Raw genomic sequence first — 72089 nt, forward strand, 5'->3', positions numbered from 1 at the left:
GTATATTACATTTCTTGGGGCATTCCGCAGTATATCATGGAAAATAAATAAATATTATAAAAATCTATTGTGCGTATTAATTCCCACAGACAAATTGTGTGAAATGACTATGTAATTATTATATTTAATATCATATTAAACTGGTAATATATTTTACACACTAATCCAACTAGATACTGAAAGTACACTGATTTACCTGCAGTTTGGGTTATTTTCCTGTGAATGCAGCAATCAATCAATCACAGTAAAAGAACCCAAATTGCAGGTGACTGACAGCGGGTCCGATGCAATGTGCAGTGTGCATTGCACTGGACCCTCTGAGTCGCCCCTGCTGCAGAAGCATTCTCCTGGATTGCTTTTGACCCGGGGCAGGCTTGGCTGGGATTGCATGCAATATATCACATGCATGAAGGTCCCGGGTGCCTCAAGGGAGCACTGCTTGAGACGTCTCCGAGAAGAGAACTCGCTGCAGTGTATTGGGGCCTTTATATTATGTTATGAATTGTATCACTTTGGATGTAACAGATTTTCTGTAGCTTCAAACTCAGTTGTCATGCCCCATACACAACAGGCAACAACGTAGTGTCATTAATAACAATTCATTACCGATTGGTTCGCCTTCCAAGACCCCTACTTGTACCAGTTTAATTGACTTTATAGTTTTTCCCTCATTCATTTTCTAATATTGTTTAAAATTGTGCATCAACTGTTTACTGTTTTCAGGCATGCCACTGGAACAATTTAATATTTATACTACAATGCCTAACTTGATATGTTTGTACTATATAGACTTGTTTTCAGCCTATTACTGTATGGCATAGTATGTTCCATGCAAGGGTGCATCAAGAGAGGAAGAGGCCCATTTACAGTCTCCGTCTGTATCATCATTGGTAGTCAGTACAGCAACAGACTCTGGGCACTAGGGTTACTAGAGACCCTGGTGCTGTCTCAGAGTCTAGTGCGCATGCAAATGCAGGATGCTGGAGTATAAGTGTTTAATAATTGGGTTCAGGGTGTGCTTTGTGGACCCCCCTGGACCCCATGTGCACGGCACATACTGCACCCATTATAGGTGCACCAGTGGTACCTGCAGGGCCATCTTATCAGTAGTGTAGGCCCTAGAGCAAACAATGCATTTGGGTCCCCTCCACTTCCATTCACAGATAAAAATGTAAAAAAAATAATCATAACATGCCCCTCCATTAGTCCTATGCTCTCTCTCTCCATTTGCTTCCAAACAGTGAATATCTGTCAGCATTCTAATTGGTGGATACAGCCATCCAGCAATCAGCATGATGAAAGCCATTCCCTGTCTGGCTGCAGGCTGGTATACAGGTGAAGAATGATGGACTCTGATTGGTGGCTAGATCCAGCCATCCACCAATCAGCATGCTGAAAGCCATTCACTGTCTGTCTGCAGGCTGGTAAGCAGGAAGAGAATGCTGCCAGGTAGCTTTCCCTACTGTCTCCCAAGAAGCTCAGGAGGTCCTATAACTCAATCTGTCCTGGCTTGAAAGCTCCTAGATTTGTGAGGACCCTGGGCAGCCCTTAAGTGAAGATGACCCTGTGTACCCGATGTATTGAGATGCTTTAATAAAAAGAGGTGAATTCCGAAAAGATTAAATGTACCCTTCACATGACTGTGTATAAGTATTTTGTTTGTAAAACTACTACCACCTAGGAGCCCAAATGTGTAAAACAGAAAAATATAATTTTGTTAATAAACTGAAAATAGCAGCAGGTGTGAATGGACCATTTGGTTGTTTTCTGTTGTGAGTTTCAGCATCGATATCTATTGTACTGTATTACATAACTGGATTTATGTCTGATTAATACTAGTACTTTGGACGTCATTATATGTTTACTATGGACCAATATCTTCTCATTTATTTAACTTTGTCTATATACATTAGTGCTGGTTTTCAGATATTTTTGTGATTTTGCTGTTACTTGCTTTTGAAGAAAGGTACAAAACTATATTAAAGCACAGATAACGTACTGTTTATAATCTGACCTCAAAAGATGTCATAATCCGTGGTGATTTGTATTATACTGTGTTCTTACTAACAAGCACCTTGGCTGCACAAACTGTTCTCTTGCAATACTATTCTTGATAAAACCAACTATGCAATCTGATCCAGAAAAAGTCTAGAAATGTGAATCCATAGGTATAAACTGAGATGTACAGATCATTGCACTATCCAACAGACAGTCCAGCTGAAGATGCAGCATACATTAAGATGTTACGTAATGGTTTGAGTGCTTAGTCTCCTCTCTCACAGTTACACACAGTGACGGGTGCAGTGGAGCATACATCCCAGAGATGTGGCTTAGGGATGGCTGTGGAAGGAAAGCCAGGTACTGAGTGTTCATAATGAGTAATAAAACATAAGCTGAGTTCTTACAGCTCAGAAGAATGCAAACTTTCTCTCTACTACATTAATTCTTTCTATAAGTTATAAACGACGCATAAAGAACCAACGAATGCTACATTGTAGTACAATTGGAGAGTATTTATTACTTTTAAATATGCAACTGCAATTTTATTTTCAATTTTATATTCAGGGTAACTTGATATTAAGTTGTTCTTCCCTTTTTGCTAAAGCAGTAATGCTATTGTATATCTAGTAAAGGAAAACTTTTTTGGAATCAACTTTATTCCGATTTAAAAGAATAAAATAAAAAAAACATTAACCATCACTGGTTGATTGTACAAAGACTTATGTGACCCAGAGATCTAATTCCCCAATGCTGATCGAATCCGATGTTCGAGGATCCGCTAATCAGCAGATTCCGATGATTGAGGATTTTCTGAAGGATTGACAAAAAACTACTATAAAACTATATATATATACACATATATAACAGTTGTAGGAGCACTCGTGACAATTAGCAACAAAGTTAGACATCTGAGGTGAGATTACGTCATTACATCACGCCGCCGTTGGGGATTCCTTTGCCGAGTCCCGGCAGCTGCCTTGTGACACTGTAGGAATGATGCTGCATCATGTGACTGCACAGTGAGTGCACACAGTCACGATGTGCCATTGCGTCCACGGCCACCAAGCTCGTAATCAACTTAGAGCCGGGCGGCTGGCGGGCTCAAGCCGGGCACAGTGAAGGGGCAGGCGGGGGTGGGGTGGGGGTGAGATGTGAGTGACTGCTGGGGAGAGTTGCCCAGGCCCTACCCTCGGTCAGAGCCGGCGGGGCCCGGGACTCAGACTCCCTCTGTCGGCGGCCCTGTTCAGGGTACCTGTATGTTTGGAGGTCTCTTTCCTATCATACCTTAACTTCGACCAGCAGATACTAAACTAGACTGCTGGGCTGGGACAGTAAAATCTGTTGAATATGATTAACAGGATGACACTGTTGGGTTAACTACTCCCAAGAGATTGCTCTGTTTCCTGTAAGCATGAGAATGGAATTATAGTTCAGACTGTCCTAGTCCAGGCCCGAAGTCAAGCAATGTACCCACCTGACAAGTACCCTGAAGGTTTATATTTCATGTGCCTTACAATAAAAAAAAGAGGGAAAAAAAGATAATTGATAAATGTATTGCTATAGACAGCATGAACTAAACAATATTTATTTCATATATTAAAAATGTTGAACAAAATATCTACCTCTGCTGTGATAAGTAATATTGAAGTAAACACACCAAAATCACATTCCTATTGTATCTTTATGTCCTAATTCTTTCAACATGAAAAGATGCAGCCCAGGCAATTCCTCCTGCCGTGCGGTGACACAGACAACCATGAGCTTCAAATTAGTCTGCTCATGTGTAAATCTTCTGACACGGCCCACTGGGCTCTTAGCCAATGAAAAGTGACTTTAAAACAATTCTCTCGTTCTCATATATCAACTATTTATGATTTGTTACCAATTACGGAGACATTGATTTACTGAACATGTCCCCTAGGCTCAAATAACATGCGTGCAAATTGCCCTTCACTGTACTGTAAAAAATATAGAATTCCCAAAACAATTTATGCTAATGGCCAAAACTTCAACAGAAGACAAGTTCAGAGATACAAAGCCTGCTCACCACTGCATGTAAGCTCAGTATCAAACTCGGTAAGAAGGAATGTATCACAAAAGCCCAGTCATAAATACAGTACAGTAACACATAATAGGTAATACACACATTGTGATACAGGGATACAGTATTTTGAGAGAAGGAAAGTGATAGATTTTATTTACTGCATGACAGCTATTATTTGCTACAGGCAGTTCCTAGTTTTATGGAAATACAAAAGGCCTATTTATTGAGTTTCATATCAGGGCAATTTAACAAAAGTGAAATGCAGGCTATATCACAGGATACCGCAGTCCCCATTACTTGCAAAGAAGATGGTGGCCTGAAATATTTTAAAAGCTCCCCAAATCTGTAATGTACAATGAGCCAGATGTATTAAGTCATAACAAGAGATAAATGCAAGGTTGATAAAGAGATAAACGTCCAGCCAATCACATCGTAACTGCCATGTTACAGGCTGTGTTGGAAAAAATCAGTAAGGAGCTGATTGGCTGGACGTTTATCTCGCTTTATCAACCTTGCATTTATCTCTTGTTAAGGCTTAATACATCTGCCCCAATGTCACATGTTTTACCAGAGGGTTCCTAACATCCATTTGATGTCTTCAATTTTCATTTGTACACAGGAATGTCATGGCTGGCATTTTGAAAGATGTCTCCACATTTTCTGTAATCCATTATAGACTTGACCTATTCCACCCAGGGTAATCCTATGTAGTAGACCCAATGCGTCTGCCTCACCTAGTACCTTTCATGAGTGACTTATTTATTAACAGCTTCTTATACAGCACAGCATATTGGGTTGTACTCAGTGGCGTAACTATAAATTTTGCTCCCCCAAGCTAAAAAAGTTCAATGTACCGCCTGCTGGGGAGTGAGAAGGGGGCATGGCCACGAGTTGCGGCCGGGATGAGGCAAGCTGCAGCTGGCAGCTCGTCACTTCCCGGCCAGTCTCGGCAGAACGAGCCTAACAGCTAGTGAAGTCGAGCTTGTTCTGTCGAGAAACCCTGCTCAATGCTGTCAGGGAAGACAGCACTGAATAGGGCCCATCCGCCATTGGGAGATGGTCGCCGGCATTGAATACCCCCCTTAGACTTACTCAGCTCAGATGGGAAAAAAACTCTTTGATATCTTAATATTTGCAAAGGGAGTTGCAAATGCATCGCTATTAGTGATACATTCACAATTTTGCATTGGCCAGTTATTTCTGTTCAGTAGCTTTTTATCGCAGGCAACTTATTTTTGAATTATGCCCAATATGTAGCGCACAAGAGAAATATGAGATAGTTATGCCCAAGAGAAATACTGTAAGTACAGGAGCACATAGTGGTCATGTGAAAGGTTTAGAAGCTACATAAAATTCTCAGAAGAAATATGTATATTGTACATGTAATCAGCCTGTCCTTTGGAAGAATTGTAAGGCATAATGCCTAAAGGCCCCCATACATTACTGTGACTTCTCTAAGGGGAGAAGTCGCAGAAGATCCCCCTTGAGCTGCCCAGGACCTTGCATCCTTTTGCATGCCATTCTGCTCCCCGCTGCTGGGGGCTGTCCAATTCAGAGGTCGCTTGTGAAACTCTGATCTGATGTGCACTGAACCACGCATCAGATCAGATCTAATTTCAAATACATGCGATTTGGCAACTTTTCACCTGATTTCTCAGCCCAATCCATCAGAATCGGGTGAAAAGTGGCCAAATTGCACCAGTGTATGGCCAACATTAGAGAGAATTTAGGATTTGCAATTAGCCCTATACAAGACTTATTAGAAAAGTGGGTAAGAAAAAGTTTCTGAGATCCATGAGACCTTTGCAAAATTGTAAGAAACTATAAATATAAAAAAGGGCCTAAGGGATTTTAAGAAGTGGAAAAGGACTGAGTTTTGCTAATAAACTGTGTATCTGAATATTATTTCATAAGAGCTTTTTTGTATGATTAAATGAAAAGAGAAAAAAAAAATACACTATATAAATTCACAATGGTCTCAGGATTCCATGGAAACAAAACCTCTAGGGACCAGCGTTCTTTTTTTACACACTGAAGACCTCAAGCTGGCCTTTTTCTGGCAGATATTGGGGAAGGATAAACAAACACAGTTTGTAATTAGAATGACAAGAGGCATGGAGGAAGGGAGCAGAGCTTTTCTGAGACTGTGAGAATTTTATTTTCTTCTTGCAAATGCAAGACGGAGGCCGATCAACATGACGCAGACAGTTCTAGCTTATGTTCTAAACAAGGTATTAAAGGAGAATCTACTGTAGGGTTTGTTCTTACTTTTGTGTATCAAATAATACATAATAACTGCATATGTCCCAATTGTAAAAAGGTTTATAAATAAATGTTTATATACATTATACGTCCTGACCAGAAAACCCTACAACCTGTCAACGTGATCATTTTTGGGAATTTGTTAACTGCCATCAATCAATTCAGACAAGGTCTTACAGTTGGACAGCAAACGGGGAGAAAGTTTTCCAAGTGCATACCTGCAATGGTAAATGTAACAAGCCATGAGATTTGGGTGTGGATTAGCTTTCAGGCAAATTGTCTACACAGACAGTCAATAGGTCGACACCAAGAGGTTGGCATTGACAAAAGATCAGTATGCACTATGTTGACATGGATGGGAAAGGTCAACACATGAAAAAGGTGACATGATTTCTCCAGATGTTTTTGGTGTCAATGACAAAACCTGAGCATGTGGGCGCCCTATTTAGCTTTGCTTGACCCGCAGTCCGCATGGATGATAAAGCATTAAAAAGACCCCAAAAAATTAAGAAAAACGCATGTCGACATTTCATGTGTAGACCATTGCCATGTCAACCTAGTGTATATCAAACTTTTGTCAGCTTCAAGCTAGCGCATGTGGATCTTTTGGTGTCGACCTATTGTCTGTGTATCTAGATCAAGTCTTTTTTGCCACCCAGGTACCATTAGCTTTATATAGAGCAGTGCTCCACAGTGGCTACATTATTATAAAGTCATACATCCGGAACACATCATCTCTCAAGGCAAACTTGTGCTAACAGATTTATATCTGCAACACATTTGACCAGAAGACTAAACAGTTGGGTGATACCCAAGACAATATAGAGGGAATACTGGACACATCATTGAGAACTTATCTGGTCACAGTATCACACATAGGGGCCCATTTATAAAGGATCTCATGTACAATGTGACCTGGAAAGAATATCACTACTCTTTCAGCAGAGCTCTGGAACACACCAGTTGCTTCATAGTTGATTGTCCTAAGAGCCCTGCTACATCCACTTTAGGGGACTTGATGGCTCCCGTCTGATACTGGTCAGCCTGTGCAGGGCCGAAACTAGGGTTTCTGGTGCCCGGGGCAAGACATACATTTAGTGCCCCCCCCCCCCCCCCCAAAATATATATATATATATATATTTTTTTTTTCAGAAGCAGGCATTTGGTTTTGCACAGAAAGAAAAACATTAATCAGAAGCCATTTATGTGCTTACAGACAGCAGAATGGTGACATTAAACAGGGACAGTGAGCGCCGATGGCGCGCGCTAAAAATTTAGGGCATTTTTTTTTGGGGGGGGGGGGGGGGAAGTGGTGTGGTCACATAGTAGTATCAATTCACATTATAGAACACACCGTAATGCCCAGTACACATTCCAGCACACACCGTAATGCCCAGAGCACATTACACCACAAACCGTAATGCCCAGTACACATTATAGCACACACTATAATGCCCAATACACATTATAGCACACACCGTTATGCCCAGTACACATTATAACACACACCATAATGCCCAGTACACATTATAGCACACACCATAATGCCCAGTACACATTATACCAAACACTGTGATGCCCATTATACATAATGACACACACCGTAATGCTCATTACATATGCCACACACGCTAATGCCCATTACGCATAATATTACACACTGCAATGCCCCTTATACATAATATTACATGCTGTAATGCCCATTACACATAATGCCACTGACCGTAATCCCCACTACACATAATATCACATGCCGTAATGCCCATTACAATTTATACCACACACCGTAATGCCCATTACACACTTTTATTTGGGTAAAAGGTGTCACATACACACATAAGGGGAAGAGGGGATCAGACACCAGGGAAATTTGGGCAGATAGGGTCACAGACACAGAGGAAGGGGGTAAAAGGGGACAAGGTGTCACACATGGGGGAAGGGGGTACAGGGGGGTCAATCCCTGGGCACTCACCAATTTGTGGGGGGAGCTGCAGGGTGTCCAGGTAGCCAGTGGATCCAGGGACAGGGTGAAGGGGGTGCCTGCTGCAGGAGGAATCCAGACTGTGCAACCGAGAGGCTCTGGCTGAGCAGCGCGCAAGAGGATGTGGAGGAAGAGATCTGCAGTTCCTCCACGGCGCTGCTGCAGGGGGAGGGAGATGTAGTTTCCCCCATGGTGCCATTGAGGAGACAGGCAGGGCAGGTCCAGCCCCAGCGCGTATCGCTGGGCGCACTGTGTTCATCACAGACACTAGAGGTCAAGCGCACCTCTAGTGTCTATTTTCTTCATGGCGGCGGCCATCTTTGTAGTGGCCGCGGCGCCGCAGACATAGATCTATGTCTGCGGTGCTAGCTACCCGCTGCTGCCACTGCTCACACTAGCGCCCCCCGCCTCCAGCGCCCGGTGCGCGTGACCCCCTAGCCCCCCCCCTAGTTACGGCCCTGGCCTGTGCTGCAGCAAGCAACAGAGCACCCACTGCTGCTGTTGGACTATGAGATGGGACTTGTCAGTGAATGCTTGTTTTGCATGCTGCAGAGAGTTAGACCATGACCCACCACCCAGTGTCACACAGCATAGCTAAAGCCCTATATATTCACTGTGGGGTCCAGTTCCTGTAGAGCAGCTGATAGTGCTACTGTATCTACTGTATATAGGCACAGTGTAACGGTTTGGGGTGCCATACTAATAAACAATTAAAATAAGAATAATATAATAAATTTGCATGCACCATGTTTGTTTTCTTTTCTTTTAAAGGAAGGAGGGGCACCAAACTCCAAACTCCTACCTCTGGGCACCTGGGATGAACTTTCACCCCTGGAAATGGGAGTTTCTGGATGTCACCTGCGCATTTGTAGAACAATTGGTGCATCATGTGGGAGTGTAATTGCCATGTAGACCCTGAGGACTAAGGGGCCCCCTGCTGCACCTGTCACCGTCTTTCTGTCACCCACTGTTTTTCCTTACACTCTGCCTCCCCCTGCATCTCCCTGTCACCCTTTACCTCTCCTTATCACCCAATGCCATGTTGCATATTGTAAACTTAGGTTGGGGTGGAGGAGGGGGCCTAGATTATATTTTTGAACCTGAGCCCACAACCCACAACTTACACCACTGGTGTAGCCCAACTTCTCGGCTCATTTTAAGCATACAAATGGACATGGAAAGCCTGTTTCTGGTGGATCATTTGCATCTACCAATGCTAGAGGTAATGACTGCAGATGGACCAACAATGGGCAGTCTGGCATCCACAAGACAGGTGGACATTGGCATTAGCATACGTTAGTAATCAGGCTACTGCAGCTCTATGGAAGAATGGCACTAGAATCATCTTAAAAATGAGGTGAAAATGTCTTGATGATCCTGTGGTCAATAATTCTGCAAGTGAACAGTTGTAAAAGTTGCTGATGGGGAAATAGCAGACAAAAGGGTAAAGATGCGTACACACTATACAATACTGTCCACTGTTGATATCATCAACAATTTCCCTTGAACTCCTGGGAGAACAATATAGCGCATACACACTGAATTATATTGTCAACCATGTCGTTTAGTGGCATCACCAGGCCACCACTGAACATGCATTTGTTGACAATATAGTCAAATTGAGCTGCATGTATAGATGACAGGGGGGTCATTAACAACCCATGGGAGCATGCATTGTTAACTATATTAAGTGTACACACTAGACAATATTAAAAATGGTATCACTCTGAAGGGGTATGTGACAACAAGAGGAAGGACCCGGAACCTGAGAGCATACGGAGAGAACAGTTATAGGGTGAAGTGGGTTTAAGCATGGCAGTACATACCATTACGCCGTACCACCTTACCTTCTAGCCACTTGGTGCCTACCGCCCCCAGGGAAGGGTGCAGTGGCATTGTATCCAATTGTCAATGGTAGATGTCAGGCCGTCTGGATGATATTCTTTTTATTCCAGTCCCACACAGTGCCTGGAGTTCCTGTTACGCTAGTGTAGACTCGTGTACTTGTTTTGGATTGGCGACTGGCCTGGCCCAGCTGGCTCTGAGACTGGGGAACAGAGACTGAAGTAGATATACCTAATATATAAAGATATATTGGTACATCATGCTGTGTGTATGGGTGGTTCGCCGACTGCCCATACAGCCTCAGCAGGAGATGGAGGAGATTGACAGCTCAATGGGCGGGCAGTTGTGATGTCAGTCCTGATGGATAGGGCAGCATGTATGGAGAACATGCCTCCCAATCTGTTTGTAGATATACCTGCAGATAATGTATCTGCAGATATATCTTCTAGTGCAGGGGTGCTCAAACTATTTTGCTCTGGGACCCCGTCAGACAATAAAAATTATTACAGGACCCCAGCAAGTTACTACTGAATGGCCGCCACCTGTGTGTTCAGTGAAGTGATCACTAATGTGACAGGGAGGCAGTGGGTAATGGGGGGATGGAAAGGGTACTTAATGAGTTATACCCTGTTCCCCCTCCACAGACACATTTGCCTGATGGTCAGCAACATAGAGTCGTGACCCCATGCTGAGGTAGTTGGGACCCACTTTGAAGTCAGGATGGATGGATGACAGGTATCACAGAAGAACTACAGGGACATGGCTGACAGGCACATGAAACCAGGAACGGCCAAGACACTGGCTGACACAAGATCCAGGAACCGGGAACACTCTACGGCAGGAAATCCTCCAACAGAACTATAACCGGCGTCTGTGCCCAGCAGACGCCGGCCTTATATTCAAAAACGCCGCCCTGCGGCATGTGACGTTTATGGCCCCTCCCCCTATATATCATCCATCCAGATAAGTCAGGGATCTCCCTGCAGTGTTTATATTTCTTTATTGTATATTGGAGTCACCCTTTAGCATTGTTGCTATTATATTTTCTTATATTCAACCTTTGTGCATTGTTGCGCTTATATTGGTTCATACGGGTTAGTGGTCTCCCCTCGTGCCTGCAGACACACCTGGGTTAGCAACCTCCACTTGGGTCCCATCAGTTGGATTCCGGCCTGCCCTTCGGGGTTAGCTAGGTTATCCTTTTGTGCCTGGTCCGTCTCTGTGTGAACCCGTTGTCTCACTATAAGACCTGACTGCAACGGAGTCTGGGTGGACCTTATTCGCCCTTACAGCCGGGGCGGTTAAAGCCTAGCAACGCACAGGTTAACCGACACTAGGCCGGGGCAACAAAGCTAGAGGGCAGGTTCGGTTCCTATTCCTCAGACCCAGACATCAGGCACGGTTCCACTCCTACGAGGCCTTACGCACACAATGCTACTGCACCTGCGGCCTACTTACATACAACTCTGTATCAGGACCTAGTATGGAAGTCCATTCTAAAAAATGTACTAAACAAAAACACCAGTCTGACAGAATTTTGTGAAAGGAAAACAGGATGCTCTGTGCCTCATTACATGTCAGTAATTTAATATATGCTCTAAAGCTGGGTACACCGATCTGCACATATATCTGAAGACGGATCGGGCAGCGTGTTTTCCATACATGCTGCCCCATTTGTCGGAACTGACATCACAAGTGGGCAGGTGCATTTGCATGCGCCCGCCCACTGAGCTGTCAATCACCGGCGGCTCCGGGCGCGGCTGCACGGACGGTCGGAATGCACGTACATACAGCGTGATGCGCAGCTATATCTCTAGATTGACTGTGTTGCAGAGCCGACGCCATTCACAGATATATTGCTTGTAGACACTGGCCAATGGTGCATCGATATATCGGCCGTTCAATCGAACGGCCGATATATCGGCCAGTGTGTACGCACCTTAAGTGTGATAGGATAGGAGATGCTGCTCACTGTCTAAAGCTTAATTTAAGAGTTAAGGTATTTTAAACTGCTTTACAAACTACTGTCAATGTCAAAAAACAGTTAAAATGGCAATAGGCATGTGTGTGTTTCTGAACTCCCACCCTCCCACTCCTCTCGGGACTATGTGTTAGAGAACCACCTTTCACATCCGATCAGCAGTAGCCTGTGTGAAGCTTTCTCAGCTGCTAAATATTTAATAAAGATTCTCCCGCCCCCTCCCTCTGAGGGCTGGTATGCTCTGTCAGGCACAGCAGATGGAGCCAGCCAAGCCCTAAAAAAAGGGTCAGGTAAAACTTATTAGTAATGTACAGTCTACGATAAATACCTTACCAAATTACTGCCTACTCTGTAGCATCACTGCAAGCATCAGGACATACTGTACTGTACTGTATAGAGTATATGAGTAGATTTCTCAGCATGGAGTACAATTTTCAGTATGGACTGTCAGACAACAGCATACTGTATGTTAAAATATGATTATATACATTGGCGGTTTTTACCTATGGTCAGCAGCCCCCCCAGGTAAAATGCGCAACTGTGTGAAACCAGATTGTCACACGTAGCCGCGTCGGACAGTACTCACCCATCCGCGCCCGCCGCCGGCTAGCGTGTGCAGGTCTCGGTCTGCGGTGTGCGGGTAGCAGCAGCTCCAGGTGGGGATGGCAGCAGGGGAGCGTCGGGTAGCGGCGTCCTTGCAGATAGCGGCGCCGGGAGGCCGGCGTCGCCATCTTGGTTAAGGGCAGGAGACAGATTGGCCCAGAGTGGAGGTTCCCTCCTCTTCCGGCGCTGACAGCCAATGGCAGCCGCCCCCTGGGGATATAGGGGATCTGCCTAAGCTGATCAGTATCAGTGCAATGAGTCTTTGGAGTCATTCACAACTCCTAGCTGATTCCTGGATCCTGGCTCTGTCTCTCCTGACTCTGGTGCCTTGCTCCCTGCATCTTTCTACAAGGAAGTTTTCTCCTGACACCAATGCTGCAAGTCCTACCTAGTGCTTGTTCCTGCTTGTGTCCCAGAATTACCCTGCTCAGCTTTCCGCTGTCCTCCTTCATTCAACTCAGTCATTCCATCATCTTTCAGTCATCCGGATCCATTTCTTCTATCATCAAATCAACCTCTTTCCGGATCTTCCTCTATGTACTCTGGCTCATCAAGTATACGTTTCCAGATTTACCTGCCCGTTGTTAGTATTGTGCTGGACTCTATTTAAGTTATCCAACTGTCACTTAAAGAAGTATTTGAGTGAAGTTTATCATTTATGAAATCCGTTATTAAACCGGCACGTTTCAATCCTACTCCTCCTGGTCCGTCTCCAGTTCCTGTGCACCACACGACTCCATCCAGCCCTTCAGCCGTGACACAGATGCAGTCTGTGAGACTGCACTGGCTTCACTGTGACTGGCTGTGGCTTCTTATTGAAAGTCCGACCTACTAGTCACCCAAGGCAGTCCCATTCTTTCAATACCAAAGATGCTACTGCAGAGACAGGGCCAGTGGTATAGTTTTTGGCATCCCCCTGCAAACTAGAATGCTTTTCTGTAAGTATTACTGTGCAGGGCCAAAGTGGAGGTTAAAATGTTCCACCTCACCATCAGAGGTGGTGGAACTCAGTTCCACCCCGTTCCCCCTCACTTTAACCCCTTTCCGGACCCCACACAGTTCACATTTTCCAGGTCACTCAACAGTTGCACTCATTACTGACTGACACATTTTAAAAGATATACTTGATTCTGTGAGGAGACCTTCAAAACATGCACTGTGTGGGGTCCTGAGGACTGATTTTGAGAACCTGTGCTAAAGAGCATGGGGTAAGGCATACAGTTTGATGGTATTAAAAATTAGGATAATAAAGGAAAAATGATGACATTGGGTGGGATGTTCTTACATCCGCAACCCAGCTCCGCTGTACATCGCCGCCCTTCGCCGCCCTTCGCTCACATAACTATTGCATATGCTGTAACATATGCGATAATTATGGCAAAGGACAGCTCTTGCGTTAAGAGCTGACCTTTGCGGTGAGTCAGCGGGTTCCATCGGGACCCGGCGGCGCCCTCCTCCCTCCTTCCCTCCCTTACCCGGCACTGTGCTCAGTGTGCTGCTGCTGTGGCGGGGAGGGGGGGGGGGGCTGGCTCTCCTCCTCCCCTGCACCTGGAAGAGGATCATAGTGCAGGGAGGTGGAGGTCACAGGTGAGGGGGGTTCGGCGCGCGGGGCGGCGGGGGTTCAGTGCGGGGCGGCGGAGCATCGCGTTAGAAGCCCATAGGCTTCTATGGGGCATCGCCAGATTTTTGCTTAGAGCACCCCAAAATGTGGTAAAAACCCTGATAACAGGGTTTTTACCGCATTTTTAGTTTAGAGAATCTCCCCCAATGAATGAAAGCTACTGACAAGTGGTCAAGAATTAGGTAGAGAATCATTTTCTTTGTATGTAAGTAATGGTGTGTACAATCAGCATGAGATTTTGACTATATTGTCAAAATCGCATCGGGATCGCATGCAGATCGTATGCAGATCGCACAGGTTTTTTACCTTGTGATTCCGATGTGCGCTCCCGTGACAGCACAAATCGAAACCCAGATAGACAAGGCAGCAATGACTATATAGTGTAAATCTAATGTAGATAGCATGAATTGTATGTAAATAGTACAGAGCAAAGATTGCATAGCACTCGAATCTTATGAGATACATGAAAGGTAATAATAATAAACGGTACTTGTGGATTATCACGGCTCCCACGATGGCCATCGTATGTGAAAAAATCGCATCGCATCGCATGCGATTTGATCGAAAAATCGTATATGGTGAGTTTATTAGGTACTTGTGGATTATTACGGCTCCCATCGCATGCCATCGCATGCCATATATAGTGGCATGCGATGGCATGCGATGATATGCGATTTTTACAGATTTTTGCAGTTTTTAGTCAAAATCGCATGCGATCGCAAGGACACAAGGACACCTTTACTGGGAAGGGGTTGGGGAAGGTACACAGCAGCACTTTTACTGCAAGGAGGGTACACAGCGGCCCCTTTACTGGGAAGGGGGTGGGAAAGGTGCACAGCTGCACCTTTACTGGGGAGAGGGTAGGGCAGGTGCACAGCGGCACCTATTTTCAATACGGCTGCTTAGTAAATCAGGAACCACCATTCTTTTGAATGGTGATTCCTGTCATATTCTATCGATGGTGTAGACATTCGTATTTGTAAATACAAATACGAATGTCCCATCAATATGAATACGAATATTTGTATTTTTGGCATAGTAAATGCCAGAAATACGAATACACCCCAAAAATTCGTATTTTCGTTTGAAAATACGAATTTTTTCTACTAAATCATCTTAGTAAATTTCCCCCAATATCTCTATTTCCCTTTTTCCCACAAAAAAGTAACAGCTGCATAGTATAGGTTAGGTGAAATCAAGGAGATTGCTAGACTCTTAAGGGAGTCAGGTAGATTGATACTTTGCCCATCTCCCTGCAAAGGGGGGACCAGGCCTGGGCCTCTCGATGGCCGTACACCTGTTTTCATTATGTGAAATGGTACATTTTTTATAACAATTAGTACTGTTCCAGAACTGGTGTTTTTTGTGCAGTAAATAGACGTTTTTCTTTTTCTTTTACAGAAGGACAGGGGTTTGTCCAGTCATTCTGCTGCTTGATACTTTAATGCCCCTCTCTTCTCTTATATAACTCACCATAGACAATTATTCTCATTTTAGTATATCTACATAAAAGGAAAATTGGATTTTTAAAATGATCAACTGTCATTTGCTCTCATCCATAACCATGTTTTTGTTCCAACCAGCCAGATCTGAAGATAAATCTGCCTGTGTATGGCCACCTTTAAAGCTGTTAAACTTTTTCACAAATAACGTATGTATGTTTTAGAGGCATTTAATAAAAAACATATCTTGCAATAAGTGCTAAGTGCTTAATAACATATTTATCTACACATTAGTGAATGGTGTATTTTTTTGAATGACTTGTAGACACGGCAGACACGGCTGACTTGCAGACACGGCTGATTCTTGTGAAAAAGCTGCACTTGTGAGCAGCTGTGGACGCCTGATTTACTACATTATACTAATGATAGCATTCATCAAATGCTAGAGGTTTACAGAGTCCTGCATCGGGCGCTGCATCTGCAGAAAAAAAACGTTGCCAAAATGGTCGCAATGCATGCACAGTAGTAAAAATTAGACTGCAGAACACGGAAGGTGCCATGTTTACAGAAACCTGCGCATGCACAGTAGACTCTGTTGCAATCCCAGAATCTTTGGAACCAGGGAGAGGAGGGGGGCAACCCCTGATTGTACTACAGAGGTGTGATATATTAGGTTGACACTGAAAGGTCGACATTCACTATGTTTACACTGGAATATGTCATCGCAAGCAAAAGTTCAATATGAAAAGGTTAACACATAAAAAGTTTAAAATGTTTTTTTTTTTTACATTTATTTGTTGTCATTGTCATCACCTGAGCACATGGACCCCCAATTAGTGTACCACTTTGCTTGCAATGCTTCGGATCAGATGCCGTGTTCGACTACCGCTTTGCTTGGCACACTTTACTGTTCTCAATCACAGTCCACATAGATGTACAATGATGGAAAAGGTTAAATCTGCACCAAAACATGTCCACTATGGTGTTGGCCTATTGACAGTCAACCTATATAATGTCTATCAACCATCTGGATACCATACCACAGAATGGGTAAATTCATTAGTTGCATAGTTTGGACTTTATAAAAATAGCTGTTGCGCTGCCATCTAGTGTACAATCAGAAAAATGCAGTGTGACAAAAACAGTCTACTTTGCCAATATGAAAAAGGTTTTCACCTGGCTGTTTTTTTTTTTTTTTACTGCGAATTAAAGGCCAGATTCAGACCTGATCGATGGGCTGTGAATCTTCGGAGCGCAGTGATCAGGAAAACACCACCCCTTGCCACCCCGAACACACTAATTCCCGCCCCTCTGCACGGGGAGAAATCCATTCACCATCAAATGGATTTCCCCCTGCTCATAGCACAGAGTAAGCCAGGACTTACTCAGTGATGAAAAGGCTGTGGTGAGAAGGAGGCCGTTGATGATGTCAGCGACCCTCCATCACAACGGCTGGGGAACGCACAGAAAACGCAGATGGCATGCCCCCAAACAGCCAGCCACTGAGAGGCCAGCAATCACAGACGTTCGGAGCCTGTGATCACACAGAGGGCTTGCGCAGGCTCTCTATGTGCATCTTCGATGATTGCCAGGGCTGCGAATTTGTAGTTCTGCGATCAGGGATGAATCGGGCCCTGAGTCAGGACCAAATACACCATCGGCCAAACTTGAAAGTAATTTTCACTAAAAACAATCAACACAGGAATTTACCAAGAAATATTATTTTGTGAAATCACGTGGGAAAAAACCTGACTTTCCAAATGCACTGCTCTGTAAGTAGCACATTTGCTTGTGCACTGCACACATTCGTGAGATCTGTGCAGTGCTTCTGGGTGTACTGTAAATGTGTTCAAAAGGGGAAAAAATAGCAAAAAAAAAAAAAACCCTGTGTGGGGTACCCCCTCCCCAAATTATAACCAGCTTGGGCTCTTTGAGCTGGTCCTTGTTCAAAGAATAAAGGGAGAAAAAGTGTGAGGTCCCCCTGTATTTAAAGACAGAGCTCTTGGACTGGTCCTGGCTTCAAAAGAATGTGGGCAAAGATATAGGGGTCCCCCATATCTTTGAAGCAAGCATCAGGCTCCACTAGCCAGGAAAGTCACAACTTGGGGACACATTTATACCATACCATAGCATTACGCCCCCCTCCCCCCTACTAGTCAGCAAGGCAAAGGATTCCTGGGGGAAACTGTGTGTAACATTAACAAACCTCAGAGCACAGAAACATATAGGGCCAATTCAGACCTGCTTGCACAGGTTCCAATTCATCCCCGTCCCCGATGGTGGGGGACTGTGCATGCGCTTAGGTGCTAATGAGCATGTGCAGACAGCAGCAAGCGCCTTAGACTATATTTTAATTTGCCATGTTGCTCGCTGCCTTATTGACAGGCAGGGGGAGATCCGGGTTGGACGCCCGGCGTTTCATGGGCGTGCCAAAAAAAACAGCCACCACGCCCATAGAAATAGGAAGGTCCCAGAAAATGCAGGTGTTACCCTGCCTGCTCGGGGTGGGCGGATGACGTCACATGATCCCAATTTGGACAACAACATGCATCAGAAAAGTAAATCCTGGGCTACCTTTCTGCTGTGAACAGAGGAAAAGTCATTCGATGTGATGGCCACTGACCATCGAATCAAAATTATTTGATAGCAAATAACTATATGATTTGCGCATGCGCAAAAAGACCTTTTTTGCAAGTGCACAAACATTTTCTGCATGGTCACGCATGAGCAGATCATCGGAATGCCACCATCAAATGGTAAAACTACTACCATCGAAACAAAAACATCGATGTAGTGAAACATTTGGATGTGCATACTTAGTCTAAATCCGGCTCATTGTACACACAAGAGTAAACTGTCACCCGATGCTGCCACTGGGCCGTTTCTCACACAGATGAATGAGACAGAACGTGAGACAGTGATGGTGAGGGTAATAAATGTTCATGAAGTAAATACTTATTAAGGTTGCTATTAATAATTTAGTCATCAAAAAAGGCCATACACATCCTCCTTAGTAATTTGGGCACCCATGGATACCTTATTTTGTTTTAATGAATGACAGAATTGCCATTGCCATCAGTGACATGACTAGCCCCTCCCAGTCATGAGGCTGGTCACATGATCATGGCATCACCAAGGGCCTTTCACTCACTCTGATCCAGCATCTACCTGAGGTCCTCCCACAGCTGCCATATTGTCCTAGTTCTCTTCCTGTGATATAGGACTCAGGCGTGTGGGTCACACAGAATGTTCAGAGGCTGTAAGGCCTGGTTTTCCCAAAGCGTGGAAAGTGACTTGATCAACTTTTGGGGTGAGAAAATACCCAAATCATTTGTATTATTACAGGATGATATAAGTTGGAGCAATGGGTGAAAGTTGCCTGTGTTCTGTCCAGGTAAAATTAACCTCCTGCATGTTATTTGAATGTATACAATTTGGAATAATGTAAATATTGTATAATATGTACACACATCAACAATACTGCAGATACAGTATGAACAGACCACAAACAACTTGCAGCAAGCTGAATGGAGCAATGAACTGTCACAGGGCCAGATGCACTAAGCTTAAAAAGTGATAAAATGGAGAGTGTTAAACAACCAGCTCCTACCTGCCCTGTCACAGACTGTGGGCGGGATGTTCTGTATCGCCCCCATCGCCAGGTACCGCATTATTAATGATCGCATATGCTCTAACATATGCAATCATTAATGCAAGGGACAGCTCTTGCGATAAGAGCTGCCCCTTGTGATGCGGCTCCGGTGCTGGAGTCCATCTGCGCATGCGCAGAGCACAGCGCCGGCCGCAGGGCATGCTGGGAGGGGTCCGTGATGGATCCCTCACAGCGCTGCGGTAAAAAGCCTACAGGCTTCTGCAGGGAATCGCCAGCTTTTGATGGCTATTCCCTCTGCAGCGCTGACACTGAAGAGGAGGGACAGAGAATATAGAAATGCAGTAAAAACCCTGATAACAGGGTTACCGCATTTCTGGTTTAGAGCATCCTGCCCAGAGTCTGAAAAATGTCAGACAGGAGCTGATTGGCTGGCTGTTTATCACTCTCCATTTTATCACTTTTGAGGCTTAGTGCATCTGGCCCACAGTGAGAATTGTATGCAGTTGCTGTGCACATCACATGATTGCCTGGCATTGCACTCTGCATTCTGAGGAAACATTTACAATATTAGTGGGGCGCGAGTTTACTCCAACTCGTAAGCACCAATATTGCAAATTTCTTCAGATCGTATTTAAGTGCGCATGAAATTCTGCAATGTCAGGCTATCATAATGCAAAGCAATGTGCACAGCTGCACATTGCAATTGCATAGCAGTTGGAGAGGCTAATCCAGTATGTCCTGTTAAAGTGCGGAAATCGCTATTTGGCATGTGGCAGCGCGCATGAACAAGCCCTTAAACTGCAGTAGGTTTTAGGAAAATGTGACTGTAGTGTAAGTGCCAGCGTAAGCGCCGATGTAGCATTGGGGGGCACAGTCCAGAAAACAAGTCACGGCAGCGCAAGTTGAGGTGGTTGCGTGAAATGGCATTCCAGCAACTGCCTTCGAAGCCAGGCTGCTCAGGCATGGGCTACCCTAAAGTTTTGAGCAATTTGCTTTACAGCGAAGCTTTTGCATCTCTGTGATTGCAAAATTTTGCAATCACACACAGCCGCATAATAAAGAAGGACCCGGCATGCGTGGCAGGCTTGCCCTGTGTTAGACAGCCCCGGCATGTTAGTGGAAGGAGTTGTGGTTTTGCGATTTCTTGCAGTACTACAACTCATGTTGAATTAGGCCCGGAAATCAACTGCCCCATTACGCAATGTTGTTGATGTCTGTACTGTGAGGTATTATAACTAGCACATATTATACAGTATATTATTTACATTGTTACAAAAGTTTATCCATTCAAAAAAGTATAAAGGAAATTTTACAATTCTGATCTATGGTGTATCCCCTAAACTGCCAAATTAATGTCATAAAATAATATTTACAGATTACATAGAGATTTAAAACCTCACATGGATTTGTTATTTTATGTACAGTCGCAGCAATTATACAATGTGTAAATCTAATCTGCAGATGTAGTCGTGGGTACAGCATACCCTCCAACTGTACCTTTTTAGCTGGTACAGTACCGTTTTTTAACAGTCTGTACCGGCTAAAATAAAGTGTACCGATTGTACTGATTTTTTACAGCTCTGGCTGAGAGACTCTGGGAGATGTAGTTAATAACATTGTCGACTGCTTCCCAGGGAGTGTGGGGGAGCGGCCGGCCAGGACTACATCTCCCAGGGTGCACGGCGGTGGGACGTGCAGGCCCGCCTCCCCCTGCGCAGGGAGAGACTCCGGTTGGGGGACGTCACGGCTGTGGGTGGTGGTGTGTGTGTGTGCGAGCTACTCCCCCCTCCCTGCACCCTCTCCCCTTGCAGCCTAGACCTACTTGCCCCCTCACCGGGCTGGATGGGTGGATAGGGGTGTGGGACTCCCGGATTGGAGCCCTGACCAGAGAGTCCGTGCCCTCCGTGCACCTCACCTGGGCGCCGAGTCAGGGGATCCAGGTGAGCGGGGACCAGGAGGACTGTCACACCCACTATCTAAGTTCACACCCCCTGGCCTGTACCGATTTTTGCGTCTGAATTGTTGGAGGGTATGGTACAGGTATTTCTTGTTACTCTGGGACAAACACAAGATAGTGAGCAATAAATTCCAGACAGGCCAAATCACAATTTCATTCTTATCACAATACTAGTAAGCCCGCTCGAACCAAATGCTTTGAAAGCTAGTCTGCTACCTTGTGATTGCCTCTGTGTTTGTGCATGTGTTAGAGAAAAAGAGATGTAGTTTCACTCACTGCCAACAGATGACAGTGCTCTAGATCATAGTTGGAAGCCTAGGTTGTCATAGGGGGAAGCCTATGTTAATCAATGATCCATCTCAGCTGCTTTACAATGAGCCTAAGTGTCGCAATGTAATATGGTGCGAGTCTGGCGGCCGTGTCTTGTATATGAATTAAGCACTGAAATGAGTTACATTTGATAAGTGAGAATATTTAATGTGAAACTTACCTCAGTTAAATCTGTTCACTTTGCAGAATCTGAAGGTGGAGTCATCACATCTCATCATCATGCTAATTATCTTTTTAGTAGCGATGCATCTCACCGTGATACCCAGAGGTCTGTGTTGCTGAACAACTTGCTTACTTTCTGAAATGTCTTGTATACTATCATCTTCAGGGTAACTTATTTGTATGCAACATAAAGTTGGTATTATTTTAAAGTGTATACAATTGTGTATTAAAATGGACACATTTATAATGTACAATACCCCAGCATTTAGGGCGGGATGTATTAAAATACATCGCCGCCCGCCCGCTGCTATGCCAGCACATATGTACTATCATATGCGGCTGGCATCGCAATGCGGTGACGGAGCCCCCCCGCGATACCTGTACACTGGTGTGCGGGGGGTCTCCGTCACCTCCCTGCCGCCTGGCTCTCCCCTCACGCCGGGGACAGCTAAGCAAGCTGTCCCCGGCGCCTCCTCCTCCCCCCTGCAGCCGGAAGGATGTCCGGCTGCTTCACTAGGGGGAGGAGGGGTTTACCTTCCGGGGTCCAGGAGGACCCTTCAGGAAGGTAAGCCAGAGGGGGGCCGGCGAGGCGGCGGGTTTGCGTCAGAGGCGACGGGCGGCGAAAAGAATCCCATAGGCTTCTATAGGGTATCGCCACCCAAAGGTGGCGATACCCTTCAATGCGGTATCAGTTTCGATACATTGGAAAATGCGGTAAAACCGGGGTTTTACCGCATTTTCCGTTTGATACATCTAGCCCTTAGAATGTACAGGATACCATCTCAACGGTCCTAGTCAAAATCTTGAGAATTTTGGTAAGTACGAGGGGTGTGCAATCGTTTTCCAGATTCACAAACTGTGAACATTACATTTTTCCAAGTATTTGCCAGAGGACTCTATGTAAAGTTGCATGCACTTAAAAAACTTAGTGAAGCAGCTGGACCGGTCTGAAACAGAAATGTCTTCTACATGCTGAATGAAGGTCTCCACTGCAGCTTCCAGTGACTTAAAACAAATCCTGTGCATCTTGTGCTTGATTTGTGTGAACAAAAAGTGGTCCAGGTTTAGACTGTATTGCAGATGACCTAGCTCCTGGATGTGTTCAACACTTTCCTGGACTTGCTGTAAAGTGTATGGTCATGATGGAAAAGGGCACCACGTGCACGAGTTTTGGATGGCGCCTGGAAATGGCTTCTAGCACTTGCAGCATGTTTTGGCTGTGGACAATCTCCCAAGGATGGTGCACTGCTGCACGATTACGGTAGCTACATGACAACAACAATAGTCACCATCTACTAGGCCATGTTGCACTCACATTGAAACTCCTGTGCATCTGCAACTGGGTCCACTGGATTGACAGTTGTAGATCCAGGATTGATTGCCACTGGCCAGAATGTTGCCGTGCCAAGTTACCCAAGCCTCCTACTGCTCTTGAGTAAGCATGCAGAAATCGTGCTCAGGCCAAGCTGTTTATGGCTTATCGATTGGATGAATGCCAGTGACATGCTTATATCCTCTAACTGGGCCATTGGTCCCAGGTGTTCACCTCAACCCACATTACCCACATGGCAACAGCATTGCTATTAGTGCCACAGGCTGGTTGCAGAATGCCTGATCACCCATGACAAAATTCAGAGTATTATAGTTCAAAACCAGGCAGATTCGGTCTATTCAACCTATACACTGCACATTCATAAACTTATTAAAAAACCTTCGTATTGAAACCTTATCCCTGATCATCCCCTTGGCAGCCCAACCCTAACTCTTATACTGTCTGGATTCTGCAGCTGGAACTGTGATCATTGTGATTGTTGGCTGTGATCCTGACTACATTACTACCCCTTATGTCATCTTTCAGTCTCCTCTCTGGCCTAGATTGTAAACTCCTAGGATCAGGGAATAACCCTCTTTTATTGAACTACAATGACTTCCTTCACCTAGTCAGTTGCCATTTAGCCTAAAATTCGTCTTGCTAACAGCAGTGATTGTGATTGTTATCTGTGCTCTGTTTTTGTCATGGTTACTGTAATGTAATGCAGTCTTCATTGTACTGTGTACTGTCCAACTGTTGTGGTATGTTTGGTTTTGCTGACCACTTGTGGCGCATTATAAATAAATATAATAATAATAGCTAGCTGTTTCCACGAGGCAAAGGTTTGCTGGGCAGAACATTTTACACCTTTTCACCCCCTTGAGGGTACAATTTTAAAAAAATAAGTGCTTAGAGGATGGCTGCAAATAATTCTCACAGTTTCATACCTCCCAACTGTCACGATTACAGCGGGACAGTCCCGATTTTCGGGTCCTGTCCCGCTGTCCCACCCGCGGCAGGCATTGTCCCGCTGCGGGGGGTGGCAGTTGGGAGACCCCCCCAATCTAATAGAATAGACGCTGTGCGCATGCACACAGCGTCTATTCTCGTATGAAAATGAGGCTGCGGCTAATTAGCATAAGCCACACCCTCATTTGCATACACCCCGTCCCCTTTTCGGGCGCTATTTCCCTATGTCCCTATTTCCCCAACACAGAAGTTGGGAGGTATGCCGTTTACAGACCCCACAGCATAGCATTACTAGAAGGGCTGTTTAATGTTCAAGCAGGGCAGATGGATGTGGACACATCTCATAGGCAAACGCAGGGGAGGTTTCCGTTTGCCTGGTTGCTGTGTTTGTGGATCTGAGTCCTCAATCAGTGCACTGGACCAGAGAGCAGCTACCAGGAAGAAGAGACAGGAGCCTTACCATGAGGTGGGAGAATATGTGTTTAGAAAGTGTTGTACTGGTTCTATTATGTTTGTGTATTTATTATGGTATAGTTAAACTTTTCCTGACCACTTATTTCTATTATTTTAATGTTTGATACAGCCAATACTATAGACTATTTATAGTGTTAGGTATTATTACTGTATTCCATACAGAAAAAGACCAATGCTTACCTTAATGTTGAGGGTCATTTTTCTACCACTCCACCAGACTCCCACACTTGCTCCAATGTTCTGCAGAGTGGGTGATTGTGGACTGCATTTGGAAACCCCTCTCTAGAAATCCTGCATTTGCCACTGCAGTTGTATGTCTAAGAACTAGTCCCTGGCACCAGTTGGGTTGGGATCATTTGGTCTACAGCATGATGGTCGACAGTCATAAGGTTAACATGGGAAAAGGTCGTCATGGGTCTAGGTCGACATGGGAAAAGGTCGACATGGTTCTAGGTCAAAAGGTCATTAGTTCGACAGGTCATTAGTTCGACAGTGTCAAGGTCGTCAGTCAAAAAGTCGACATGGGGTTTTCACTGTTTTTCTTTTCCCGAATGTCAACACCGTCGACATGGACACAGTTTAAAGTGCACCGCATCTCCTTGCATCGCTCGCTGTGCTCGCGATGCTTCGGGCACGGTGCCTCGTTACGCTTGGAACACGCCTTAATGGATGGTAGGGTATGAAATACCGCCTGTCGGCACAAAAAACAGTGACAAACCCCAGGTCGACCTTTTGACTGTCGACCTTTTCCCATGTTGACCTAATGGTGTTGACCACCATGCTGTAGACCAAATGACCGCATCCCCCCCAGTCACATACCCCATAGATGTGGCCAGTATGACAGTATGTTGTTTAATGTAGGATTACTTTTTTTATCTTTCAGAATATATAACAGTCTGGACTATGTTGAAAACAAAGCCACCGTTTTCCATTCTGGCTTCCTGAAATCAAGCACTAATTCTAAAACCAAGAATCTGGTGTCACTTGGCCATTTCGTACTGCCCCCAGCCTCGATTCATGAAGGTTTGTTACTCTCCTAATAGAATAGAATAGAATCAACTTTATTGGCCATGTGTGCTTGCGCACACTAGGAATTTTTTGTGGATTACAGTGCAGCATCAAGCAGGGATGAAAAGGGGGGAGACATTACATATATTACATAAAGACATTACAAGCATTTAATTTCGAGCTACGACTATGGTGGTCAGGTCGCCAAGTAGGGACACGTTGTTTGGCTGTTGATATTGGGATTGCATTCGCTTTGATTGGATTGTTCAGGTGATGGACGGCTAACGGAAAGAAGCTTCTTGCGGATCTGGACGTTTTGACGGGGATGGACCTGAACCGTCTTCTGGAAGGTAGGATGTCGAACAGGTTGTGACCAGGATGCAGCTTGTGGTTTGCGATCTTCTCAGCACGTTTCCTTACCCTGGAGGAGAACAGATCCCTTATCGGGGGGAGGTCGGTCCCTATGATCCTTTCCGCAGTCTTCACTACCCTCTGCAGTTTTTGTTTGTCGTTCTCGCTTGCGCCACTGTACCAGATTGTGATCGAGGAACATAAGACAGACTCCACGATGGCGGTGTAGAATACACACAGCAGCTCCTGTGGTATGTTGAATTTCCTGAGTTGCCTCAGGAAGAACAGGCGCTGTTGGGCCTTTTTGATGTTTGTGGTTATGTTTAATCCCCATCTTAGGTCACTGGACATGGTTTTCCTAGGAATTTGAAGGAATCAACCCGCGACACCACTGCGTTGGCTATTGTTAGCGGGGCTAGTGCATTTGGTCTTTTCCTGTAGTCGACCACCATCTCAACTGTTTTGGTGGGGTTTAGATCGAGGTTGTTGCTGCTGCACCACTGTGTCAGCTTCTCCACTGCATGCCTGTACGCGGTCTCGTCACCATCCTTGATTAGGCCGATGATAGTGGTGTCATCTGCGAATTTGATGATTTTCACTGACTGCTGAGGTGCAGTCATTCGTGTAGAGAGAGAAGAGCAGAGGGGAGAGGACGCATCCTTGGGGGGCTCCAGTACTGATTGTTCGTGTGCTGGACGAGAAGGCGCCGGCTTTGACCACCTGTTCCCTTGCCGTTAGAAAGTCCACTATCCATGAGCATGTTGATCCTGGGACTCCTAAGGAGAGGAGTTTTGGCTGCAGGATGCCGGGAACGATAGTATTAAATGCTGAGCTGAAGTCCACGAATAGGACTCTTGCATAGGTGCCTTGGTGGTCGAGGAGTTGTAAAATATGGTGCAGCCCGAGGTTGACCGCATCCTCTACACTTCTGTTCACCCGGTAGGCAAACTGCATGGGGTCAAGGTGAGAGTTTGTCACTTCTCTCAGGTGCTTCATGAAGCTTGTCATGGGAGCGTGACTCTCTGTGCTGTTGTGATTCACTGTCCTATCAGTGACAAGATATGGAGTTGTTGATCATTTTAAATCTGATGCTTCAGGCTATAGATGCATCAGTTTTCCTAATAAACAGAAAATTGATGGTCAGAGGGCAGAGGATGAGGAGCTATTAGGCACATCCCCTGATTTCTCTTTATATGACCAGAAACTATTTCAACCTTGTCTATATAATTTAAGGACATATAACAAATTCATGAGTTGTATCTTAGTATCTTCTGAAATCTGCTTATGAGCAGGTCCAGCGACAGGGGGGACAAGTGTGATGGGCCCCAACGATCTGAAGGGCCCCAGAGTTTTCGTGCCCTGGCCCGCCTGTATTATTAGCTTTGAGTCTGTGTGTGTCCATCTACTGTGCCACTCTGCCTGTGACTGCTGCCCGCCTTCTGTGTGTGGACTGGCCCACCGCTGACTCTCAAACTGTGTGCTACCAACTGCCGCGTCTCTCTATGTGCACGACTACCGCTCAGTGCAGGGAAACTGAGATGGCTGTCTCCTGCCTGCACTATGCACGGACAGCTGTACCCGCACTCTTACTGTGCATGTTCGGCACCACTGGTTGGCTTTTCCACGCTCTGCGGCTGCCCTGCCTGCCTTCACGCCATAGCAGCAGCCAACAGGACTCATGAGTCAAAGACAAAAATTAAGTAAGTTCCAGACTTTTGATCAATTAATAATCGTTTACAATCGACATTTGTTTAATGTATCCTTTATAGCTAGTCGCTGCATCTTACATGAGCGCAAATCCATTATGTGGGCGGGAAGGTGGCCCCAGAAATATCATAGTACAGGGCCCAAAGGTTTCTGTTGCCCCCCTGCTTATGAGGGTATATGCTTGGCTGAGGCTAAGCATAATCCCTAAAGGATATGATGGTTACATTGAAGCATTTTTGAGGGTACAACGGGTACACCCAGTGGCGTAACTAGAGCCCCGCAGCCCCCACGGTGGCGGGGAGGCGCTTAGTAAGTGAGGGCGCCGGGGGGGCTGCGGGGCTATCGTTACACGCTGCCTCCACCTAATGCCGCCAGTACCTGCCGTTGTGCCGCATCAGTCTGCGGTCCCGGCCGGGTCTCCCTGCTCTCCCGGCTCCTGCATTGAAAACTGACACTTAGAAAATGGCTGCCCCCATACTGCAGTTTTCATTAGCAGGAGCCGGGAGAGCAGGGAGACCCAGCCGGGACTGATGCAGCACAGCGGCAGGTACCAGCTGAATTATAAACGGGGGGTGGGGGTGCTGATAAACTGTGCAGCGGGGGGCGCTGCCAAACTGTGCGAAGGGGGGGGGGGGGAGATTTAATAATAGTTACGCCTCTGGGTACACCTGTCTCAGGTCCAGAGGATTTGTGGGGCCCCGTGGTTCAGAGAGCTGGAAAATAGGGCTGCAGCATCTAAAGCTAAAGCCCCTAATGATTGAGAAAAATCCAACATGTTGGACAACCTGATTTATTTATACCTATTGGAATCTGTAAAACACAAAATTGTCTCAGTTGATTGCTGGTGTATATACTTTGCTGTATCATTTCTCAAATTTACCTTCTGAATCACAAAATGTTGCAAATAAAAGAAAAAAAAGAATTAATGAATACATTTATGATTTACAGAAATCAGAAGAAAAATTGGCAACTTTATATGGGAGCAAGAACCCAGCCCAGAAGTAGAGCTGGTCAGTACATTGCACTACAGATTTTAAATATATACTGGCTGGCGAGTTTGACAGAATCATGCACAGATCAGTGAGACCCATACATGCTTAGGTCTGTGAAAGTGTGCAAATAGTTTAAAAAGAAAAACCGCAAAAATGGTGTGGGGTCCCCCCTCCCGAGCATAACCAGCCCCGGGCTCTTTGAGCTGGTCCTGGTTACTAAAATACAGGGAAAATTTGATAAGGGGTTCCCCATATTTAAAAAAACAGCACTGGATTCTTGGACTAGTCGTGGTTCAAAAAAATTGGGGGACAAAAGAAGTAGAGAGGTATGCCGGGCCCTGGTAAAATTTTAAGGGGGTGGCCTAATCGCCAAAAAAATTAGGGGGGTGAAAAAACACTTGAAAGTCGAGGGGGGAGTGTTATTGTCCCCCCTCCCTCAGCAGCACACACCTATAGCATGTGCTGTGCTAAAATCAGGCTCAGCATGAGCTCTCACGCTGTAAGATGCTCATGCTGAGCCTGCTGTCAGCACAGCACATGCTGTAGGTGTGTGTTGCTGCTGCTGCCCAGGAAGGACGGAGGGGCAGGGGGGGGCAGAGAGGGGTTGGACCAGGGATCCCACCGGGTCCCTCCAGCAAGCCCGGGCCTGGTAATTAGTATCCCCCCTCCCCTCTCGGCGGCCCTGGATGTCCCCTGTATCTTTTAAACCAGCACCAGGCTCCAACAGTTAGCAGGATACACTTATTATATAAGGTCCTGAGGCCATGTCATTAACTGTGACTGCTAAGGCCAGGGTCCCTGGGGGGAATGAAAGAACTTTCCCCAATTAACAGGTCCCACAGGCACCCCTGGGAGGTGGGTGGCGGGGTGATAGTTATGAAAGTGTAAAAAAAATTATTAAAATTAGCATTGGGTTTGGCTGTGGAGCAGCATAGCCCTCATTCCGAGACTGCTGCAGTCTATTTCTACACTCTGTTCCGATGCCCCGGAGCTGTGCATCAGGATTAGATTGGGTGCTGCATAGCATGGTGCGATTTGCACTATGTGCTATGCAATTTTGACTATATACAGTAGTGAAAATCGCACCAAGTGGCCACACCAATATGTGTATAATAAATTAAGGTAGTTCCTATCAGCCTCAAAGCTGAATCCAAAATGAAGCAAAGGGAAGTGAGCAGATAGCTAGGGCTCACTACGACCATCACCATCGGCTGCAGGTATTTGCACCAGGCCATGTTGTTACTAGCAGTGTACGGTTTGGTCTTTTATTTCTTTGTTTGGGCACTTGTCTTGCAAAATGGACCTTGTACCCATGGGTTGCCACCCAATACGGGATGTTTCCTAGTGCGGGCGACCATCATCACTGTATATGGACCAGCCCTTGACTAACCACAAATGATACGGTTGGCATAGATGCGCAGTGTATGTTACCAATAGCAACCAAACGCACACTTTTGGTATTCAGCCACCTGCGCTGAAGCCTTACTAGTTAATATTTGGTTCACACCAAACAAATGGCCACATACCCCACTCAGCAACGAGACCCATTTTTGGTAAACATTTCCTATAGCTTGAACATCTATTTTAATACATGACTGATACTAAAGTGAAGCATAGAAGAAAAACAAAAACTAAAAGAGTGTTGCTGTACTTGGTGGCGGTCTGAATTTGTAGACAAGTTTCCATAGACTATTGCATGACATCTTGCATTTTGTCTTCTTTTTATATTTGGGGACCCAGTAACCAAAGCAGATACACAATCATTTCTGTATAAATACTTAGCATGCCTCATTTAATATGCAACATCAAACATCTCATCATTTGTTTATGCTAATGGTGGCATGCTCATGTACATTTGTTTTGCTGAGGTACAGCCAATAGGCATCGCAACTAAATTCACTACGTTAATGTTTTCAGAATGAAAAACCACTTTGTAGTGATACCAAGACTGACAACAGGAGCATTGAATGTGATATAAGGTAGGAACATGCTGTTCATCATCATCAAAATAAGTTCATTTTCATTTATTCAACACACTTGGGTGACATTTGTGGGTGTGGTATGGCGGTTCGACAACCGGGATACCGACAGTCAGTATCCCGATATCGGAATTCTGACTGCTGGTTCTCCGACAGGGGGGCCAAGAGCAAAGAAGCCCCTTGCGGGATTGCTGCACTCGCCACGCTGCAGGCTCGGTGTCTCGCATTCGCTTGCCACAGGTTCTATTCCCCCTCTACGGGGGTAGTTGACCCTCACAAGGAAGAATAGCCTCCCTTTAAACAGTTGGGACTCTGCTGTCGGGGGAACTGACCATCGGAATCCCAACTGTCGGGCAGTCATCTGGCACCTGACATTTGTCAGGTGATATTATGATCAAGGTTTTTTTTTTTTGTGGGGGGGGTCATTGGGTCAACCCATATTAGGTTGACATGCATTAGGTTGAACACTGCTTACGCTGACACATGAATTAAGTTGGCCAAGTGAAAAACTCATGTCGAGCATTTGACTGTTGAACTTCCCATTGTCGACCTTATATGGACATGCAGCTTGCACAGTGTGTAAAACAGCATTTGGACAATGATTGAGAAGGATGGCCTGGGCATAGGTGTGCGCACATTGAGTGTTAGGTCTGCACAGGCACCCCGTAATGCTGTGTCCCACCCTTATGAACACCTCTGCCGCTAACAATACCAGCAATACCCCTTACCAAAGACTTTTGCTTTTTAGAACTGTATTCCATTTAAAGAAGCGCCCATCAATCAATTATATGTGTGTTTGCATTGTTAATTGAACTAGACCATTGTCATATCACTAAATACCTGCGTCATCCATATATGTTTATGACTGTATTAGCATGTAGTGTTACACAGAATAATTAGAAGATTACAACTGGAATAGGCAGGAGATTATGGTGTGGCTGAGAGAATTTTTATATTGTAGCGGGTGCCAATAGATGATGGAAGACACGCCTGATTGGCGGTGTTAGACACGCCCAATAGGTGGAGCTATGCACACTCCTTTGACGGTGCACCCCCTAATAAAATGTGCTGCGCACGCCTATGGGCCTGGGGTTATCTTATGTTTTGTCTCTCCTCTGACTCCCTTGACCACAGTGCCCAAAACATATGCCAGGGACAGTGTAAATAAAAAATATTACTCCCTTCCCTCCTGATTTTTAATAATCCATGGAACATAGACAATGTCAAATATGAAAGACCTCACGTGTGGCGCCAATTTCCCATCAATTTCCAATATCCAATCCAAGTTTCCATTCCATATAAAATAATGTATCAATTCCTCTAGTTCAAAAGTTCAATGCTGCGCCTAAGGTGGGAGGAGCTGCAAGCCATATTGCAGGACCCGCCCAGCATATATGCAGAGAGAAAAAAATCAGATTTGTGCATAAACCATCGGGTTTGCATAATAAACCGAATCAGGCCCCCAGCCCCATTATATTGCATTATCTTTCTTACAACATCAGGTCTCTATTTTTTTTTCTTAAGCTGGGTACAAATCTATTGTATGCCAGGCTGACCGGGTTAAATGCTCCCGGTCAGCAGAGAGGTATGTATTCAGATGGGACCCACAGTGAGGCAGCATCAGTTGCAGTAAGGTAAGCTGTGCGGGAAATAAGATGTCACCTCCTGGTCCTGACCGTTACAGGAGCTTTGTAAGCCATGTATTGGCTAACGTTCCTGCATTAGTACTGCATACACACCTATATAATCATCAGATGTCACCCGATATCGGGAGAACAGGACAACAATTATATAGGTGTGTACCCAGCTATAGGGATGGGTTGAAAGTGAGGAGTGTGTATAAATTGCCAAGATCTCGGTAAGGACTTGACTATGCAGAGAAGACATAACTACATCCTACATTGCATATGCAGCATACAAATGTGCATCCCACACTTCAATGTTTAAAGATGGGCAAAAGTAAATATGGTGCATCAAGTCTACTGTCCGCTATAATGTGGCTTTCTGTTGTGGTGCAGCAAAGAGGTTTGGAAGTCTGACAGTGAGCTCTCGGAGGATGTGATGTGCCACACCCTTCACAACTACCCTGTAAATAACATGTGCACAGGTAAAACACTTAGATCGCTGAGTAAGTATTTGTTGGTTTTATTTGCTTTTGTCAAATTCAGTATTGGCACACATAATGAAGGCATATCATACAAATATGCAAGTTATAACTTTCAGAAGTGTCAGCATCTTCCACAGTGCTGTACGCACAGATAATTCTTATGGTTCCCATACACTGGGGTAATATTGCATACAATCCTTCAATTTTGATCGCGTCTGTGCGATCAGAGAGCCGCCCAGTGATTTGACGATTTCTTTCATATTCTATTTCATACCGGCCCTCAGCTACACCGTTGCCCGCACGCTTCAAGCACGTTATGGCAACACACGTGGCATGTGACATAGGGTGCTGGAAAAAATGCACTTGGGCACCAAAATAGGATGTAATGAGACATAGCATTGCGATGTCGCGTCACATTGCATCGGATCGCGCAAGTGTATGGGCACCAGAACAATTACATAGTTGTAACATTGACACCCAGGCACAAAAACCACAACAAAGTACCCTGCTTAAAGGACCAGTGATAGGAAGAGTAGGTTAGAGAATGGGCCTAATTCAGACTTGATTGCAGGGCAAATTTGTTCTCAAAATGGGCAAAACCATGTGCACTGCAGGTGGGGCAGATGTAACATGTGCAGATAGTTAGATTTGGATGAGGTGAGTTCAAACCTAAATTGCAGTGTAATAATAAAGCAGCTTGTATTTACCCTGCACAGAAACAAAATAACCAACCCAAATCTCACTCTCCCTGCACTTGGTACATCTGCCCCACCTGCAGTGCAACATTGTTTTTCCCATTTTTAGAAAATAATTGCTCTACGATCAAGTCTGAATTAGGGCCACTGTATAATGTAACACAGGGTCCAAATGATAAAGTGTAATATGACAATTTACAAAGCAAACACTGGTGGGTGGATTTGCAGCATAGTAAGTGGGCGATACTTACATTCCGTACTGTATGAAAGTAAACAAACACCATAAGCTAGCGAGCACCACGTTCCACCATTACATCTTCTGGCTAATGTACTATGAAACACACCTTGAAACACTTTAAAAGGTTATACATACAATCAGGGCCGGCAACAGAAATCTTGGGGCCCTGTACAATTATATTTCTGGGGCCCCCCACCTAATCTCAAATCCACACAACGTTCTTCTGCATGAGCTTCATTTAACCTTTTGCTGCTCCAGATCCTCCTTTCTCGTTCTCAGTCTCGACCCGCGCATGCGCAGTAAAAGTACAGGAGCCAGAGACTGAGGCCACAGCTCCAGTGGAGGGTATGGCTGTGCGCCTGCGGCCCCAGGCCATGCGCACACACAGAGTAGATGGCTCTGTGCACCAAGTGGCAGGGTGCACACACACCGTAGATGGCAGTGGCACACAGTGAGTCAGTCAGTCAGACTCAGCCAAAAACAGATGGTGCACAGAAGATGGCCAGGCTGCAAGGGTCACTGACAGGCCAGCTAGTACAGGCAGTGGCCGTGCTGGGGTATGGAAACTCTGGGGCCCTTCAGACACTTGTCCCCCTTGACCCCCCCCTGTCGCCTGCCCTGCATACAATACAGGCATCCCGGATGTTTCCTTGCACCATGTTTAATTTCTTGATGCGTACAAAGCAGCATTTTAGGAACAAAGTAGAAAAGTTTGACATTAAAATTCTGGGTCAAGAAAGAAAAAAAAAGGTGATCATTTACATTTGGACAACAATGCATCAAAAAAGAAAAAATAATGGGTTCTTGTTTAGTTTCACGGCAGCAGCATGGCCGCCCACTACTTCCGGGTTCGGCGCTCTGCAAACTTTCTCAAATAAAGTCCATGCCAACGTGAATAGTTCATACCCCCACTATCCACGTTGGCATGGAAATGATTTTAGATAGCGTGGCGAGCTACCGAGCCCCATAAGGGGACACAGATGCTGCTGCGACTGAGAGACTGCCGCCGTGAAACTAAACAAGTACCAAATAATGTAGTTACGATGATGGGCGGCTTTGTAAACCCAACATTTAGTATAACTGCCCCCAAAGTGGCTGAGTAACCTAAACACTGGCCTGGGAAACCTGAAACCTATATATAGAAAGTTACAATCAATAAGGGATAGGATGGGAGTTCTATTTCACATGGGATGTTGTTATGGGCAACCAATCAGAATCTACTTATTTAGCACCTTCGAGAAGATAATAGATAGTATCGGATTGGTTGCCCCTAGCAACATCCCATGTGAAATAGAACTTACATCTTAGTAAATTTCTCTCAATGAGCACAGCTGGTAGACACCTAAAGATACTATCATTGCAAAGGGTGGTTGTATGTGGCATTGGAACAAGGATGCAAGCAGTATATTTTAGTTTTCATTTAAAATATTCTATTTTTTTTTATGCGTTTGAAAAAGATGCAAATCTATCATTTGTTAATTTATTGTTTATTTATTAACAAATGCTTATATAGTGCACACATATTCTGCAGGATTACCGGTAATCCTTTTGTGATGCCTTTTATGAATTTCTCTCTGCTGTAGGTTACATTTCCATTGATCACATGAAGAAATTCTCTGGAGAGCTGCATGATTTCACCCCTGATGCTTCAGAATATTTTGTCTTTTGCGTTCAAGCTTAAAAGTAATAATCTATCAGGGATTAAAAACGTATTAAAGTAAAAAAATGTTAAATGATAGATTTCTTCTTTATGTAGTGTATTAGTGTTTTTGAGCAAAAAAATAAATTAAATATTCAAATAACTATATTATGTCTAATTGAGACCATTTTCTAGTTTTCAGTGGCTAATTATTTAGGAAAACTGTTAAACATGTTGAGTTATACCTAATAGCATTGGTAAATTTGTGCCCAGTGTTGGCAGAGGCTAATTGGATGCGTTTTTGCTAAACAGTGTTTATGCCAGGCCTCCTCAACCAGGGGCGAATTTAGGGGTCGGGCCGCCCCTACGCACATTATCATCACATCAGTGTTTTGCTCAGTGCAGGTAATGTTACTAAACTATTCTTTGTGACCAGTTATATAAAAGGTTCAGGGCCTAATTCAACTTGCTAAAAAGGCAAAACTGCAACTGAATTTTCCTGCATGCTGGAGGTCGCCCAACACAGGGCAAGGCCACCCAGCATGCTTAGTTCCTCCCCGCATTGCGATTGCAATCGTATTCCAGAAAAGCAGTGCAGTTGTATTTCTACAGTAGACCCCAGGCAGTGCAGAGCCGCCATTTTATGGCTCGCAGTCACCATAAATCGCCCTGAAAAGGGTCCAGGCATGCATGCATTGTCCAGACCACACCCTTACAATGGCACATAGCCACCCACCCAACACCGCATGCCCCACCATCACTCAGACTGCAGTCGCATTTCAGGATGTGACCGCAGTTTGATCCTTTGCGCAGGCATTAGGTGAGTATCTGCTGCCGATTAATAACCCGCACGCAGGTCTTAATCAGTCGGGGCGTGTTCTCAGCTGTTCATGTGCAGAAGTTGTACTGCACAGGTGCAGATTAGGTCCTGTGATGCTGCTCACTGTGCCCAAAAAGTCACACCACTATTGATATGCTGCTGGCATAAGTATATAGCATGCCTAGTAGTTACATATGTAACCATTAGCCATGCTACAACGGGGAAACATAGTATTTTGTGAATGATTTGCACAGAGCCAGGTTTTCGGCACTCCTATTGGTTGAAAAAGACCACGTGACCTGGACACCGGGTTTAAAAAATTAGCCCAGGAGATGACAGCGGCACATCTTAAAAAAGGAAATTATTCAGAAAGGCTGGCTGTGAGGCTTATATGACTGCACTATTTTTCAGCGACAATATCAGATTTGTATATGAGCAGTAGTTACCAGCATGAATCTGTGGATTTTCTGTTGTAAAGGATAGTGGATAACCAAGTCCTATATCTGAGCGCTGTATTTTTGCTGTAATGCGATGGATGATTCGCTCCCTGATGTGGTAGTGGTTCCAGGCTCCAGGTAGTGGTTCCACCCCAAGAAATTCCACAGTGGGGTATTTGTATTCCAACAGACTGGTGACTGGCAGTATAGTGGGGCTAGAATGGGCTCCAAAATGCGTTTCTCCACCTCCTTTTCGGCGGCTTCCTCAGCTAAGCCGAGAAGGAGGCGGAGAAACGCGTTTTAGAGCCCGTTCTAGCCCCACTATACTGCCAGTCACCAGCCTGTTGGAATACAAACGCGTTTCTCCGCCTCCTTCTCGGCGGCTTCCTCAGCCGAGGAAGCCGCCGAAAAGGAGGGGACTGGTAACTACTGCTTATATACAAATCTGATATTGTCTCAGATATAGAATAGTGCAGCCATATAAGCCTCACAGCCAGCCCATGCCTTGTATGTTTTGTGTTGTATGTCCTATTTGAGTGTATAATTACATGTAAATGCACATTTTTTATTGTATGGTATATGACCTTTTTATTAAAAGAAGGAATTTTCTTATTTTTCCTAAACATTGCCTCATTGCTATTCATTGTTGAGTGGAGCAGCGCCATTTGGTGGAGATATTTATTATACCCACATACTTCTTTGGTCTTTTCACACAGGGATACACATACTCTCTGTATATGTGGCAGCAGCTCTACCCAACTGTATAAAGAATAAAAGGGTTTGATCCCCCTGTCTAGCAGCCAGCGCTACTGAGTGATTTATTCACTCCCCTTTCCCCTATTCAGAAAGGCATTGATGTGTATGCCACCCCCGCCAATGTTCATTTGCGTACTGTGTGAGGACAAGGAGGCCGGCGTTATTACAACTTTCCCGGGATGGAGAGCCACTCTGCTACAGCGTCCTGCTTCCTGTGCGCTTATCTCCTTGACTGTACTGGATTTTTTATGTGTGACTTTTTTTATGGATGTGTTAATTAAAAAAAGCTTATATTACACCATGGATGTCCTCATATAAAGAAAACGCTACGTGAACACGGGTGAGAAACTTATAGTAAGTATCACCCAGTTCATATATAATGTGTGTCCCCGATGCTTGGGGACTTAACAGACATCTGAGGATTAAAGGTGCAGCAGCAGACTTTACTGTTGAGATTGACTACAAGCAATTGATTTCCACAGCGCTGGTTCCTCCTATGTTTCCCTTTTAGCAAAGTTAAATGTGACATTATTATCATCATCATCATTTATTTATATTGCGCCACAAGGGTTCCGCAATGCCTGACAATACATAGATGAGCAAAGAACAATACAAGAAAGATTGTGATTTACAATACAAATGCAACTTAGGACAAGTACATGGTAAATAGAAAAGACAGTTGCAGCAGCGGACACTGATGCAATTATAACAGTGGCAGAGATATATTCTAAGAAAAGTACATGAGGAGAGAGGGCCCTGCTCGTTAGAGCTTACATTCTGAAAGGTAAGGGGCAGACAAACTGGGGTGACACAGCTGGGATAGAAGCGAACATAAACATAGGGTTAGGATGAGAGATGGTTGGATTTAATGAAGAAGTGGGTCTTGAGAGCCCGTTTAAGATTTTGTAGGGAGGTGGCAAGTCTAATAGGGAGGGGTAGAGAATTCCAGAGATACGGAGCACAACGGGACATTGCACTGTATTGTTTTTATATTCTGTATTCAGTTTGCTTTACATATTTACAACTCAGATGTAGTATTCAAATATCTAAAAATTTCACTACATGACAATGTTTCATAATGTTTTTGGGACTTTTGTAGTTTCACGGTGCCTGATATATCAGATGCGATATCGGCCGAAATATCGATGCGATCCGAAGTGACTTTTGACCTGTTCATAACCCCACTATCCACTACGCATGGAGTTGATTTTATATATTCTGGCGGGCACAGTAATCCACGTACGCTCGCCACGCTTCGGGCTCGGCGAGCGTACGCAGATTACTGCGCTCGCCACAACATATAAAATCAACTCCATGCGTAGTGGATAGTGGGGTTATGAATAGGTCAAAATCGCATCAATATATCGGCCGATATCGCATCCCATATATATCGGGCGCCGTGAAACTACACAAGTACCATGTTTTTAACCATGTGAGATTTTTTTGTGCGTTGCAAGTTGGGAACTTTGTGCAAACTTCCTCCCACAATCGTCACAGGTGTACGGCCTCTCTCCTGAGTGGGATCTCCCATGCACTATAAGGTGGGAACTGTGCCTGAATGATTTTCCGCAGTCCTTGCAGGCATATGGCCTTTCACCAGTGTGAAGTCTCCGATGTGTGACCAGGTGTGACCTATGATTGAAACGTTTGCCACACTCTGCACATGCGTACGGTTTTTCTCCTGTATGTGATCGCTCGTGAATAACCAGGGTTGAGCCTTGAGTAAAGGTCTTTCCACACTCATTGCATATGTATGGTCTTTCTCCTGTATGAGTTCTCTGATGCACGGTAAGATAAGTGCTGAGGCTAAATCTCTTCCCACATTCCGCACATTTATATGGTTTTTCTCCTGTGTGGATTCGCTGGTGTTTCATTAAACTAGAGCTGTGTGCAAAGCATTTCTTGCACTCACTACAGGCATGGGGCTTTTCACCTGTATGTATGATCTGATGTCTGCTTAGAAGACAGTTCTGTTTGAAACACTTCCCACATTCAGAACATTCGTAAGGAGAGTCTCCTGTGTGGAACTTCTGGTGACTGATCAAATTGGAGGGAGAAACAAAGTTTTTACCACATTCATTGCAACTAAAGGCGGTCTTCCCTGAAGGCACTTTCAGATTGCGTATCCAAACTTTAGCGGCTTCGGCTAATGCAGGGTCAGGATTTTCATATATGGGGAAATTCAGATTTAGGTTTTCAAATGGCTTCTCCTCCTCTTCAGAATTAGATGTGTTCTTTATCTTTGCACGCCTTCTTAGATTATATACAGATGCCTTGCTAAATGACGGTGATAACATTTCTTCCTTCAAAGTCCGGGATCCATTTTGTTTTTCTATTTTGTCTGAGGATTTGGGATCTTCCATACCAGTTACAATCTGTTTTTCTATTTTATTCAGAAATGAATACAGATCTTCCTGAGGATCAGCTAAGAAATAATAAGGAAAACATTAGCATATACAATTGAAAGGTACAGCTGACACACAAAGCTGGAAGTTTAGAAGAAATGTCCCCAACACAAAATGTTCATACAAATAATATATGGAAATATTCTAATATGTTAAAATATGTAATTCCCTATCAAAAGCATGAATAAACACTGGCAGCGTCAGAGGAAACAAACTGAACACTTTCAAGATGACAAAGTATGGGTGTGCAATCAGTTGGACTAAAGTTCTAGTATTGTGGCATGATACACTTCTGAAAACATGTTGTAAACACCATTCTGATAGATCCCTGTTCAAAAAGAAAACAGGTTGCCCTCTCACTACCAAGAAACAGGTTATAGAATATATTGAGCACATTACAGTAGGGACCTGCCTGTGGGTGTATACATTGGGGTCTATACCTTTTGTAACACCAAAATAGAAAACAGACAATAAAAAGTGGTATACGCCACTTGGCGGTCCCTCTCTGGTGGATGCTTCCTTCCTAGTATACTTCTGACTCAGTGACTACTACTTTAAATTTAGACAAGACTTAACATTTCCATAAATATGGGACTAATATTTTAGACTGTGATTTTTAACGATATGCTAATTTTTTAACTATTTAGGGGGGTATTCAATCCCAGGTCACGACTGTCGATCCGCCCCGACAGCCGTAACCCTGTCCCATTTTCATTTTGCTCGACAGCATACCGTAAGGTGGGATTCAATTACCCGTTTGCGATAGGTAAAAAGGGGGCGTGTCTGTGTAGACGCTGTGGTTTGACGAGATTCGTCTGTGATCGCAAAAATTCACGGCCATTAACGGCAAACCAGGCTTTTAAAGTCAGGCCTGTTCTGTTGATCTGCCTCTTCAATGCTGACGGGAAAGGCAGCATTGAATAGGTGCGTGCCGCTATCTCCCCCGTCGAAAATAGTGGAAAGGATTGAAAAAAAAACCTTAGACTTTTTTTTTGCTAAGAGCACTACTGGAGACATGATATGTAACTGGCACTACTGGGGACATCTGGACCTGCCACTTCTGGAGACATGATATGTACCTGGCACTATTGGTGACATGATATGTAACTGACACTACCGAGGGCATCTGCACCTGGCACTACTGGGGGCATCTATACCTGGCACTACTGGGGACATCTGTACCTGGCACTACTGGGGACATCTGGACCTGCCACTTCTGGAGACATGATATGTACCTGGCACTATTGGTGACAGGATATGTAACTGGCACTACCGGGGGCATCTGCACCTGGCACTACTGGGGGAATCTGTACCTGGCACTACTGGGGACATCTGTACCTGGCACTACTGGGGACATCTGTACCTGGCACTACTGGGGACATCTGTACCTGGCACTACTGGGGACATCTGTACCTGGCACTACTGGGGACATCTGTACCTGGCACTACTGGGGACATCTGTACCTGGCACTACTGGGGACATCTGTACCTGGCACTACTGGGGACATCTGTACCTGGCACTACTGGGGACATCTGTACCTGGCACTACTGGGGACATCTGTACCTGGCACTACTGGGGACATCTGTACCTGGCACTACTGGGGACATCTGTACCTGGCACTACTGGGGACATCTGTACCTGGCACTACTGGGGACATCTGTACCTGGCACTACTGGGGACATCTGTACCTGGCACTACTGGGGATATGATATGAAACTGGCACAACTGGGGACATCTGTACCTGGCACTACTGGAGACATGATTTGTACCTGGCACTACTGAGGACATCTGTACCTGGCACTACTGGGGACATGATATGTAACTGGCACTACTGGGGACATCTGGACCTGGCACTACTGGAGACATGATATGTACCTGGCACTATTGGGGACATGATATGTAACTGGCACTACTGGGGACATGATATGTAACTGGCACTACTGGGGACATCTGGACCTGCCACTTCTGGAGACATGATATGTACCTGGCACTATTGGTGACATGATATGTAACTGGCACTACCGGGGGCATCTGCACCTGGCACTACTGGGGGCATCTGTACCTGGCACTACTGGGGACATCTGTACCTGGCACTACTGGGGATATGATATGAAACTGGCACTACTGGGGACATCTGTACCTGGCACTACTGGAGACATGATTTGTACCTGGCACTACTGAGGACATCTGTACCTGGCACTACTGGAGACATGATATGTACCTGGCACTATTGGTGACATGATATGTAACTGGCACTACCGGGGGAATCTGCACCTGGCACTACTGGGGGCATCTGTACCTGGCACTACTGGGGACATCTGTACCTGGCACTACTGGGGACATCTGTACCTGGCACTACTGGGGTTATGATATGAAACTGGCACTACTGGGGACATCTGTACCTGGCACTACTGGAGACATGATTTGTACCTGGCACTACTGAGGACATCTGTACCTGGCACTACTGGAGACATGATATGTACCTGGCACTATTGGGGACATGATATGTAACTGGCACTACTGGGGACATCTGGACCTGCCACTTCTGGAGACATGATATGTACCTGCTACTATTGGTGACATGATATGTAACTGGCACTACCGGGGGCATCTGCACCTGGCACTACTGGGGACATCTGTACCTGGCACTACTGGGGATATGATATGAAACTGGCACTACTGGGGATATGATATGAAACTGGCACTACTGGGGACATCTGTACCTGGCACTACTGGAAACATGATTTGTACCTGGCACTACTGAAGACATGATATGTACCTGGCACTATTGGAGACATGATATGTACCTGGCACTATTGGGGACATGATATGTACCTGGCACTATTGGGGACATGATATGTACCTGGCACTATTGGGGACATGATATGTACCTGTACTACTGGGGACATCTGTACCTGTCACTACTACCGGAGACATGATATGTAACTGGCACTACCGGATACATGATATTTAACTGGCACTACTGGATACATGATACGTACCTGGCACTACTGGGGACATGATCTGTAACTATATGTAACTGGTACTAAATATGTGTAAGGACATGATTGCTTAGCATTCAAATGCAGTGCCTGAGATAGTACACAAACTTTGTTAATGTTTCATGCACAAATATATATTTGTGTGTATTTCATGTGTTTATGCAACATTTTGTGTTTACACATAGGTCCGGTCCTCAAGATTATTTATTTTAATACTAAATATAAAAATAAATTATAAACCACACAATTTTAAAAACAGTAAATGAATGATTGATTGGACCCAATGGTTATAGTCACCGGTGATGGATATTTTGACCTGCACTGATCCAAATGTGGGATGGTGTCCTTATTAGCCACTTAATGGGATCCCGGAGATGACGTACGTGCGACCCCTGTGGGGAGCATAACGTCACTTCCGGAATAAACAGTATAGTAAGCATGGAAACGCCGATCACATCATATCGGTAAACATTACACTGATCTACCCCACCAAACAAGTTCCTAATAAAGCGATCTGCGGAATATATAAGCTCCTATTGAGGAGTTATGAGTACATGGACATGACCCGGAAGTGAAAAGGTTCATAAATCGATTTAATTTTATTATTTCCTTGTATTTGTCTAGAAAATTGTGTTTTATGAATTCCTAGTGAATTTATTTTTAGTGTTCTATTGCCTCCGAGTAAGTTGTATGAATTTGTTTATTTTTACACAAAAAAATCATGAATTATGCAAATAAGTAAGGAAGTGAGCAGGGTATAAAAATGGAACTCAGAGACATGGAGTGACACCTGGATAAAGCAGCCAGTAGCACTGCGAAACGCGTTGGTGCTTGTTGCTTTTTGGACCCATTGGCTCAAAGACTATTCCTCTACACCAAAGGACAATCGCCAACCTGCTGATAAATCAGATCGGACATTGGTCGTTTTTTGGAGGTCCCTCGCCCTATTGGATATGGACACCTGACCACTCGCAGCAGTGAAGACTCCCGACTTGGCCAATTACACCTTGTGCCTTCGGTTGTAGTTCATTTCAACTCTATCAGGATCCTATTAAGTGGCTAATCAGGACTCCAACCCACATTTGGATCAGTGCAGGTCAAAATATCCATCAGTGGTGACTATAACCATTGGGTCCAATCAATCATTCATTTACTGTTTTTAAAATTATGTGGTTTATAATTTATTTTTATATTTAATATTGAAATAAATAATTTCATTGATTTAATTGACAACACTAGCGCTGCATTTTTTGCTATTTTTATTTACCTTGATCTTTTAGGGAGCTGACTACTCCCATAAACGCTCTATACTAACTCTCGGTTAGTACTTTTCTTATTTTTCCGGTCCTCAAGATACCTCATTAAAATATAAAAATATTCCAAAATACAGAATAATCCTTTATCCAAAATTCTTCAGGTCCCGAGCATTTTGGATAAGGGATACTCAACCTGTACTATAAATCTATGGATTATCTCAGGTCACAAATTTAGATTATGGAATTACCCATGTAATAGCTTTTAAGCTTGCCAGCAGGGCCTTATCGGTCTGTCTTGTTTTATTATTTATGCTTCCAATTGCAAAGAGCAATATAATAAGATGGTGAAACACAATTACATCTTAATGATGTTTATGTGATCTAAAATATATCATTTTTTGGTCTTACAAGCACAGTGACATAACTAAACACAGTTTGAAGTCTGCATCAATTAAGATATTCATGAAAGCTAAACCTGTATTAAAAAAAAAAAAATAATCATACAGGCCAAGATTGGGCAAGCAATGGTACTTACACATACCAACATGCCTTGCTACAGTTTTGCTGTTTAGGGCATTGTAAAAATGAGGAAGGGCCTGCTAGGATGTTTGTTCACAGCAGTGCAAGAGATACCCACTGATAGAGAACAATTTGCATTAAAGTGTTAAGTGAATCACGCCTAAACTCATGTACAGTAAAAAAATATATATATATATATATATATATATATATATATATATATATATATATATATATATATATATATATATATATATATATATATATATATATATTGGGAGGCAATACTCCGGCACTCTGTGTGTCCCCAAGGACTTCCTTGCTCCGGTGCCCTCTTGATCGCTCCCTTCAGGAGCGTGGTATATGATGCAAACAGAACGTGCGGCACTCGGAGACTACGACTTGGTGAAAACAAGTGGAAAAATTTAATGCCAGATCTACGTTTCGGGGTCGAATCACCTGATGAAGGGGTGATTCGACCCCGAAACGTAGATCTGGCATTAAATTTTTCCACTTGTTTTCACCAAGTCGTAGTCTCCGAGTGCCGCACGTTCTGTTTGCATTATATATATATATATATATATATATATATATATATATATATATATATATATATATATATTTTTTTTTTTTTTTTTTTTTAAACAGGGTTAAAGGCTGTTTACTCTAGAATGCCTGTGGCAATCCTCTATTTATTCACAAGATTAGAGCTTTGTTAGGAATAGCTGTTCCGGGCAAGACCTCGTATAGTACTCGTGATATTTTTAGAAAGATGCCTAATCCAGTTATAGCTAAACATCCTAATCCAAAACAGGACAACCTAAACCTAAGTAGTAAACTGTTGGCAGGAAGTGCCAAACTAAATGAAATATAGATCTATATGATCTTTGACTGCACTTTAGTTTATAATGAGGTTTTTTTGCTGTGACATTATTATAGTCCCCATAACATTTCAGGAGGACAAATTATGGAATAAATACCATAATTTCTGAGAGCTATTTAATTGTAGAATACTAGAACTATTTCACTCGAGTCCATACATAGTAACTCCCATACAGATTCTCCCATACTTTGCTACATTTATAGAGGACAATAAACCATTTTATATAGCTAGATCATCATATTCCCTTTAAAATATTAAACAGCGAAGGTAAAGATGCAGATTATCTGACTGCCAGCTACAATACAGTTTTGTACAACAGATGGGAGATAAAAACTGCACAAGGCAGACTTGTCATGGTATATTTTATTTGGAAATTAGATTAGACTTAAACATTGTTATTAAAATAAAAATAATTATATTTGTATTACACTCCCCCCTCCCCCCCACAACCCCCCACAAACACACACACACACACACACACACACACACACACACACATACATACATTTATTTACCTTTTGCAAAACACGGATGATTCTTCGGCTGAATTTGAACTCGCACACAAGGTTTCTCCCCATGTTGAATTTTTGAGACTATCTTTGGCTTTCCATTAACATAGCCTGAAAATAATGACACGCCATTTATTTTGATGTATTTAGCACTTTACTACTTCAGTATTCATGGTATTACAGAATTCAAGCACATTACAAACTTGCATAAATAATATCGCTGTCTGCAGTATTCCACTATCTGCTAATGACTCTGGGATGGCGAGTGCAGGTGTGCACCCCAATCCTAGGAATGGCGAGTGTGGTGGAATCTTGTGTGTATAATTATTATGCTGGGATGCCGTTTACAGAGTACCACAATAAAGCAGCCCTGCCAATGTAATACCAATGATCCCAGGTATGGGAAAAACAGCACTCGCCAGTCTGTAGTAGTTAGTTCAAATGCAGTCAAAAAATACGTTTTATTCCATAGAGGAAAGGCCTGCCAACGTTTTGGTCCTTGCATGGACCTTTATCAAGGCAACGCAGCAAAGTCGTCAGGTGTAAAACAAACAAATCCAAGTGGAAAGGGGACTGGGTACCCTAAAATGTTTGGCACCAAAATGTTAACAGCAGATCTTAACACAAAACCTTCAACTCTTTGTTATGTTCCACAAACCAAAATGGTTTGTGGAACATAACAAAGAGTTGATGGTTTTGAACAATTGTCTCAACATGGCCTGATCCTGCTAAAAGAGTTTCCATGAAGGGGTGTACTTGGTCTACAATAATGTTCAGGTAGGTGGTACATGTCAAAGTTAATGTCACCCTAGGTGTTTTTTGTGGATCTACCCCAGGTGTTGGACTTAAGAGACTGTGATACAGAAAATGTAGCTGGGCGGATATAATGTCTGCACATATTCCAGTTAACATGGACATTGGAAGAACTCCTGGACATGGGCACGGAGTCTAACTGCCCAGGGGTGTTCACCAGGGACCCCCGGGAGCTTTGGTGTAGGTAAGAGTGTCTGAGTATTTCAAGGTCTCTGAATGAATACTGAATTCGGAGGTGCTGGACTAAGATAGCAACTGAGTACGGGGATTCTCAAAAAACTAGAAATAACCGAATCCGAGAATTCTGGAATAACTTGTAATAACAGAATCCGGGGATGCCAAAATAATTTAAGAATCCCGGACTTGGCAAGTACAACAGGATACTGGATAAACTGAATAGCTTGACTTGGCAATAATGAAAACTAAAGGTTGCCACTTGGGCAAATAACTGGTTCCAGGAATTCTGAACAAAACACGCCTGGCTTTGTCGAGGTAACATGATCCGGGGATACTGAACCGGCAGGCACACTGTGGCTGACTACCGAATGGTCAGTAGAAGACATGAGCAACTGACAGCCACAGGAAACCAATTAGCATATAGCTTGCACACAGCAGCTGGGTACCGGTTACCTACTGGATCACTCTCAGTGATTGGTGACAAAGTCAGCTGGATACTGGATAGTGGGAGAATAGCACTCAGCAACTAGATGACCGAATCAGCTGGATACCGGATAGCGAATAAGTAGCTCTCAGGAACTGGTTGGTAATATCCACTGGATACTAGCTAGCATCCGGAAGCCATAGTACAGCAGACCCTCCTGGTAAGCAATGGAGGAAGTTGTCCAAGTGAGGAAGATATCCAGAGAAGGGATCTTAACCCCTTGGGAGGGCTTTCATTGGTCAGTGATAATAAGCAAAGGTTAGAAGTAGCGCTGATCACTAGGCATCATGTGAACCACCTTGAGCCGGCTGGAAGACTCTTCACCAGAACGAACATACAACAAGCTGCAGTTTGTGACTACTGTCCGCCAGACCTCACCAGCCGTACGCTGATGAGATTCAGGGACCAATGCGCCCAAACAGGTGAGCAGCCGTGTCCCGGGTTGCAATTCACACTGGACCGTGACCACATGAATGCCAAGGTTTCACAGCAGAACAATGCCTGGAGCATCTCACTGCCTTTTGCTGGCTTGCCTTCATGCAAAAGTGAAAGCTGGTGTCATCTCTTCCCCAGCTAAATGTTGAACTTACACACAGTAATCTACATGATGGAAAAAAAAACATGATTTATAAGACCATGCCATCTTACATAGAAACTAAGAAGTTGACAGCAGATAAGAACCACTTGGCCCATCTGGTCTTCCCCTTTTTTAAACATGTTACCTCAAACCATATTTGATCCTTATTTCTTAGTAAGGATATCAATATGCCTATCCCAAGCATGTTTAAACTGCTTTACTGTATTTGCCCCTACCACCTCTGATGGGAGGCTATTCCACTTATCTACTACTCTTTTTGTGTAGTAATTCTTCCTCAAATTTCCCCTGAATCTTCCTACCTCTAGTTTCAGAGCATATTCTTGTGTTCTGTTGCTCATCTTCCTGTGAAGAATGTCTCCCACCTGTACCTTGTTAAAACCCTTGATATATTTGAAAGTTTCTATCATGTCCCCCCTTTTCCCTTTTTCAAAACCATGTGCACTGCAGGGGGGCATATGTAAAACGTGCACAGAGAATTAGATTTGGGTGAGTTATTTTGTTTCTGTGCGGAGTAAATACTGGCTGCTTTTTCTTTTTACACTGCAATATAGATCTCACTTTGAAGTAAAACCCCACCCAAATCTAATTCTCTCTGCACAAGTAAAATCTGCCCCACCTGCAGTGCACATGGTTTTGTCCATCTAAGAAGGATTTTGTCAGAAAGAGTGAACTAGAATAAGACCCTGAGTGTTCACTTACTGCTGGATATATTCTTTTCCTAGGCAGGTTCCATTATAACAAGATAATCAGGGTTAAATACATCACTTATTAGTGGGTTTAATGTTATGGCAGATGTGCATATATCTTTACAATCAATATAAGACTGTGAGTGTCAGGAATCGCGGTGTGCGCATGCACCACCTATCAGCACGCTAGTGTATCCTGCGCCTCGGACGAAGTTCATGGCAGGATGTCTCGATGTCATTCCCTGTAGTCACCTCCAGACTACCAGGTGGTCCCCTCCGGTCCCACACTGCATGGGTGCCACCATGACACCCGGTATCAGCTGACTCCAAATGAATACAGGAAATTCACTTATTGGTTCTGGCTTAATTGCTGCTGCGGCCAGCAGCCAATCACCTGCTACCTTGCCTTGAACAATTGTCTGTTCCCTGTGATTCCTCCAGTCAGCTTCCAAGACCTCCAGGTTTATTCCTGCTCCTGAATACCTGTGCTCCTGTGTCCAGCTGCTGCATACCTGCTTCTCGGGTTTCCTCCTGCTGCCAGATCCATTTCTGCTGAATATCATCCACAGCTATCCATCTGAAGTATATGTTGCACAGCCCAGGATTCTCCAAGCAGTGGACCACCATTGCATTACCATGAGTTCTCAAACCGATAATCTCACCATCGGTCCCAGTCCAATAAGTCTATCATTTGTTCCCAGACCGCTAACACCAACACCGGCTCCCAGGCAGAAGAACCATACCAACAGTTCACAGACCAATAGTCGTTACCATCGGAAACCCTGACCGATATTTGTCCCCCTTGGCTCCCAGGCCAATATACCTCCTCTGGCTCCCAGGCCAGACCATCTATCTCAGTTCTCAGACTGACACCTGTCATCACCAGCTCCAAAGCTAACCTCTTACCATCGGTTGCCAGACCAATAGTGCATCATCGGTTACCAGTTCTTCCAAGACCTCCAGTTTGCACATCCTAGTGAGTCAAAGACAACCACAACAGTTAGCTGTGTTTAGGAGAGCAGGGCAGAGGGCCGTGACCACTCGTCGTGCACAGCGAACTCCAAATTCCTTTGCAGAACTCCCTGGCGAAAACCACCAGCGGGTTAGACCCTGTGCTCCTGTTTGGTCAACACCCTGTCCCAGCTGCTCCCTTGTGTGTCATAATCTCTCATCCTGCTCTATCAATTCTCAACTCATCAGAGGCCCAAGCTTCCAGTATCCAGCACCCTCCACTGGCCCACCAAGGTCACAGCCAAGAACACAGAATACCCCTGTGCCGACAGTGGGGAATATATTATTACAAAAGAAAATGTGGTAATATATTTTAGAAGAAAATAAACCACAATCCTCTGTTTAAATAAAGTGAGCATTAACATGTCAAATGTTGAATAAATTCTGACAAACATCATAGAAATCTAGTGCCATAATAAGCAGGATCTAAACCACAAAAGTAATAGAACCAGATTCCCTGTGACTAACATTACCTACTACCAAAATCAAAGCATGAGTGCATGAAAAATCATTGGCTAAGTCTACACCAGCATAGAGAGCTACAATGCTACAAAGTTTGGAATATCTCTAGAATGCTCTAGTACAGTATATAAATAATATATTTGCACTAGCACATTCTATATTTGGGTATGTGGTCAAGATGCCGGTATTCAGTATACGGACACTGGCATCCCGACAGCTGTCAGAACACCAGTGCCAGAACTGAAAATACAACAGGATGCCAACCCCACAATACCAACAGCTGGCATCCCAAACATAAATATGCCGGGGTGGGTTAGGTTTATACACTAGTGGGTTTTAAGGTTAGGCTGCGGGAAGGGGAAGGTTAGGCTGCTTGGAGGGGGGTGTGTGTTAGGTTTAGGCACTAGCGGGGGCAGTTAGGTTCAGGGTACCAGGGTAGACGGGGGGGGGGGGGAGTGTAATGAGAGGGTTTGGGTTTTAGGGGGAGAGGGTTAGGGTAAGTAGGGAGCCCCTGTTAGGATTCTCCATAACAGGATGACGATGTCTTTCTTTTGACTGCTGGGAATTGTATAGATCCACTATATTTGCGCTCAACTTCATTTAATCTTAGCTTCTTAGCTCAGCCATCCCATATCCAGGCCAGGCTGTGCTTATGTGCCCACATTGCAGCATTACATACAAATACAGATCTGATGTATAACAGAGACTGATTTACCTTGTGCCAGTGTGTGTGTGTGTGTTATGCTGCAATGTAGACATATAAGCACAGCCAGGCCAGGGGTGGATATTGGCTGACTGAGTTGTCTAACAATTTAAGATTAATTAAAATTGAGCTACAGCAGCTCAATGTTGTTGTTTTTTCCCCTACCGGACTACGTGGTCAATAATGCTGCAGAGAGAAGTGCCTGTGTCTGCCCCTGCTCCTCCTTCCCTCCCTCAAGCCAGGGCCTGGAAAACTTGGGGAAAGGGAGGAACTAAGTAAGAGGAGAGGGGAGAACGGCTCGTGCTCCCACTACAGCCGGCCTTTGGATAGTAGCGGCAGCGTTACGAAGGGAGTCTGGAGGCGGGTCCCACAATGGCTGGTGGTGGCTTGTGACAGAGTCCATTTAACTTTTTGAAATGTCTCCATCTGTTTAGCATCTGGAGCAAATGGTGGAATTTCCTGTTTTACAAAATCCTAATTGACCCAGTTTTATCAAAACCTAAATAGACAAGCCTCTTGGCTTATCCGCTAAAGGGGAAAGAGTATCTGAACAAATCACCTCCCCCTTCATGCTAGCTACTAAAGCCACTAAACAGATTTCAGTCATAAAGTATAGCGGAAATGTAATCTAGCTCTGCTTGAACATCAATTGGGCTCTACTTTCCAGAGCAGTCGGTGTTCTCCTCCTATAAGTTGTTAACTGGGGGCACTATGGTGTGGCATACCATGTACTGGGGCACTATTCTGTGGCATACTTTGAGTTTGGGGTCCTACTGTGGTACATACTAAAAAAATTGGGCCCTAGTGTGTGGCATATTGTGAACTGGATACAAGAGATGGGCATGTGGCGGGGTCTGATGACATGTGGAGCAAGACTGATGGGCATTGAAAGGGTCATGTGTGGTGTTCTATAGAGGTTTTCATATATTTTAGTTGGGGACGAGGCCTACATTTTGAAGCTGGCTCAGAGATTTTGCTTTACAGGATTATGAAATAGATTGGTTTAGAACAGTGGTTCCCAAACTGTGTGCCGTGGCTCCCTGGGGTGCCTCAGGACACTTGCAGGGGTGCCCCAGGTTGGTGGTCCAGGACCAGTTCAAACTATTTATGGTTAATTTTTATGGGCAAAACCAGTGCTGGTGGCTGCCTATCATGAAATATGTGTACAAACAGATGCAAATCCTGCCCTTTACCACATAAATGACCCTAAGAATCGCATATAAACCCAATCGAATTCATTTTTGGGGGGCCTAGGGGTGCCATGAAAATTTTTTGATACTCTAGGGTGCCATGATTCAAAAAAGATTGGGAACCCCTGGTTTAGAAGATGTATAACACACACTTACCAAGTGATCTGAGAGCATGATAGTTTTCTAGCATAACATTCTTGTAGAGATTCTTCTGATTTTCATCTAAACAGCTCCATTCCTCCTCAGAGAAATAGATGGCCACATCTTCAAACAACACTGGTTTCTGAAATACAGAACAAAAGACTGGTACCCTTTTCCTGACAATATCTGCAAACAGCAACTTTCTAAAAAAGGCTCCATCTTTTCATGTCTCACCTTCAGGGACTTTCTTGTTTTGTATATTTTTGATTGTTTACATTTTCTGACAAATGTTCTGTCAGGTCCCTGTTGAGTCATATCAAGAAAATGGCACCAAGTCCTTTAGAAAATAAAAAACAAGAAATTAGAAGTTGGCATGCCATAGACAAATAGGTATTAGTTGCATGTCGTATTTACAATACAGGTTGAGTATCCCGTATCCAAAATGCTCGGGACCAGGAGAATTTTGGATAACGGATTATTCCGTATTTCAGAATACTTTAATATTTCAATGATGTATTTTGAAGTATCTTGCATGTATGCTGTATAAACACATCAAAAACATGAAATACACACAAATATATTTTATTTGTTCAAAAAACAAGGTTTCAAAACATGAAACAAAATTTGTGTACTATCTCAGATATTGAATTTGAATGCCAAGCAGTCATTGCCTTGCACATATATAATGCCAGTTACATATCATGTCACCAGTAGTGCTGTTACAAATGTCCCCAGTGAGTTTTTAGCAAAAAAAAAAAAAATTCACTTTCTGGAATGTATGGTTTTCGGTATAATTCGGATAACGGATATTCGGATACGGGATACTCAACCTGTATATTCTAAAAGTTATTAAACAAATAGTAATGCTTTCTTTTCCCACAGACATAAACTAATTGTTTAATCTTCACTGATCATATGTTATTTAGTTACCCAGGCACAGTCCACAGCTGCTGGAATTTATATTATGGCTTAATAAAAAAATGCAAAATAGTTTCAAGAATGTTGACAAACAACTTTACATGGTAACAATTACAATCACTGCTATAGTATCGCTCTGTCAGCTTCCAGAAATATATGTTCACTTTGAACATATCAACATTGTAAAAATGTCTATATACTGTTTTTGTAGTCATTCTGTCTCTAACCCTAATGGCAACCCTAACCTCATGGAAATGTTGACATCGGATATTCACTATATTAATGTCAATATTTTAACTATGTTGACATCATCTCTGCACCTGGGCCTTCTGCTGACACTGCAAATGTTGACATAACATATATTTAAATTAGAAGGGCAAACGTTTGGACCCAAGGCTATAGCTAAATAGTGATAGCAAATCCTCTAAATGTGTACACCGACCATTATGTGAACACGTTTGCATTTAATTCTTCTTCAAAGCATAACTTATTCTTATACCAATCTGGTACTGCTTTCATTTGATAATATGCCACACAATGGTGTTTCCAAATTCATAAGCAGCTTGATAACAGTGCCAAAAAAAAATAATCATAAAATGCCAGTGTATGCTTTAGAAAACAATTAGAATAAAAGGTACTTGTTTCCTAGCATGGCCACAAATCTTGGCCATCGGGGGTAATTTTAGTGGCCTGCGACGCGACTGACGCGATGCCCCCGATTTTTCCATTGAAATGCATTGAAAAATCGGGTCGGTCGCGTCGTGTGCGCCTAAAAATGCTTAAATGGTCCACCCGCGATGGCCGCGATTTCCCCATAGGGAACAATGTTAAATGCCTCAATTTACCCGCGATGACCCCGATTTCCCATTGGAAACAATGTTAAATGGGTCAATTTACCCAAATCATCATAGGGAACAATGGTAAATGGGCCAGAAAGCCCCAAAAAAAACCCTGACCAGTGAAATGTCCCCCCAAAAGTAGTTCACGCCACCCCGCGATGAACGTGAACCCGAAGCGTGACGAGCGCAGCGAGTGCGCGAGGGGCGTCGGTACGCGTCCTCCGACCTTTTCATACCCCCACTATCCACAAGGGCGTGGAGTGAGACTAGAATAGTGTGGCGAGCGCAGCGAGCCACCGAGCCCGAAGCGTGGCGAGCCCCACGAGGGGACGCGGATACCTTCACAGGTAAACGCGTCCCTTCGCGGGCTTCACAGGTATCCGCGTGCGCTCGCCACGCTTCGGGCTCGGTGGCTCGCTGCGCTCGCCACACTATTCTATTCTCACTCTACGCCCTAGTGGATAGTGGGGGTATGAAAAGGTCGGAGGACGCGTACCGCCGCCCCTTGCGGGCTCGCTGCGCTCGCCACGCTTCGGGTTCACGTTGATCACGTGGTGGCGTAAAATACTTTTGGGGGGACATTTCAATGTTCTGGGGTGTTTTTGGCCCATTTACCATTGTTCCTATGATAATTTGGGTAAATTGAGCCATTTAACATTGTTTCCTATGGGAAATCGTGGTCATCGCGGGTAAATTGAGGCATTTAACATTGTTCTCTATGGGGAAATCGCGGGCATCGCGTCTGGCCCATCGCACCCGATTTTTTTGCGCATGCGATGCCCGCGATGGCCCCGATTTTACCCCCGATGACCGCGATTATGATCGTTGTGGCCGTGCTAGGAAACAAGTACCGAATAAAATGTATAAATAATTCAGAGTAATGCAAAGTACTTCATTGTCCTATTATGCACTAACTGTATGGAGCAGACGGTATCCGAACTCATGATAGATTATATCTAGGTCGACAGTCATAACGTCGACCACTATTGGTCGACAGTCAAAAGGTCGGCATGGATTTTGTACAAAACTTTGAGCCAACAGACGGTATTTAATGTGAATGTCGACCTTTTGACCATGTCGAACTTTGCACTGTCGACCAATAGTGGTCGACCTAGACATTATAGATCTAATATACCAGAACCGCAGCAGACATCGTGGTATAACTTTATGATGATGCATAAAGGGTACCATCACAGACATCTATTAGCATAACAACTTCAGAAATCCACATACACGTTTTCTGTAGACTCAGTCAATAAATACACACACACACTGGCAGCTGTCACTGAAACCACTTACCTTCCAATAAATGAAATAAAAATGTGATTACAGCTAGCTCATGTCCCTGTGCTGCAATCAGTATGGAGAAAGATTGCTGGCACTCCGCAGCCTCCTGTTCCCGGATTTCGTATACTATACAATCAATGTTTGTATACAACCATACACAATCACCGGCAGAGTCGGGGGCATGATGGGTAGTGTGGGGACACCAACCAACCGGAGCAGCCTTTCGACAGCTGTGTCACGTGGTAATCAGCAGAACCTATCAAAAGCGCTAGAGAGAGGCGGCGCTCACGTCGACGTCATATACTAGGGACGCCTCTGTTCTCCACCGGTGCCAGTGGAAGTGAGTGACTCGCAAGTCACTTTTCTCCTGGAGGTGCATGTATGTTGTGGCTGACGGAAAGAGAGCCCGGTGCCTGATGCCGTGCGTAGCATCCGCACGCTGATGAGCTGTGTGCGGATGTACCCTGCACAAGCTCATGCATTTACCCTTCCATCAGCGTGATCAGAGCTGTGTACCCGCAGTGTGGCTTTCACGGGAGTAATGTACTGTATGAGGCAGAGCCGTAACTATGGTGGTGCGGAGAGTGTGCCGCTGCAGGGTAGGGGGAGCTGCTGTTGGTAACACTTGTTCTGTTTTTTTTATTGCTTTCTCTTGTAACTAATATACCCCTTTTACACCAAAATCTCTGGTCGTACCCGTCTTTGAATACGGGAGTTTCCAGGATTGGACCCAGCTTCCTACACACAGCACTGTGACTCAGGTCTGCGCCGTTTACACTGAACCTGGGATAGCCTGCTTTTCCCTATGGATGACATTAAAAATGTCCATTTTAGGACTGATCAACTGCCATCCAACCTTCCCTCAATGATTTAAAATAAAAATACATGACTAGTTAGCAATTAAAAAAAAAAATGTTGGTTTGTTTAATTTGTAAAATATTTTTCAAAAACTTGTATTCATTGCTCAAGCACACATAGCGGTATAAAAGTGCAGCATCACCCATGTGCTCTCCCCAGCCCCTTCCCCTGCAGCAGCAGACCAAATCTCCCATGTGCTCCTCCCAGCTCCCCCCCCAAAAAAATAAATAATATAAATTATACTTTATCCAATTATGATTTCTATGTGCACTGCCCGTATCCTTCCTGGCTGCTGTCTTTTGCCACTGCAGCGCACTGTGGAAAGGCATCCAGCACTTCTGGTATCCTTTCAGCACTACTCGGATGTCCCAACCTGGGTTGGGACCATTTACACTGCCCACGACCCAGGTCCAGCCAGTGTTCAACCCTGAAACAATGCCAAGGGAGGAGGAGAAGAAAAGAAAACTCTGGGTGGGGGCACCCTTATATTACAGATCAGGGTATGTTATGTTAAGATATAGCCTTTATTAGGTATGCTTTAAAAGAATAGTTAGTTCCTGTACCAGGGAAAAATTATTTTATATATATAAAAAAGCGCAGCAAAAATATATATGATAGTAATGTGGAGACTGACACTGGTCTAGGTCAGGGTATCAGAAATCCTCATTAATCCACTAATTAACACCAGGTTGTGGTCTGTTGTGTTGGGGTGAATATTTAAATCATAGGATTTTTCCTGGACTAGTTCTGTCTCACAGCGCGGCAGGGATTGCAGCAGTGTGCCGTGCAGCCATGTTAAGTAATGTACAGCAATGCGGGAGCATGTAAATCAGCGTGAAAATAATAACAGAGAGGTACAGCAGGTAAGGAGAAGATGAAAAGTGTCCACTGGTCGAAACCAGTGGTTACCTGGGAGACCCCACCGGTATGGTAATGGGAAGCCGGAATGAGGTCTGCTGCTGTGCCGAGTGAGAGTATGTATGCGCTCGCTGCTTCCTGCTGGCGTCCCTGCCTGGAGTGAGCCGGTCACGTGTGTGCACCACGTGTTCCGGCGGAGTCCTCTGACGTACGTTTCGCTACGCTTGGTCACAGAGGTGTGACCAAGCGTAGCGAAACGTACGTCAGAGGACTCCGCCGGAACACGTGGTGCACACACGTGACCGGCTCACTCCAGGCAGGGACGCCAGCAGGAAGCAGCGAGCGCATACATACTCTCACTCGGCACAGCAGCAGACCTCATTCCGGCTTCCCATTACCATACCGGTGGGGTCTCCCAGGTAACCACTGGTTTCGACCAGTGGACACTTTTCATCTTCTCCTTACCTGCTGTACCTCTCTGTTATTATTTTCACGCTGATTTACATGCTCCCGCATTGCTGTACATTACTTAACATGGCTGCACGGCACACTGCTGCAATCCCTGCCGCGCTGTGAGACAGAACTAGTCCAGGAAAAATCCTATGATTTAAATATTCACCCCAACACAACAGACCACAACCTGGTGTTAATTAGGGGATTAATGAGGATTTCTGATACCCTGACCTAGACCAGTGTCAGTCTCCACATTACTATCATATATATTTTTGCTGCGCTTTTTATATATATAAAATAATTTTTCCCTGGTACAGGAACTAACTATTCTTTTAAAGCATACCTAATAAAGGCTATATCTTAACTTAACATAACATACCCTGACCTGTAATATAAGGGTGCCCCCACCCAGAGTTTTCTTTTCTTCTACTCCTCCCTTGGCATTGTTCACCCAAAGACTGTCCAATACAGAGGCACCACAAGACACAAACTGTCTGAGTGCTCTGGGACCTACTGTTCCCGTTAAACCGGATACAAGTCAGTTTCTTACAGATCTCTCATTACCTCTTCTCATAACCCTCACCAGATAAATATCAGTGCGGACATACTCCTCATCCCTCCCCCCCCCCCACCATCCCTTCCCCTTCCTCCTTTGTTATCTACAAACTATTTGTGAGTGTTCAACCCTGGTCAGGACCTGGGTAGGAGACCAGTGTTACTGGACCTGGGTTGGCCCCTTTTACACCATCGCTGACCTGGGTCCAACCTGGGTTATGCCTTGGTGTAAAAGGGGTATTGGTCTTGGGCAAAGTGATTCACTGAACTGAGATACATTTATTTATTAACCCCTTCCCGACATTTGACGTACATTTACGTCATGGCCGGGATGTACTTCCCGACACATGGCATAAATGTACGTCATGAGTTTAAACTGTCACTGCGTCTCGAGACGCAGTGACAGAGGGACGATGTCTGCTGTCCCTGACAGCAGACATGTCCCTGCATGCCCAGGGGGGGCTGCGATGTCGCCCCCCCGTCGGCGATCGCTGTGATTGGCTGTTCAGTGTGAACAGCCAATTACAGCGTTTTCCTGTGTTACCAGCGAATCGGACGCTTGGTAACACAGGTGTCAATCACCGCCGGGCGTCGGGGGGCATGAGGGGGTCATCGGTGACGATGACACCTCACCCCACCCTCACCCCACCTGCCCCCAAGGCTGTGATTGGTCCGTGGGACCCACGGACCAATCACAGCCAAGGCGCGACATTTAAACTGACGGTGACTGCGCTGCAGACGCCATTCCGGTCTGGAATAGCGTGCAGAACGGTCACCGTGCCTGCCTGCCGTGAATACCGACCTGATCCTTGCTAATACTTACCTGATCCTTGCAAATACCTTACCTGATCACCTTATCACTGCTTGTAGCGTGCTGGACGCTTCCTGGATCTGACTTCCTGAGACTTCCTGCTGCTGCTGCAGTGTGATAGAGAGATAGAGAGCTAGGCCCTTATTCTGATTGATGCGGACTTTACCGCGTTCTTACGGATAGCGTCTTTACGGCGTCTGCGCATGCGTGGAGAACGCTACGCGCATGTGCCACGCCTTGACTCGGTACCAGTTCGGACAAAGCCCGTCCAAAACTGGTCCCCGCAATCAGTCGGGAAATAGGGGCGTATTATGGGCGTCATGCGGAATGACACATGGGCGTAGTTTCAAAGTGGGCAAAACGGGGCGGAAACATGGGCGGACACGGGGGAGTACACTTATGTTGGGGGGCGTACATTCGGAAACCACTCCGAATGCACGCGAGCAAAAAGGGCTGAAATGTGCGGTGTCCACAAGTGTACTATTGCTTTGCGGACACCACTCGTTCATGCGGTAGGCGAACGTACGCCTAATGACTACAACCATTAACACCTGAACCCAATAGAATCGACTCCTTTACTCATTACTCACTAATAGGACGCTTGTCAGTGCTTTAATTGAAACCATTGCTGCTTCAAGGAACCCGTACTAAACACCCACATATGCTGTACTTGTCAGACACTTTCAAACTGCTAACAATGGACATGACTGAATATTAATACTATCAATACACATGTGTATTAGACATGTATAATAAGTGGGTCATGTGATGTATTGCAGAAGATACTTCATAGTGGGTTGTTTGGCGTAAATACTCCGCTTACGTGCGGTAGCACCGCTTGGCTCCCGGTCGGATGCGGTATTCCCGAGCATACTCTGTAATACTCTGTAATACCGTGCCGAATCGGAGTGTTTCTCCCGCACACGCATGGTTTGTATGTCGTCCGTAAACACGCCCTGTTCTTAAAGAGTGAGTCCGTCCGAATGCGGAGGACACGTGGGCGTTTCTACGGACGATGGCCGCACGCGGCAAAACACCGTGGCGTGCGGACCGCTCCGTAAGAATGCGGGAATTTCCGCACAGATCAGAATAAGGGCCATAGAGAGAGAGAGATAGAGAGATAGTGACAGAGAGAGCTATATTTTGTGTCTGCTACCCCCCCTTTTTGGGGGTGCAGGGGTTTTCTATATATAAATAACTGTCAGTGCTGCTGCTGCAGTGTCATACAGTGATAGATAGTGATAGATAGTGAGAGGTAGTGAGAGGTAGAGAGATAGAGAGATTTGTGTCTGCTACCCCCCCTTTTTGGGGGTGCAGGGGTTTTATTTTATATATATAACTGTCAGTGCTGCTGCTGCAGTGTCATAGAGTGATAGATAGTGATAGATAGTGAGAGATAGAGAGATAGAGAGAGATAGTGACAGAGAGTGATAGAGAGTGTATATTTTGTGTCTGCTACCCCCCCTTTTTGGGGGTGCAGGTTTTTTTTTATACATATAACTGTCAGTGCTGCTGCTGCAGTGTCCTAGAGTGATAGATAGTGATAGATAGTGATAGATAGTGAGAGATAGTGACAGAGAGTGATAGAGAGTGTATATTTTGTGTCTGCTACCCCCCCTTTTTTGCTGATCAGTATATCTGTGCTGATCAGCAACTTTTTGGGGGCGCAGAGGTTTTTTTTTTATATATATACCTGTCAGTTGCTGCCAGTTGCACTGTCAGTTGCACCAAAGGTTGTGCACCTGCTGTCCCTCACTGGTAATCAGTGTCGCATCACTGATCACCTTTTTTTTTTTTTGTGAGTGCTGTGGGGTCTTTTTTTAATTTTTTTTTTACACACACAGAGGTGTGACCAAGCGTAGCGAAACGTACGTCAGAGGACTCCGCCGGAACACGTGGTGCACACACGTGACCGGCTCACTCCAGGCAGGGACGCCAGCAGGAAGCAGCGAGCGCATACATACTCTCACTCGGCACAGCAGCAGACCTCATTCCGGCTTCCCATTACCATACCGGTGGGGTCTCCCAGGTAACCACTGGTTTCGACCAGTGGACACTTTTCATCTTCTCCTTACCTGCTGTACCTCTCTGTTATTATTTTCACGCTGATTTACATGCTCCCGCATTGCTGTACATTACTTAACATGGCTGCACGGCACACTGCTGCAATCCCTGCCGCGCTGTGAGACAGAACTAGTCCAGGAAAAATCCTATGATTTAAATATTCACCCCAACACAACAGACCACAACCTGGTGTTAATTAGGGGATTAATGAGGATTTCTGATACCCTGACCTAGACCAGTGTCAGTCTCCACATTACTATCATATATATTTTTGCTGCGCTTTTTATATATATAAAATAATTTTTCCCTGGTACAGGAACTAACTATTCTTTTAAAGCATACCTAATAAAGGCTATATCTTAACTTAACATAACATACCCTGACCTGTAATATAAGGGTGCCCCCACCCAGAGTTTTCTTTTCTTCTACTCCTCCCTTGGCATTGTTCACCCAAAGACTGTCCAATACAGAGGCACCACAAGACACAAACTGTCTGAGTGCTCTGGGACCTACTGTTCCCGTTAAACCGGATACAAGTCAGTTTCTTACAGATCTCTCATTACCTCTTCTCATAACCCTCACCAGATAAATATCAGTGCGGACATACTCCTCATCCCTCCCCCCCCCCCACCATCCCTTCCCCTTCCTCCTTTGTTATCTACAAACTATTTGTGAGTGTTCAACCCTGGTCAGGACCTGGGTAGGAGACCAGTGTTACTGGACCTGGGTTGGCCCCTTTTACACCATCGCTGACCTGGGTCCAACCTGGGTTATGCCTTGGTGTAAAAGGGGTATTGGTCTTGGGCAAAGTGATTCACTGAACTGAGATACATTTATTTATTAACCCCTTCCCGACATTTGACGTACATTTACGTCATGGCCGGGATGTACTTCCCGACACATGGCATAAATGTACGTCATGAGTTTAAACTGTCACTGCGTCTCGAGACGCAGTGACAGAGGGACGATGTCTGCTGTCCCTGACAGCAGACATGTCCCTGCATGCCCAGGGGGGGCTGCGATGTCGCCCCCCCGTCGGCGATCGCTGTGATTGGCTGTTCAGTGTGAACAGCCAATTACAGCGTTTTCCTGTGTTACCAGCGAATCGGACGCTTGGTAACACAGGTGTCAATCACCGCCGGGCGTCGGGGGGCATGAGGGGGTCATCGGTGACGATGACACCTCACCCCACCCTCACCCCACCTGCCCCCAAGGCTGTGATTGGTCCGTGGGACCCACGGACCAATCACAGCCAAGGCGCGACATTTAAACTGACGGTGACTGCGCTGCAGACGCCATTCCGGTCTGGAATAGCGTGCAGAACGGTCACCGTGCCTGCCTGCCGTGAATACCGACCTGATCCTTGCTAATACTTACCTGATCCTTGCAAATACCTTACCTGATCACCTTATCACTGCTTGTAGCGTGCTGGACGCTTCCTGGATCTGACTTCCTGAGACTTCCTGCTGCTGCTGCAGTGTGATAGAGAGATAGAGAGATAGAGAGAGAGAGATAGAGAGAGATAGAGAGATAGTGACAGAGAGAGCTATATTTTGTGTCTGCTACCCCCCCTTTTTGGGGGTGCAGGGGTTTTCTATATATAAATAACTGTCAGTGCTGCTGCTGCAGTGTCATACAGTGATAGATAGTGATAGATAGTGAGAGGTAGTGAGAGGTAGAGAGATAGAGAGATTTGTGTCTGCTACCCCCCCTTTTTGGGGGTGCAGGGGTTTTATTTTATATATATAACTGTCAGTGCTGCTGCTGCAGTGTCATAGAGTGATAGATAGTGATAGATAGTGAGAGATAGAGAGATAGAGAGAGATAGTGACAGAGAGTGATAGAGAGTGTATATTTTGTGTCTGCTACCCCCCCTTTTTGGGGGTGCAGGTTTTTTTTTATACATATAACTGTCAGTGCTGCTGCTGCAGTGTCCTAGAGTGATAGATAGTGATAGATAGTGATAGATAGTGAGAGATAGTGACAGAGAGTGATAGAGAGTGTATATTTTGTGTCTGCTACCCCCCCTTTTTTGCTGATCAGTATATCTGTGCTGATCAGCAACTTTTTGGGGGCGCAGAGGTTTTTTTTTTATATATATACCTGTCAGTTGCTGCCAGTTGCACTGTCAGTTGCACCAAAGGTTGTGCACCTGCTGTCCCTCACTGGTAATCAGTGTCGCATCACTGATCACCTTTTTTTTTTTTTGTGAGTGCTGTGGGGTCTTTTTTTAATTTTTTTTTTACACACACTGATTTTGTGGGTGTCCTGTGGCCACTGTGCGCCGATCAGTGACGTACATCACTGATCAGCTTTTTCGGCACAGGGTTGATCAATTTTTTTTTTTTTTTTTGATCAGATTCCTGTTGCCTTTGAGCGCTGTTCAGTGACAGACGTTACTGACCAACATCTGTGCTAAATTTTTGGCGCAGGACCTTTTTTTTTTTTTTTTTAACCCCTTCAATTTTTTTTTTTTTAACCCCTTCAATTTTTTTTTTAACCCCTTCAATTTTTTTTTTTTTTTAACCCCTCCATTTTTTTTTTTTTGTATAAAGTATTTTTTTTTTTCTGCACACTACAAAAAACACTACACACTACATACCCCCCAGGTTGAAATAAAGTTTGTACCCCCCCCTACACTATACACGTGTTGAAACATTTCACTACCTGTAACACAAAAATAAAAATGTCCTCCCAAATGTCCTCCCAAATGTCCTCCCAAATGTCCTCCCAGTCATCCAGGAGAATGTATTCAGTGGAGGAGGCATATGCCATGCTTGCCTCTGACTCTGACACAGGCAGTGATGCAAGCGGGGAATTTGAAGGATTCGCCTTAAGCTCCTCTTCCTCCTCTGGTGATGAGGGACCCCCTCAAAGACGCCCCCGTAGATCAGCTGAGACCCCCCCCCCCAATAATTGATCTCGTATGGACCCCACCACCAGACAATTTTGAGCCCCAGGTTCCTGAGTTTTTGGCCATGCCAGGAATCCAATTTGATTCCACAGGTCTCAGAGAAATTGACTTTTTCAAATTATTTTTCTCTGATGATTTTATAAATTTAATGGTGGACCAAACTAATTTATATGCCCAGCAGTTTATTGCTCAAAACCCCACGTCATCATTTGCTAGGTGGACCCCTGTAGATGCAGTAGAGATGATGACGTTTTGGGGTCTGGTGTTTCATATGGGCATAGTAAAAAAGCCAGAAATTAGGCAATATTGGAGTACAGATGTTCTGTACAGTACTCCATTTTACCGTATGGCCATGCCCCGGACTCGATTTGAGACAATTCTTAAATTTATACATTACACCGATAATGCACAGTGCCCACCCAGAGATGATCCCACCTTTGACCGGCTATTCAAAGTCAGGCCGGTCATTGATCATTTCAGTGCCAAATTTGAAGAGGTGTACATCCCAGAAAAATTTATTTGTATCGACGAGTCCCTTATACATTTTAAAGGAAGGGTTAAATTCCGCCAGTACCTTCCCAGTAAGAGGGCAAGGTATGGCATAAAAATGTATAAACTGTGTGAAAGCACCTCAGGGTACACCCACAGGTTTAGGGTTTATGAAGGGAAGGATTCAAGAATTCAACCGCCAGAATGCCCCCCCTCCCTCGTAGGTGTTAGTGGGAAAATTGTCTGGGATTTAGTGCACCCCTTCCTGGATAAAGGTTATCACCTCTATGTGGATAACTTTTACACTAGCATCCCCCTGTTTAAGGCCCTTGGTTCAAGAGGTACAGCAGCTTGCGGTACTGTGCGCAAGAACCAAAGAGGCCTCCCAAAAACGCACATTGCCCAAGTAATGAGAAGGGGTGAAAGCAGGGGAATATGCACCGAAAATATGTTGTTGGTCAAATATAAGGACAAGAGGGATGTCCTTATACTGACAACAATTCACGGAGACAGTACCACCTCCGTCCCTGTACGAGGTACCAGTACCCACACCTCAAAACCTAATTGTATCCTGGATTACAATAGGTACATGGGCGGAGTGGATCTTTCAGATCAGGTACTGAAGCCGTACAGTGCCCTGCGGAAAACAAAAATCTGGTACAAGAAGGTGGCCGTGTATATCATCCAGATGGCACTGTATAACGCTTACGTGCTATTCCGTTCTACCGGCCAGAGGGGGACATTTATGCACTTTCAAGAGGAAGTCATAAAGGGCCTAATATTTGGGAACCAGCAGGCAGAGGGCCCCAGTACTTCTAGTACTGGCCCCCGTATTGTACCAGGGCAGCATTTTCCTGATGAAATCCCCTCCACTGGAAAAAAGGGCAGGACACAAAAAAGGTGCAAAGTTTGCTATAAAAAGGGAATAAGAAAGCAAACTATTTTCCAGTGTGACACTTGCCCCGACAAACCCGGCCTATGTATAAAAGAGTGTTTTAAAATATACCACACATCTATGGAATATTAGGTTCATCATTTCACCGTGCTTCGGGGGTCTTGCTAATGCCACATAGCACCCACCATTCATTCCACCAGAATCTGAGCCGCAAAATCCAAAAATCACTCCTTCCCTTCTGAGTCCTGCCATGCACCCAACTGGTATTTTTTGGTCACATGTGAGGCATTGCCGTACTCGGGAGATATTGGGGCACAGATTTTGGGGTGCTTTTTCTCCTTCATTCCTTGTGAAAATGAAAAATTTTGAGCCAGAACTGCATTTTTGTGTAAAAAAATGTAATTTTTCATGTTCACTGCCCAGTTTTATCAAAATTGGTGAAACCCCTGGGGGTTTGAAATGTACACTATACCCCTAGATGAATTCCCTGAGGGGTGTAGTTTGCAAAATGGGGTCACTTGTGGGGGGGGTCCACTGTATTGGTGCTTGGGGGGTCTTGCTAATGCGACATAGCACCCACCATCATTCCACCAGAATTTGTGCTGCAAACTCCAAATATCACTCCTTCCCTTCTGAGTCCTGCCACTTTTTGGTCACACATGAGGCATTGCCGTACTCGGGAGAAATTGGGGCACAGATTTTGGGGTGCTTTTTCTCCTTCATACCTTCTGAAAATGAAATATTTTGAGCCAGAACTGCATTTTTGTGTAAAAAAATGTAATTTTTCATTTTCACTGCCCACTTGTATCAAAATTGGTGAAACCCCTGGGGGTTTGAAATGTACACTATACCCCTAGATGAATTCCCTGAGGGGTGTAGTTTGCAAAATGGGGTGACTTGTGGGGGGGTTCCACTGTATTGGTGCAACATAGCACCCACCATTCATTCCACCAGAATCTGTGCTGCAAAATCCAAAAATCACTCCTTCCCTTCTGAGTCCTGCCATGCACCCAACTGGTATTTTTTGGTCACATGTGAGGCATTGCCGTACTCGGGAGAAATTGGGGCACAGATTTTGGGGTGCTTTTTCTCCTTCATACCTTCTGAAAATGAAAAATTTTGAGCCAGAACTGCATTTTTGTGTAAAAAATGTAATTTTTCTTTTTCACTGCCCACTTGTATCAAAATTGGTGAAACCCCTGGGGGTTTTAAATGTACACTATACCCCTAGATGAATTCCCTGAGGGGTGTAGTTTGCAAAATGGGGTCACTTGTGGGGGGGTTCTACTGTATTGGTGCTTGGGGGGTCTTGCTAATGCGACATAGCACCCACCAAAATTCCACCAGAATCTGAGCTGCAAAATCCAAAAATCACTCCTTCCCTTTTGAGTCCTGCCATGCACCCAACTGGTATTTTTTGGTCACATGTGAGGCATTGCCGTACTCGGGAGAAATTGGGGCACAGATTTTGGGGTGCTTTTTCTCCTTCATATCTTCTGAAAATGAAAAATTTTGAGCCAGAACTGCATTTTTGTGTAAAAAATGTAATTTTTCATGTTCACTGCCCACTTGTATCAAAATTGGTGAAACCCCTGGGGGTTTTAAATGTACACTATACCCCTAGATGAATTCCCTGAGGGGTGTAGTTTGCAAAATGGGGTGACTTGTGGGGGGGTTCCACTGTATTGGTGCTTGGGGGGTCTTGCTAATGCGACATAGCACCCACCAAAATTCCACCAGAATCTGAGCCGCAAAATCCAAAAATCACTCCTTCCGTTCTGAGTCCTGCCATGCACCCAACTGGTATTTTTTGGTCACATGTGAGGCATTGCCGTACTCGGAAGAAATTGGGGCACATATTTTGGGGTGCTTTTTCTCCTTCATACCTTCTGAAAATGAAAAATTGTGAGCCAGAACTGCATTTTTGTGTAAAAAAATGTAATTTTTCATTTTCACTGCCCACTTGTATCAAAATTGGTGAAACCCCTGGGGGTTTGAAATGTACACTATACCCCTAGATGAATTCCCTGAGGGGTGTACTTTGCAAAATGGGGTGACTTGTGGGGGGGTTCCACTGTATTGGTGCAACATAGCACCCACCATTCATTCCACCAGAATGTGTGCTGCAAAATCCAAAAATCACTCCTTCCGTTCTGAGTCCTGCCATGCACCCAACTGGTATTTTTTGGTCACATGTGAGGCATTGCCGTACTCGGGAGAAATTGGGGCACAGATTTTGGGGTGCTTTTTCTCCTTCATACCTTCTGAAAATGAAAAATTTTGAGCCAGAACTGCATTTTTGTGTAAAAAAATGTAATTTTTCATTTTCACTGCCCACTTGTATCAAAATTGGTGAAACCCCTGGGGGTTTGAAATGTACACTATACCCCTAGATGAATTCCCTGAGGGGTGTAGTTTGCAAAATGGGGTGACTTGTGGGGGGGTTCCACTGTATTGGTGCTTGGGGGGTCTTGCTAATGCGACATAGCACCCACCAAAATTCCACCAGAATCTGAGCTGCAAAATCCAAAAATCACTCCTTCCCTTCTGAGTCCTGCCATGCACCCAACTGGTATTTTTTGGTCACATGTGAGGCATTGCCGTACTCGGGAGAAATTGGGGCACAGATTTTGGGGTGCTTTTTCTCCTTCATACCTTCTGAAAATGAAAAATTTTGAGCCAGAACTGCATTTTTGTGTAAAAAATGTAATTTTTCTTTTTCACTGCCCACTTGTATCAAAATTGGTGAAACCCCTGGGGGTTTTAAATGTACACTATACCCCTAGATGAATTCCCTGAGGGTGTAGTTTTCAAAATGGGGTGACTTGTGGGGGGGTTCCACTGTATTGGTGCTTGGGGGGTCTTGCTAATGCGACATAGCACCCACCAAAATTCCACCAGAATCTGAGCCGCAAAATCCAAAAATCACTCCTTCCGTTCTGAGTCCTGCCATGCACCCAACTGGTATTTTTTGGTCACATGTGAGGCATTGCCGTACTCGGAAGAAATTGGGGCACATATTTTGGGGTGCTTTTTCTCCTTCATACCTTCTGAAAATGAAAAATTGTGAGCCAGAACTGCATTTTTGTGTAAAAAAATGTAATTTTTCATTTTCACTGCCCACTTGTATCAAAATTGGTGAAACCCCTGGGGGTTTGAAATGTACACTATACCCCTAGATGAATTCCCTGAGGGGTGTACTTTGCAAAATGGGGTGACTTGTGGGGGGGTTCCACTGTATTGGTGCAACATAGCACCCACCATTCATTCCACCAGAATGTGTGCTGCAAAATCCAAAAATCACTCCTTCCGTTCTGAGTCCTGCCATGCACCCAACTGGTATTTTTTGGTCACATGTGAGGCATTGCCGTACTCGGGAGAAATTGGGGCACAGATTTTGGGGTGCTTTTTCTCCTTCATACCTTCTGAAAATGAAAAATTTTGAGCCAGAACTGCATTTTTGTGTAAAAAAATGTAATTTTTCATTTTCACTGCCCACTTGTATCAAAATTGGTGAAACCCCTGGGGGTTTGAAATGTACACTATACCCCTAGATGAATTCCCTGAGGGGTGTAGTTTGCAAAATGGGGTGACTTGTGGGGGGGTTCCACTGTATTGGTGCTTGGGGGGTCTTGCTAATGCGACATAGCACCCACCAAAATTCCACCAGAATCTGAGCTGCAAAATCCAAAAATCACTCCTTCCCTTCTGAGTCCTGCCATGCACCCAACTGGTATTTTTTGGTCACATGTGAGGCATTGCCGTACTCGGGAGAAATTGGGGCACAGATTTTGGGGTGCTTTTTCTCCTTCATACCTTCTGAAAATGAAAAATTTTGAGCCAGAACTGCATTTTTGTGTAAAAAATGTAATTTTTCTTTTTCACTGCCCACTTGTATCAAAATTGGTGAAACCCCTGGGGGTTTTAAATGTACACTATACCCCTAGATGAATTCCCTGAGGGTGTAGTTTTCAAAATGGGGTGACTTGTGGGGGGGTTCCACTGTATTGGTGCTTGGGGGGTCTTGCTAATGCGACATAGCACCCACCAAAATTCCACCAGAATCTGAGCCGCAAAATCCAAAAATCACTCCTTCCGTTCTGAGTCCTGCCATGCACCCAACTGGTATTTTTTGGTCACATGTGAGGCATTGCCGTACTCGGAAGAAATTGGGGCACATATTTTGGGGTGCTTTTTCTCCTTCATACCTTCTGAAAATGAAAAATTGTGAGCCAGAACTGCATTTTTGTGTAAAAAAATGTAATTTTTCATTTTCACTGCCCACTTGTATCAAAATTGGTGAAACCCCTGGGGGTTTGAAATGTACACTATACCCCTAGATGAATTCCCTGAGGGGTGTACTTTGCAAAATGGGGTGACTTGTGGGGGGGTTCCACTGTATTGGTGCAACATAGCACCCACCATTCATTCCACCAGAATCTGTGCTGCAAAATCCAAAAATCACTCCTTCCCTTCTGAGTCCTGCCATGCACCCAACTGGTATTTTTTGGTCACATGTGAGGCATTGCCGTACCCGGGAGAAATTGGGGCACAGATTTTGGGGTGCTTTTTCTCCTTCATACCTTCTGAAAATGAAAAATTTTGAGCCAGAACTGCATTTTTGTGTAAAAAAATGTAATTTTTCATTTTCACTGCCCACTTGTATCAAAATTGGTGAAACCCCTGGGGGTTTGAAATGTACACTATACCCCTAGATGAATTCCCTGAGGGGTGTAGTTTTCAAAATGGGGTGACTTGTGGGGGGGTTCCACTGTATTGGTGCTTGGGGGGTCTTGCTAATGCGACATAGCACCCACCAAAATTCCACCAGAATCTGAGCTGCAAAATCCAAAAAACACTCCTTCCCTTTTGAGTCCTGCCATGCACCCAACTGGTATTTTTTGGTCACATGTGAGGCATTGCCGTACTCGGGAGAAATTGGGGCACAGATTTTGGGGTGCTTTGTCTCCTTCATACCTTCTGAAAATGACAAATTTGGAGCCAGAACTGCATTTTTGTGTAAAAAAAATAATTTTTCATTTTCACTGCCCAGTTGTACCACAATTGGTGAAACCCCTGCGGGTTTGAAATGTACACTATACCCCTAGATGAATTCCCTGAGGGGTGTAGTTTGCAAAATGGGGTCACTTGTGGGGGGGTTCCTAACTTTTAGCATGTTATGGTGCCTAGAAACCTACATGGTGCCTAAAAAATAATCTCATAAAAAGGAGGCTCCAAAATCAAGTAGGTGCTCCTTCTATTATGAAGCCTGAGGTTTGGTCACCGTGCACACTAGGGCCACATATAGGATATTTATGAAAACAAAAGAATTGGGGGAATCAATTTTTAGTCACATTTCTCTAGTAAAATGTACTGTGTTCCTTAGAAAAATGTATTAAAATTGCAAATCTGCAAAAAAAAAGAAATTTTGAAATTTCACCTACACTTTGTTTTAATTCCTGTGAAACACCTAAAGGGTTAACAAACTTCCAAAATGCTGTTTTGAATACTGTGAGGGGTGCAGTTTTTGAAATGGCATCATTTATGGGGGTGTCTCACATACAAGTCCCTCAAAGTCACATCAGAACTGAACTGGTCCCTAAAAAAATCAGTGTTTGAAATTTTCTTGAAAAATTGAGAATTTGCTATTCATATTGTAAGCCTCCTAGTGTCCAAAAAAATTAAAAGGAAGTTGAAATAATGATGTCAACATAAAGTAGACATATGGTCTATGTTAGTTATTCACTATTTTGAGTGGTAAGATTATTTGTCTCACAAGCAGAAAATTTAACATTTTGCAAATCGCTAAATTTTCCATTTTTTCACGATATTTTGGTATTTTTCACAAAAAAACACAGACCGTATCGACGAAAATTTACCACTAACTTGAAGTACAATGTGTCACGAAAAAACAATCTCAAAATCACTGGGATAAGTAAAAGCAAAAAAAAGTTATCCCCACTTAAGTGAGACATGTCAGATTTGAAAAAAAGGGCTCTGTCAGGAACGCAAAAACTGGCTCTGTCAGGAAGGGGTTAACAGTTTCTTATATAGTGCACACATATTATGCAGCGCTTTAGAGAGAATATTTGAACATTCACATCAGTCCCTGCCCCAGTGGAGATTATTATTTATTATTATTTACAGTTTATTATATAGAGCAGCATATTCCGTTGTGCTTTACAATTGGAAAGAACAGTGATTAAACAAATTGGGTAGATACAAAATGACATGGAGGTAGGAGGGCCCTGCTTGCAAGCTTAGAATCTATAGGGATACATAAGGATAGAATTTCATAGCATTGCTGTCCCACCAGATTACAAGACAGTCCTGATGGGATGCAAATAGATATAAATGCTACTGGTGGTTGTTCCTGAATATGATAGGGTTGCCTGAAGAGGTTAGTTTTCAGGGAATGTTTGGAGGCTAGAGGACAGTCTTAATGTGCATGGGAGGGCATTCCATACGGTGGGTGCTGCCTGACCAAAAATCCTGCAAGTGTAAGTGGAAGCAAGTAATGAGTGTGGATGAGAGATGCGGAGAGGTCGGGTGGGGATATATTTTGAGATAACCAAAGAGATATAAATTGGTGTGGTCAGAGTAATGGCTTTGTATGTAAGTATGGCTTACAGTGTGGTGCCGGGACTGAACCGTTTCAAAGTCCCAGTGCGACCCTGCATTTTGCGATGTGAAAGCAGTATGAGTGACTTACTCTGCAACTCACTGAATGTGTTGTGAGCTGTGCACTGTCTCTCTCTCTGCAAAACCAAATGAGGCATGACACAGTACTATGGCTTTGTATGTAAGTAGAAGTGTTTTATGTTTAATTAGGTAATATACAGGCAACCAATGGAGGGACTGACAGAGTGGATCAGCAGACGATAAATGTCTAGCCAGGAAGATCAGTATCGCAGCTGCATTCAAAATGGATTGCAGTGGTGAGAGTCTTTTCTTAGGAAGACCGGTAAGGAGGCTATTGCAAT

General features: G+C 44.5%; 2 protein-coding genes across 3 annotated transcripts; one reads left to right on the plus strand and one right to left on the minus strand.

Annotated features, from left to right (window-relative positions):
- Positions 1-18919: 18919 nt before the first annotated feature.
- On the plus strand, positions 18920-36563 carry TERB2 (telomere repeat binding bouquet formation protein 2). 2 transcript variants are annotated; one of them, XM_083183711.1, is made up of 7 exons: positions 18920-19090; positions 21867-21948; positions 25481-25620; positions 28612-28673; positions 30573-30634; positions 32653-32762; positions 35258-36563. In XM_083183711.1, exons 1-7 carry the CDS (start codon positions 19027-19029, stop codon positions 35353-35355), a joined length of 618 nt encoding a protein of 205 aa, XP_083039837.1. In that variant the 5' UTR covers positions 18920-19026; the 3' UTR covers positions 35356-36563. The 2 variants fall into 2 exon arrangements, with proteins under 2 accessions (XP_083039837.1, XP_083039838.1); XM_083183712.1 differs by having other exon boundaries at positions 32653-32741.
- A 2080-nt stretch (positions 36564-38643) lies between these two features.
- Positions 38644-55429, minus strand: LOC146074958 (uncharacterized). Its single transcript, XM_083183713.1, has 5 exons — positions 55222-55429; positions 52400-52502; positions 52181-52307; positions 45907-46011; positions 38644-39751 (listed from the first exon to the last, which is right to left on the minus strand). Exons 2-5 carry the CDS (start codon positions 52478-52480, stop codon positions 38751-38753), a joined length of 1314 nt encoding a protein of 437 aa, XP_083039839.1. The 5' UTR covers positions 52481-52502; positions 55222-55429; the 3' UTR covers positions 38644-38750.
- Between the last annotated feature and the right edge of the window lie 16660 nt (positions 55430-72089).

Source organism: Crinia signifera, chromosome 4, assembly GCF_055691185.1.
Source record: "Crinia signifera chromosome 4, ASM5569118v1, whole genome shotgun sequence".
NCBI classification, from domain to species: Eukaryota; Metazoa; Chordata; class Amphibia; order Anura; family Myobatrachidae; genus Crinia; species Crinia signifera.

Bases quoted from the DNA above. Each gene is read 5' to 3' on its own strand.
- TERB2 (XM_083183711.1), top strand. From the start codon at position 19,027: ATGTTCAGAGGCTGTAAGGCCTGGTTTTCCCAAAGCGTGGAAAGTGAC. The intron at 19,091-21,866 runs GTGAGAAAATAC...TTCACTTTGCAG, and splicing joins TGACTTGATCAACTTTTGGG to AATCTGAAGGTGGAGTCATC. The intron at 28,674-30,572 runs GTCAGTACATTG...TAATGTTTTCAG, and splicing joins CCAGCCCAGAAGTAGAGCTG to AATGAAAAACCACTTTGTAG.
- LOC146074958 (XM_083183713.1), bottom strand. From the start codon at position 52,480: ATGACTCAACAGGGACCTGACAGAACATTTGTCAGAAAATGTAAACAA. The intron at 52,308-52,399 runs GTGAGACATGAA...TCTGTATTTCAG, and splicing joins AAACAAGAAAGTCCCTGAAG to AAACCAGTGTTGTTTGAAGA. The intron at 39,752-45,906 runs GTAAATAAATGT...ATTATTTCTTAG, and splicing joins TCATCCGTGTTTTGCAAAAG to CTGATCCTCAGGAAGATCTG.